The sequence below is a fragment of the Oryctolagus cuniculus genome, chromosome 1 (assembly GCF_964237555.1).
Source record: "Oryctolagus cuniculus chromosome 1, mOryCun1.1, whole genome shotgun sequence".
Classification (NCBI taxonomy): Eukaryota; Metazoa; Chordata; class Mammalia; order Lagomorpha; family Leporidae; genus Oryctolagus; species Oryctolagus cuniculus.
This window is the reverse complement of record NC_091432.1, coordinates 40,680,289-40,752,377: the sequence shown is the minus strand read 5'-3', so window position 1 is coordinate 40,752,377 and position 72,089 is coordinate 40,680,289. Positions and strand designations below refer to the sequence as shown.

The 72,089-nt window shown below is 37.5% G+C and overlaps 1 long non-coding RNA gene across 1 annotated transcript; it reads right to left on the bottom strand.

Moving 5' to 3' along the window:
* Positions 1-22,072: 22,072 nt before the first annotated feature.
* On the bottom strand, positions 22,073-69,224 carry LOC127492387 (uncharacterized). The gene is made up of 3 exons (XR_007921803.2): positions 68,645-69,224; positions 50,703-50,773; positions 22,073-22,530 (listed from the first exon to the last, which is right to left on the bottom strand). It is a non-coding gene; the product is annotated as an uncharacterized lncRNA (long non-coding RNA).
* Between the last annotated feature and the right edge of the window lie 2,865 nt (positions 69,225-72,089).

Here is a 72,089-nt window from a genome sequence, read left to right as displayed (position 1 = left end):
GCAACCGTATTTTAAAGGGTTCGGCACCCTCATGTTAAGAGCTGTCTTTTATACAGCCTATAAACACAGGTATTTTCATCAAAGATGAAGTCAGGTTTCGGCATACCAAAAAATAATGTAGTAACAAATTTCTATCTCGAAGAGGAATTTTTTTTTCCCTGTCTAAATGTCTTAATTAGCCCATTTTCACTATGGCAACATAGCCATTTGCTGTTCAATTGGTGTAAAATTATTCAATTCAGCTTTCTAAGAACTAGAAAAGGACACAACTGGCTGCATGCATATGATTAGAGCATTAAGAACGAAGATGTGAAGACATCAATGAGGAAAATTATGCATAAGAGGGGAGACATCAGAAGAATGTGACACTAGACATGTCTTTTTTTATTTTGTTGTCAAATTGCTTCAAATTTTCCAATCAATTTCTCTTAACTGATTTCAGTAGAAAATTCTAAAATATTCTTAAATTATCTGTGAGCTCCAATAATAATTGATAATGGCTCTAACAGACAGAGTAAAATTGTGTCACTATATATACATACATGGATATAATCTAAACAATGATATACAATTAGAGATCATTATACATATATGAAATCAGTCATAGGTAAATAAAATATCAACTCAGATCCTGTTCTCCTCATGGAGTTAAATTAAACTTTTAAGATTTATCATTGGAAGAACAATTATTCACTTCTTCATTTAAATAAATATAATGTGTTGAGAAAAATTAATATCCTTCACTCCACAACATGTTGAGTTCCAGACAATTATTATTTACTGTAACACATTTTGGGGTAGATTAAAATAAAATTTCACTCATGATTTGAAAGAATAATTTTAAAAAATGCATAAAGTGACTGGCATTGTTGTGAAGCAGATAGTCTCAGCTGCTGCACTTTCAATCCAGCTTCCTGCTAGTGGGAGTAGGAAATAAGCAGAGGATGGAAAAAGTACATGAGTCCCTGCCACCCATGAAGAAACTGTGGATCGAGTTCTAGGCTCTTGGCTTCAGCCTAACCCTGGCTTTTGCACTCATTTGGAAAGTGAACCAGGGGATGGAAGATATTTTCTCTCCATTTTTTCCCTCTCTCTCTCCCCACTCCCTCTCTTTTTTTAACTCTATCTTTTAAATAAATAAAATAATTCTTTAAAATGTAGACAGGGCTTTTAGAAATATGATCTTTTAAAACTATGAAAACATACACAAATTGAATATAGCATTAAAGACTAGGGTATCATGGGGGCTGGCGCTGTGGCTCAGTTGGTTAAACCTCCGCCTACGGCTCCAGCATCCCATAAGGGTGCAGGGTTCTAGTCTCGGTTGCTCCTCTTCCGGTCCATCTCTCTGCTGTGGCCCGAGAGGGAAGTGGAGAATGGCCCAAGTGCTTGGGCGCCTTCACTGCATGGGAGACCAAGAGGAAATATCTGGCTCCTGGCTTTGGATCGGCTTAGCTCCAGCCATAGTGGCCAATAAATAAATAAATAAATAAAGACTAGGGTATCGTAGCTACAGACTTAGCAGTTATGTGTAATGTAAGAATTACTATAACATAACTGAGTACCATTATATATTATGTATTCTGCTAACATAAACTTTCAAACTCTCATTATATATATATTTGATCATGCTTTTATTAAGTGTATTCTGCATAAGGACACTGTATCTGAAGAAAGAACATGGTAATAAAATAATAAATTTAACCTTAAGAAACGTGCAGTTCCATTGTAAAGTAAAAACATGGAAAAAATAGAATGTAAAACTGAAAAAGAGCATGGCGTGAAGCTCAAGGCAAAAATGCAATGAAATACATTGGAATTGACTGATGCAAAAGTAAAGATTTTGAATTAATTATCATGAAAGCTTCTTAACAGAGGCAACTTTTCTGTAAGCTGTGAAGGGAAGGGTTAGGTCAGTAAGGAAAGGGAAATAAAGCTCTTGATGAGAGCCTTGTCTTCATTAAATCAATCTCTTCAGTTGTTACCAATAACAACTCAAGTTGTTTAAGTCACCAGGGCCAGAAAATGAAGTATCTTTCAGAGGTCAAAAAGCTGGTAAAATCAATAGCTCTGGATTTGGACTCTGTTTTATATGATCAAAAAAAGCCAACAAGAAAAGGGAAAAAAAAAAAAAAAGATACGTTCTCACAAAACTGAAATAGCACAGCAATAACACACGCACACACACACACACACAGTGTGTATCCAATAAAAGTGTCTAGTAAGTAAAGGTATTGATCAACCACTTTAAATATTCCTGATAGCCCATGGGACAAAGGAATCAATGACTACCCAATTGATTTTTGAATATGGAAGCCATTATATGAAGTTTGATATCCCTCAGAATGATGTTTATACAGTATTTATCATTCCACCATATATGTGATAACACCAACAACTGTCTCAAAAGTACAAAATGCATTTATCAAACAGAATTGTTGACACTGGAGACAAAAGAAAACAAATGGGTTGATGGTGAAGAGGCAAACTTGATCTCTTTTACATTTCACAGAAGCCCCTCTGCTCATAATGGAGTTATTTTCATGGAATATCGCAAACACTGTTGTCCTTACAATTCTCCCCACAATGTAATGTATTCACGACATAGGCAGGGCTAACTTGTCTTGTTTAAGAAATATAAGGGATGCAATGTCTTTATTTTTATGTTCTTGATCATCCTTCATTGAACTAAAAATTCTGAAATAATGATGGTAGAAGAAAATAAGAGATTCATTGTGTAAAGCAACTTGAATCCTAGGTATGCAATAATATGTTATTGTCTGTGTAAGATACACATGAGAGCCTAGCCAGTAATCAAATAAGGAAGAATTGTCCACATGAGTAAGTTTTTGGCAAGCTTCAATCAATAGCCAACGAATAAACAAGATGTTCACTTATTCCCTGTAATAAATTGGCTCTGGTGCCTTTCTCATGTCCTGTTTATTGACTGTGAGTTCAATCATAATATTTTTAAAGAAAATGATATTTATGTGTTATTCAGATAATAAACTTACCCTTTTAAGTTGGGAAAATATACTTTTATATTTCTGGACTCTAAGGGCAAAATTGTGATTAAATTCCAAGGAGACTTTTCCACGAAGTTCAGATGAGAGTGTGATCTGCTTTTTTTTTTTTTTTTTTTTTTTTTTTTGACAGGCAGAGTGGACAGTGAGAGAGACAGAAAGGTCTTCCTTTTGCCGTTGGTTCACCCTCCAATGGCCACCACAGCTGGCGCACTGCGGCTGGCGCACCGCGCTGATCCAAAGGCAGGAGCCAGGTGCTTCTCCTGGTCTCCCATGAGGTGCAGGGCCCAAGCACTTGCGCCATCCTCCACTGCCTTCCCAGGCCACAGCAGAGAGCTGGCCTGGAAGAGGGGCAACCGGGAAAGAATCCAGTGTCCTGACCGGGACTAGAACCCGGTGTGCCGGCACCGCTAGGTGGAGGATTAGCCTATTGAGCCACGGCGCCGGCCATGATCTGTTTTTAATCACTGCAGTCACTCAGCTATGTTACTGAGATGAAGTGATTTTATTGGCCTGAAGACTTCTAGCAGAATATTAAGGAACAGGGAGCAGGTGTTCAGGGTTTAATTGAGTATGTCAGGGTGAAAATATCCTCAGTATAATTATTGTCTAATTAACCATTTTTCCTAATGATTTCAAAGCAGATTTATCTTGCCTAGTTACTGTGATAGCTGTAAGTTACTTCTTGGATCATAATGCCTTATATTGACTGGGAGAGATTTCAATGGACTTGTGAAAAGTGCAGCTTTTTGAAAATAAAAATCCATTAAATTTTAATTCAATACAAACGTACATTTTGGTTATGGACACCTAGCTCATTTGTTCTTTAAAAAAAGGGTTATTGCACATCTGTGAATCATTTATCCTGAAATCTGCATTTCAACTAAAATGTGGACCTAACAACAGTTTTCTGGAATTAAAAACATAAATATATTAAAATGTTTCATAATTTGTAAGTTGTATCCTGGAATCAAAAACTTTAAAATGATCTTGGAATTGGTGAAATGAAATAATTTCATTTCTCTAATTGTCATGATAATACTATATGTTTCCTTATGATCTGCTCATGATTTGTTCTCACTTGTAAACTTACATCTTTGAGAGACACATTTTCTTCCTCTCAAGGATTTTATAAAATTTTAAGTTCAACAAGTATGGACCTAAGGCAGTTCTGTATGGTAACTTCTGTTTCCTCAATTTAGTACATCTTAAAAAGGAGATATTTTCCACTGTAAGTCATAAAAAACTCTAGCTTTATCTTTATCTGCAGGTGCTTTTGGTCTTATTTTAAATTTTGCTCTCATTTTAAATTTAATTAGACTTATGAAGTGCAATGACATGTTTTCATTTTCATGGAAATAATGAAAAGTTTTATTTAGATATAGAAAAAATGCATGTTTCAAATTCATAATTTATGTAAATATAGGTGTCTATGATTCTGAAGTTTAAGAAAATCTATTATGATTCAATCACTTTCCTTTTAGTTATTGATAGTATTTTAATTTCATATCTTGACATTAGAAGTACTAAGTTTTTTTTAATCTTCCTTGCTTCTTATCTATTTCCTGAGACTTGGTCACCAGTATTTCTTTTAATTATACAGACAATTTTTCCAAAAATAACCCTAGTAATCCCATACACTGAAAGTATAGCATAAGTTGAAGAGTCATATTTTATAATTATTTAACTTTCTTTTAAGATACAGAAATGTACTGTAACCATGGTGACATGATTAGAAGTTTTGTAAGATTTTCAGCTGAGCACATATGACCTACTATATTTATTAGATTTTAGGTTTTTTATCTGCAGTCAAAACTAGATTAAATGGTTTTGTTTCCTATGAAGAATTTCCCCATATTATTGATATATTCAGTACTTTGTGGACTAAAAGGTGAATACAAAATATTAGGGGAGGGAAATTTAATAAATATGTTTAGCTGTATTGTATTTGATTTTCTAGCAATTGTTTGACCATACTTTATATTTGGAAATGATCCCCAAATGTTTGAAAAAAAAGCCCTTGTTACAAAATCAATAGTAGACACTTTATTTTCCTCTTCTTATGCAATCTGCTTCAAATCAGGATGATAGTGATAATGAAAAGTGCATTTATGTGTACTTTTAAAATACAGTAAAATTTCATGTATATTGTGCCACTACTACATATGCCACATAAGTGCAGAGATTTTTATTTTCCCATTCATATTTGGATCCCCAGCTCTAGAACAGAGTGAAGAATAAATAAATACATTACTTTATTAGCAATAACAGACTATGTAAATTTTATTTACAGAAATAGACATGTGTGGCTATTTAGTAACCATTCGTACATATATTTTACTATATATATTTACAAAGAAATACATAAAATGTCCAATTTATAAATGGACATTTATACATAAATAATATATACATAAATAAATCTAATTTATGAAGGAAAATATGTTTTATTTTTAAACTTTTTTTTAAGGGAAAGGTTTTATTGGGGGAAACCCGACAGAACAGAGGGAAGGAGCAAAGAAGGAAAAAGAGAGAAAGGAGAGCATAAGAGAGAGATAAAGAGAAAGACAGAGAGATCAGGAGATGAAGAGAAAAAAAGAGAGCCAAGTGTTCAGGAACAGGTCCTTTTAAAACTTTGCCAGGGCAGGGAAGTAGGAGAAGTTAATCCAATTTGGATAGGGGTGGGACTGACACCAGTGGTTGAGCTATGGGGTCACCTGGCTTCCAGCAATGGCAGCAGGGACTAGAGCCTAGGATGGTGTCAGGGTGTAGATCATGCCATAGATAAGATTGCACCATTTTACTAACATTCCCCTCTTTTGTTTTTTATAAAGCAGGAGTTATGTGGGATTACATTAGTCCCCAAAAGTCCAGGTCGGAAGAGGGATGATGATCTGTCTTTAGAGCTACTTCCTGCTGATATGGGGTGATGAGGTACTCTGATGGCTTGGGGCAATGTCTCAAGCCACTATCTCCTGGGTGGTGAGCTGACTATATCTCTGTTGCAGCATTTGGCTGACCACCTGGTTGGTGAAGGCCTTGGTTCATTCCATTATCAACTCCTGTAAACATTTAAACAGACACTGTGTTATAAAAGACAGGGTGAAAATAGCCACCAATGATCCTAAATGTGTCATTAACCAGGTAATGAGAGGATTTCATAGAGAGGACATGAGGAGGGTCTCTGGACCCTTGTCAAGACTGTTTGATGGATGTAGTTTAAAGCTGATCCCAAACAAGTTGGGAGAAAAGCCACTCAACTTTTGCAGGTAGAGGGGTTTGTCTGTAGAGAAATTCTGAACAATCATACAACATTAAGTGGGGGAGATGACCATCAATACACACAGGTCAGGAAAGCAGCCATTGATCTAAGAGTAGAGGCTATGATTACAAAGGAATGGGACCCAAGTGGGCTAAGTACAAAGGATAGAGTCATTATTAGAGGGCCTATGAAAGAAGCTGTCTAAGCCACGAATAAGTTCTCCGATTAAGAGGCAAATAGAAACTGACAGAAGAGCTTGATAATAATCAAGTGGGCTTTAAGGCCTTGTAAGTTATGAGGCCCAGACCTATATATCTCTTCACATGGGATACATCCTAAGGGAGGTGTGAACCTCCTTGGGGAAGGAACACTGTTGACTTTCATTACTTAGCTGGCCTGGGAGGAGAGCTGGCCGGGTAAGGCAGGTGGCAACTCTAACAGGAAATTTACAGTTCTGCCTGTGATATTGCTGATCTTACTTGGCCACCCCCTCAGCAGTGGTGGTTATTTTGGAAGCTGGGCCGAGTCAAGGGCTCTTCAGCTTAGAGCCAGCAAGATCTGTGTCTCTGACCTGGGTGTCCTTCTACTCCAGGGCAGTTCCATTTCCAGTGATCCAACTCTTGGCTGGCAGAGCTGCCAGGGCTCTTCATAAGCTGACTTCTGCTGAAGCCCAGGCTACCACATTGAAAGCCACTGCAGTGGACTGGCCTGTTGAGTCTCCTTCAGGGCAGATCACTGTACAGAGCTGCCTTTAATAGGCCTGCCACCTATCTTTACATTGCTTCTGATGCCTAGCTTTCTTTTCCTCCTGGTCTTTGTTAAAGCAGACCAGAGGATGCAAGTCAAGGAAGTGCTCAAGTCCCATCTCTAATCTTTATGGCCTAAACTAGAAGTCTATAGTCACAGGCATGTTCTGATAGTGGTTTATTTTGAGGAAGACAATGCCCATGAGGAAAGCTATGCCCTCACTTTAAAACTTTCTCTCCCTTTGGTCTGAAAGGAAGGTTTTGCCTGTTTACTGTGCCAATGGCAAAGTATTTCTAGCTGTGAAATTATAATTTTAGCTTTAATTTTGGCTATGCTATTACAGAAAATGTTAGTCATCCCTTTTATAAGGTGTAAAGATCAAATTGTGCATCCTAGAGAGTTCTTCAGTATAGTCACTCTCCCACCTTGAAGAGAATAGAGAAATGAGGGGAAAGTAGGGCTTAGAATAGAGAAATGAGGGAGCAAGTCCCAGATCACTTACTGACAATAGCAATATCAAATGAAAACTTAGCAAACAATTTCAACCAGTAAATAACAGCTTAGGAAAACATTTACCAGGAGGTCCAATGCTGTCTATAATTTTTTTTTTGACAGGCAGAGTGGACAGTGAGAGAGAGAGACAGAGAGAAAGGTCTTCCTTTTGCCGTTGGTTCACTCCACAATGGCCGCTGTGGCCGGCGCACTGTGGCCTGTGCACCGTGCTGATCCGAAGTCAGGAGCCAGGTGCTTCTCCTGGCTCCCATGCGGGTGCAGGGCCCAAGGACTTGGGCCATCCTCCACTGCATTCTGGACTGGAAGAGGAGCAACCGGACAGAATCCAGCACCCCAACTGGGACTAGGACCTGGTGTGCTGGTGCCGCAGGTGGAGGATTAGCCTATTGAGCCATGTTGCTGGCCAACCTTCTAGAAATTTTAAGAATACACATGTTTGGAAGCATCTCTTAGCTATCTAATATGGTATGGCTTGTTTAAATAGCAAATTCAAGCATAAGCATATAAAAATGTTTTTAGTTTCTTTCTACCAACAAATTTAAATCATCTGATACAGAGATTCAGGTCACATGAATCAAAATATACCTTTGATTGATTTTAGCTGTTCAAATTTATGGACAATCTTTTATCTATAAGCCAATTAAAATTATTAATAAATTTTTCCACGTAATATGTATATTTTCCCATACAATATGTATACACATATAAATTTTGCCATGTAATATGTAAATTCTCCCATAAAATATGTACACACATATAACATACATGATAGAATAAAACAGTTTCAATAATAGCTTTATAAACTCTTTAACTGTTTTTTAAATTACCAATTGATTCAAATTACTCTCTGCTGTTAGTAACCTGAATTAACTGTACTTTCTTCCAGTTGGAAGCTGTTGTTCATTATTGGCTTCATCTTTTTATAGAACCATCCCAAAGTACTGAAAACAATAGAAGTGACTGGAAAAAGTCCATCGGAACCTATAGGAAGACAGCTAAACACAGAACAAGCAAATTTTTTTTGACAGGCAGTGATAGACAGTGAGAGAGAGACAGACAGAAAGAAAGGTCTTCTTTCCATTGATTCACCCCCCAAATGGTCACTACGGCCGGCATGCTGCGCAGATCCGAAGCCAGGAGCCAGGTGCTTCTTCCTGTCTCCCATGTGGGTGCAGGGCCAAAACACTTGGGCCGTCCTCCACTGCCTTCCCAGGTCACAGCAGAGAGCTGTACTGGAAGAGGAGCAGCTGGGACAGAATCTGGCACCCCAACTGGGACTAGAACCTGGAGTGCTGGTGCTGCAGGTGGAGGATTAGCCAAGTGAGCCGTGGCGCCAGCCAAAAGTTGTAGTTTTATGAGTATCGAATCTGATATATAAAACTGTGGATGACAAAAGACTTCAAATAGCCATGTTTAAAATTATAAACTCATTAACCAACAAGAATAGGCACTGACTTAGTCCACACAATATTTTTGAAAGCACCTATAGGATTTAACAGAACATATAACCTTTTAGGCCTCTAGGCCTTTCTCATTAGGATTATCATCACGTCTTGTAACACAAGATCATTAGACTTTTTGACTTTCAGACATTTGTATCAGTAGTATTTTATAATATAAAAACTTAAAATTTAGCAGCACTTCACATCTATAAAGTACTTCTAATATAATCCAAATAGCCTGATTGGTTGGTGTTTCTACAAGATGAGAGACATGTGTCTTTGACAATTTCCAGGGGCCCATCTGGAAATTGTCAAAGTCTCAATTTTTGAAATTTTGATATTTTGAATACCTGTAAAGGATGCAAAGAAGGCTTAAAATATCTGGCTGAAATAAGATTCATAAGATTAATAATATGTCATACATAATGACATATGTAGACCAAATTTGATAAGTTACAAGGTGATTATTCAAATGTTTTAGAATAAGCATATATTTAAATAACCCATAGCTCTTAATAAAATAACTCAGCTGTTTTTAAACAATTAGAATTTAATAGAGACAGCAAGAGAACATAATAGATTACTTTAACTCGTTGCTTTAACAGAGGATCAGATTCTAATTCTATGTCAAAGAGAAATAAATTAATAGCTTTTGTATCCAAAATTTATTTTTTCATAACATTCTGTGACTTCCACACACCCTCTTCAACTCACTTGAAACATTCCATCATTTCCATTCTAGTCTAGAAAAAAATAGCCATCAAGGTAAGTTAATTTTTACAAACCATGCCCTTTCTTTATTCAAAAGAACTCTTTCCTTCTTAACCTTCCTTACCAAGAACATTCTTTCCTTCTTAAACTTTCTTACCAAACACACATTTCTATGCTTATGATGTTTTCCATCTTCCAATGTTCTTGATTTACATTTGAAATAACCTGTTAAAAATCTCCAAATTAAGACAATATTTTTAAACAAGGTAACATATCAAATTTCAGCCTGAGTTACATTAAGCAATGTTAAAATATTTTTCATGGATAGTTTATGAAAATACATTTTTTAAACAAACCCAAATACTTTTTCTATTGAATACAACATGCTGAGAGTACCAAAGTTTACATTTAAATGCATTTATTTCATTTGCCTTTACCCAATTTAAATCAGCAGTTACACCTAAATGACTTAAGATGCTGATATTATATTATATCTCTATCTTAATTCAATTAAAATTAAAACAGCATTCATCTAAAACAACTATTAACTACCCATGGCTGTTTCATTGAGTACTGATTGCCTGAAAACCTGTTAAAATAAATTGTAAAATAAGTTCAGCAAGTTACAAGGCAATATTTTTAAAGGTAGTGATCTTCCTAGATTCAAAGAGAAATTTCTTCATACTCAGTGTCTAGTTACAATTGCTTTTTTTACAATAAAAGCACCTTAGGCCTACGATGTCATATTCAACAGTCAGCCACTTGGGTCTGCCTCTGAAATAAAAGTTCAGGCAGCTGCCAGACAGTTCCCAAAAGTGACAGTGGACAGAGGCCAATTCAACAAGGACAAGAAATCCACTAGACCTGATTTTCCTGTCTGGTTGCTCACAATAAAACAAAAGAGCCATCAAAGTATGGGACACCTAATTTGTTTCTCAATAAGCCAGGAGCTCAAAAGAATGAAATTACCACTCCCTTTGCTCCTTTGCTATTCTTACAGTAAAACCGGAACAGGAGAGGGAGGGGCAAAAGACCATTTGGCAGACAAGGGCTGGAGAATGAAAGCATGGAGACAACCATTCCCGAACTTGCAGGAGGATCATTGATAAGACTGGGAGAGTAGACTTTGGACCAGGTCTGGTTCTAACTTCGACTTTATAGTCGGAATTCCTGGGTGGGAGGGGGAGGTACAGTGAACTGAGATAGTGAAGAGTTGGAACTGCAATTGTAGAAAGCAGAGGTTTTGGCTCAGGACCGTGACCTCTACTGGAAACTTTGGAGGCCAATAGGATCTGGGCCAGAGAGCAGGAAGTACACACAGAAGGTTTTGATCAAAGAAGAAAAGCTTACAGAAGTGACAAAGATCTTCAATGATATCAATATCAAATGTACCATGGAGGGGCCACTTTGATTGACTGTTAAGGTCATACATGGGCCATGCTTGATTACAGAGAAAGATGAGGCATCAGTGTTTGAGGGCTGGAGCCAATTGAGAGGGACCATATTACTTAGGAGGCAACCAAGAGGAGAATCGGATGGAACACTGGCAGAGAAAGCTCTATGGCAAGCTATACAGTCAAATCGGTGGATATTAGACGTCCCTGAAATCCCAAACATCTGACTAAGGAGAGTATATGGGAACAGAGGGTACAGTCATCACCCAAGCACCCCATGGAGCCCAGGGCTTTGCCCGTAGAAGGGAAACAGGAGGTTATCACCCACACCCACTGTTGCCTGGATACAGAGTCCATAGAGACTGAAAGCCTTTGGGAGTCGGGGTTGGCCATCAGTACCAGGACTTTCAGATGAGAGTAGAACCACAACTTGTAGTAGAAGTTGCTGTGAGAACTGTGCGTCTTACCTCAGAATTCGGAAGGCTGGTGCGTGGATGGAGATAATGGAGCATTTGTTGGCGTGGAAGGAGTTCCAGCGGTGTGTTTTGTGACTGGGAGAAATCCAGGACCTCAGACAGTTCAGAGATCCCCAAAGGGACCCTGGATCCGAGTCATGGCACCAATGTAAGGCCACCACCAGAATTTTTAAATCCAAAATATGTTGCTATGACTTGATTATTATATGATATTCAATAATGTTTAAATAAAAGTTGGGCACAAAATAAATATAACTGTACAAATATATAAATAAGTTTATGGTACTAGAAGACTTTAAAAATACAAAAAAAAAAATCTAGACAGAAAATGTAAGACTTACAGACACAGAAAACCATTCATTGGACAATTAAAAACTGTGTAAAAGTGGCCGGCGCCGCGGCTCAATAGGCTAATCCTCCGCCTAGCGGCGCCGGCACACCGGGTTCTAGTCCCGGTTGGGGCACCGGATTCTGTCCCGGTTGCCCCTCTTCCAGGCCAGCTCTCTGCTGTGGCTAGGGAGTGCAGTGGAGGATGGCCCAGGTGCTTGGGCCCTGCACCCCATGGGAGAGCAGGAAAAGCACCTGGCTCCTGGCTCCTGCCATCGGATCAGCGTGGTGCTCCGGCTGCAGCGCGCCGGCCGCGGCGGCCCTTGGAGGGTGAACCAACGGCAAAGGAAGACCTCTCTCTCTCTCACTGTCCACTCTGCCTGTCAAAAAAAAAAAAAAAAAAAAAAAAAACTGTGTAAAAGTTACAAAAAATCAATAAAACCCAATGATTGTACTATTATCACGTAGAATAGGAACCAGAGAGTAACAGTTCACATAGCAAGTTTGGCCTACTGTTCACTTTTGTGGATAAAATTTTAGTATAACACAGATTTATTCCCACTTTTTAACATATTGTCAACAATTCTCATAAACTGTAACAACAGAAGATTGTATGGTGCTCAAAGATTAAAACAGTTACTGTTGGTCTCCTTATAGAAGATCTTTTCCAATCCTTCAACTGGAATATTAATTTCATTCATAATATAGTTCTGAATCAAACATTGCATATGCATGGTGCATTATTCTAGTTAAGAAAACAGAAACATGGTTGACATCTTTTGTTAATAAATTTTTACCCAAAAGGTTATGCTCATATAGTAAACCCTCCAGTGCTTTCTTTTAAATGATAATCTGTTGAATGTATTTGGATTCAGCAAGCAATTTATGATTTTCCTTCCTGACAAGCAAGTAATATGGATATTTGTAATTCAATTGCACATTTAAAATATAAGAGCCTTCCCCTCAGGCCACAATATACTCTGATGTTTTTAGTTTACTCATTCACAACATTTATTGAGTTCTTCCTTTGTGTTATTCATTGTGAACCTGTCCAGAATATGTATGTTTGAAGAACATGATTGTAAAGCTAAATGGGCTCACAGCCTGGTGAGAAGCACAAAAACAAGAAGATTCTGCCTTGTTGTTCAGTTGGAGCTCACATTTCACTATGAGTTTGGTATTTGATAGACCCATTGTAGTTTTCAGAATTTCTAAGACATTAGGAATAAGCATAACTTAAATTACGGCATTATTGCATTTAGCAACAAACAAGTTTTTCTACTTTATGTTCTCCAGAATAAAAATACATAACAAGATAATATGATGGTTTATATGTTGCCATATTATGTATAGAATTTGTTCAGCTTTACCAAAATGAAATAATAAAACAAAAATAATGTTGCCAATGGAAACTAAATTACCAGCACCTTCTGTAGCATTATAATGTTCTTCAGTTACGAGTCAGCATCATATAGAATACTATTTATGGCACTGGAAATGGAAAGAAAAATCGGACATAGGTTAAGCTTTCACATTGGGTAAGGAAACAAGACCTAAAAATAAAGAGCAACAAAACAAAATTATTAATTCAAGTTTTAATATTTCAATATTAATTTTCTGTTTGTATATGGTTTGAGGAGTATTAGTATATCATTTAGCTATTATCAATTAATTACTATTACATTTATTTATTAATTAAAGTTACATTGAACTATTAATATTTATTACACATTAAAAATAATAAATTTAGACAGCACATCACAAAATCACAAGGTTTCAATGTCACATCATAACAAAATTAAATGTTTCTTCAGTGATTATGTAATTTTCTTGTCAATTTTCATATTACCACATATATATGCAAAACCATAATTTTTATTACTTTTGAGAAATAGAATCATAGTCCAATAGTAATTTTCCTAGAGTGTTTAAATAAATGTGAAATTGAGGTATCTCTCCAGGCCAATATTTATAGGTCTGTTTCATTGTCTTTCATAGCTGCATGCCTTCCTTGCAGTATAGATACTATTTCAATCGTATTCCTCTCTGTCTGAATTAGTTCCTACTCCAAAATATGCGCTCATGAAAATAAAGAATCTCCATGTTCAAATTTACATCTCCATGACTCAACTCACTGAATACCTGCGTAAAATTAGGGAATAAATGCCCTGTTTGCTACACATTAAATGGTCAACCATTTGCAGCAAAAGTTCAGAGTAGAGAGCTGTTGCAATAGATAGGCTCATAACAGAAAATTTTTTCAATAAGAAACATAAACAATGAAAAGAATGAGCAGAAGCTTATGGGATGAGAAGAGGAACATATATAAACAGGGCTATTGTTTACTTTTGGAAACCAGTTACCAAATCAACATGAGTTTCAGTCAATAATAAGCCTTTAAGCCACTCCTGATCACAACAGTTGTAGGGGAAACAAACTGATGTTTAAGAAGCCTGGCCAAAATTACAGATGTATGAATAAAATATATGGTAAATATATGGTAAAGATAAAAATAACCGTGGAAATAAATGACACAGTGCAAAATAATGAAGAAAATCTAAGTCATCCAGTATAACACTGACAACAGACTCCAAAACCAAAAGTTGAGACCAGGTGGGAAAGTTCTAATCATTTTTGTTTTCAAACAATATGGGAAGACACAGAAAAATAGTTATTTTTAATAAATTTGAAATATGAGAGTTGGCACTGTGGTGTAGAAGGTTAAGCCTCTGCCTGCAATGCCAGCATCCCATATGGGAAACAGTTGAAGTCCTGGGTGCTCTGATTCCCATCCAGCTCTTTGCTAACATGCCTGGGAAAGCAACAAAAGATGGCACAAGTCCTTGGGCCCCTGTACCCATGGGGGAGACCTGGAAGAAGCTCCTGTCTCCTGACTTCATCTTGGCCCTGGTCATTGAGGCCATTTGAGGAGTGAACCAAGAGATGGAAGATTTCTCTCCCTCTCTCCTTCTCTCTTTGTATTTCTGTCTGTCTGATAAATAAATAAACCTTTCAAAAATAGGTTTAATGTATGGTCAGAATGGAGTGCTGAACCCATGCATCTAAAGAATCACATTTCCTTCTATGACAATAATTTCAGACAATATCTTAACAGACCACACAAGTTCCAGATCAATGTACTTCTGAAAGGATTTCCACAAATGCTGCCTTGGAATCTGAAAAAAGAGCTACAGCAGTTAGCCAAGAAAAAAAAAAAAAAAAGTTCACTGCTGTCAAAGGTGACCAAGTGTGAAGTAGAAAGTCTTCCTTTTGGCATGATGAAAAAGGTGGAAAGTAATTCTAATGTATTTTCCCTAGAAAAATTTCAGATTCTTTTATGATTTTTGACCTTATATGGACTCAATGAAGATAAATGAACAAAGGAAAGGTTAAGATTTCACAGACATGGGGTCTAGGTATTTATCTTTTGGAAAGTTTTTTTTTTTTCTTTTCTTTTTTTATAGGCAGAGTGGACAGTGAGAGAGAGACAGAAAGAAAGGTCTTCATTTTCCGTTGGTTCACCGCCCCCCCCCCCCCCCCCGCCCCGTGGCTGCTGCTACCAGCGCGCTGCAGCCTGCGCACCGCAGCCAGCTCACCGTGTGCTGATCCAGCGCCAAGAGCCAGGTGCTTCTCCTGGTCTCCCATGTGGGTGCAGGGCCCAAACACTTGGGCCATCCTCCACTGCCTTCCCGGGCCACAGCAGAGAGCTGGACTGGAAGAGGGGCAACTGGGACAGAATCCAGCACCGGGACAGGGACTAGAACCTGGGGTGCCGGTGCCGCAGGTGGAAGATTAGCCTATTGAGCTGCGGCGCCAGCTATCCATTGCATTTTTATTTGTTCTTTTGAATTCTTCATTTCACTTTGATTTCTCTTTAAGATCTCAGTTTCAAAGGAGAAATTTTCTTTCATATCCTGTATGAATTTCAGTAGTTTGGCATTTGTTCTGTTTACTTCTCTGTAATCTTATGATCAATTTTTTGAATTCCATTTCTTGCATTTCTTCCATCTCATTATCTTCACAATCTAGTATTGAAGTATTGTGTTCTTTTGGGGATGTCACATTGTCTTCTGCATTCTTGTTTCTTGAGTTGGTGCATTTGTTGTTTGGCATTTGTAGAGATAACCATTGGTTCCTTGTTCTTTTTTTGTTTTGTTTTGTTTTGCTGGGGTGGCTTTTATCATTGTACTATGACTCTGTAGATAAGTGGAATATCTGCTTTCAGTGAATCTCTAGAGGCTTGTAATGAGTGTGGCCAGAGGGCTTTGTTCAGTTCTCCAGGGTTAAGGTTATGCCTAAGGTGACAGACTCAGGTTTGGCATGGTAAGTCTTCTTCTTTTTTTTTTTTTTTTTTTCAAGTAGAAAGGTAATTTATTCTGCTCAGCTAGCTGAGCTCCTCTCCTCAAAAGAGACCAGTGTGTGAGCACTACCCCCAGTGAGTATAATATTTGTCCGCTCTGCCCCAAGGACCACACAAAGGATCTGTACAGTCCTCAGTGTAAGTTCAGTTTCCCCAGCAATGCCTCTCACTAGGTAACCAGGAAGCCCTGAGCATGTGGGGTCTCCCACTGTGACTGCTCAAAGTTCCAGCCACACCGTGAATCCTCCCACACACCCTCAGTTTTTTTCACAGTCCTGGTACGGAAGCCTCACACAGTCACAAGCTCCAAGCCCTCTTTTAGTTTTCCCCACCAGAGTCAGGAATCTCCACTTGATTGGTTGCTGGGCACAGACATGAGATGGCACAGCTGTTTCACATGACCCAAATTATGCCCACTAAATCAGCTTGTTACTGGACATTTTTGTAAAATGATTGGGGAGAGAGAAATGGGTCTGTTTTTTTTTTTTTTTTTTTTTTTTTTTTTTTTTTTCTCCTCTAGTTTGGCTGGTACACTATCCCCCATGGGGCTCCATGCCAGGTTCCCTCTAGGGACTTCCTGCAGCTTTTTCGCTAGTGGCTTGGGCTTCTGGGGTCTTGTCTCACCTTCCTTTCCAACAGTGGCGCTTAGGCTCTCAATTGTTGAAATCCCAAGCTGCGGGCACCCACGCCCTCCACATAGGTTCACTGTGTCTCTCTCATTTTGGTAGAGTTTCCTCTGCTGTTTTCTCCCTAACTCTTCTCTGAGACTATACTCTCTCCACGTTTTTAAAACTATCTTCTCCTGAGCTACAGCAGTAATCTCCCTTCTTACTCTGCCGTCTTGGAACCCTCTCCCCTTTATTTCACAGTAATATTTTATAACAAGATTTACTGCTTATAATGCACATCTGTATTACAATTTATCTACACTTTATATCAATATAAAATGTTATTTATGGATTTAATAATTTCTGGGCAGTATTTACATAATGTTCAACTGCAACTGTCTAAAGAACATAAAGAATGACAGTATTGAAATATTATTTTCTTATCTAAATTACAGCAGTTAATTTTAATATATCTCTGTGACTGATATAAATATACACACATATATGATATGATTTATTTTAAAAATTTAGGAGGTAAACATTTATATGTACTAAATATTATATTTAAATGATAGTATATGAGAGCAGCTATTTAATGTTGACAATGCATTCCTCACATGACTACTAAGAAACTGCCAATTTGGCAATAAAATCAACAACCTCAATTTTAAACTATTTATTTATTTGGAAACAGAATTACACAGAGAGAAGAAAATGAAAGAGATCTTCCATACTTTAGTACACTCCCCATATGGCCTCTATTACCAGGGCTGAGCCAAGCCAAAACCAGGAACCTGGAACTCCTTCTGAGTCTCCCGTGTGGATGGCAGCGGCTCAAGCATGTGGATCCTCTTCTGTTGCTTTCCCAGGCATATTATCAGGAAATAGGATTGGAACTGGAGCAGCTGGGACTTCAGCCTGCACTCACATGTCATTAACCTGCTGAACACAATGCTGGCCCCCTACCTCAGTTTTCTATCAATCTAAGAAGTAAAAGATAACGGGACAAACTTGGAACAAATCATGTGTGCACGGATTTAACTATTTTGCAGCAAAATAACCTAATCTTTTAATTTTGTTTTTGAAATACTCTCATGTATATTGACTCCATGGAAAGAAAACTTCCTCACTGTCTCATACAAAGGTAGTCTGAATAGAGTGTGTGTGTGTGTGTGGGGGGGGTGTTTCCAAGATGGTGAAATAGTGGCAGGACAGTGTGATTTCTGTGGGGCAAAATTAATATTTAAAAAAAGAGAGAGAGAGTACTCTCAGGATAAATCTGTGGGAGTGCTGCAGTGGGAGACCCTGCCAGAGCAGTGGAGGTGATCTGTACCGGTGCTGAGAGAGCAAAAGCACAACAGAGGACTCACTGACCTGTCCGTCCCATCAAGCCAGGTGAGAAGGGACTCCATGGGCCCACTGCACTTCTGATGCAATGGGATGGAGAGGTTGGTGAACTGCTCTAGGAGTTCCACGTAGATGCAGATCCCCCCATAGCAGCAAATGACCAATCGTCCAGAGGCAGTGTGGGGAGCAACCTGTCTCTCTCTCCCTACCCCCACTCCCTGTTATAGAGGAGGCCTGTGGCCAGTAGGGGGAAAGCTGATGCCATTCTTGGACACAGGCAGGTAGCAGCTGCCCCAGCCCCTGTGTGTGCACCCTGCAACAACTGGGGTCGCCCTCTGCCCAGCAATTCAGAGGAAGCCCAGAAAGAAAGCCCCCACTACACCAGTTGCCAGGCAATGAGAGGGGAGGGGGAACCAATACTACAGAGGGTATGTGCCATCTGCAGGACTGTCCTACCCACCCATCACAATTGAGAAGTGAGTGGAGCTGTAGCAGGTAGGTACTTTGCATGCCTGCAATCCACAGATCTAACCATAGAGAAAAATCCACCTTCCACACTGACACCATGTATGGTTGGGAAGACTATACACAGACAGTGCCTCTGGGAACACCTTAGTTTCCTTATAGCCAGGACTAGCTAGCAGGGTGGAGAGGCTCCACTCACAGCAATGACCTGGAGAACCCTGGAGGCTGAGTCTGAGAAAACAATGACTCTATAAGAGGAGGCAGAGTATGGGTAGGTTCTGGGCAACCACAGAGCACTTTTCCACACTCTCTGAGCTCCTCAGTTGCCTATAGCAGCTCATAGCAGAAGGAACCATACTCAAAGGAAAGATACCACAGATCGAATGTGCAGTTCATAAAGCAGCATGGATGAGTGCTGATCACACTGGGGAATGGCACTTGGGTATTCCTTGGCTGTGAAGAAACGAGCTGGTTGCACCAACCAGAGGTGACAACTCCTCTCAATCCAGTTATCCAGAGGAGAGCTGCCATGACAAATGGGGGCTTGCACTGCAAACTCGCCCCACTCAGGAATACTGAACAAAACACTCTAGCCACATCCAGCACACACCTTAGTAGTCACTGAAAGTATAGACATCCCACTAAGCCACAGAGACACAGATCAAAGATAAAAGCCGTCAGACCAAAAAAAAAAAAATAACAAATGCTGAAAAATAAAGGCAAAATTCAAAAAACAAGAACAAGGAAGACACTATGAGCCTTCTGAAGAAACACTTCATTTCAACATCAAAATGTGAAGATTAAGAGATTGAGGAAATGCTAGAAATGGAATTCAAAAATCTAATCACTGGATTACTCAAAAACAATCAGAAGCAAAATCATAAACTAAAGAAAATTATATATGATATGAATGAAAATTTTCCTAAGAAATTGAGGTCCTAAAGAGAAATCAAAATGAAATACTAGAAACGAAGAATTCAATAGATTAAATAAAAATAGTACTACCAAACCACCCAGCCATCCCACTCCCTGGAATTTACCCAAGGGAATTGAAATCAGCAAATAAAAAGAATTATCTGAATATTATCCATGTATATTGCAGCTCAATTCATAATAGCTAAGACATAGAATAAACCTAAATGCCCATCAACAGAAGACTGGATAAAGAGATTATAAGATGTACTCTATGGAATACTACACAGTGGTAAAAAAAAAAATCCGGTCACTTGCAACAAAATGGATGAATCTGGAAAACATCATACTTAGTGAAATAAGCCAGTCCCAAAGATATAAACACCATATGTTCTCCCTGATCTGTGACAACTAACAGAGCACCTGGAAACCTGTTGTAGTGAAAATGACACTATGAGAAGCAATGACTTGAACAGCCCTGGTCGTAACTGTCAAGGAAGAGTTTATTAACTTATTTTATTATTTTCTTTTTCTACTATATTAAATAGAACTCTTTATTATGTCCAACTCTTTACTTAACATAGAATTATTTATAGGTATATAAATCCAACAGAAAATAGATTCCTGTAAAAAATATGAGTGGGAAAAAGGAGGAAGGAGCTGTACAGTTCAGCGCACATTCCAATGGACCTACCACTAAGGGTAAAGCTAAAAACTTGCCAGGGGACTGCAAGCCATTAAGCTGAGGAATACTAATGCCATCTAATGTATTAAAGTGATCATATTAAGTATTTAATTGATCATATATGTAGGATTAAGTGTCAAAGGGATCATATAAATAAGATCAAGTGTCTGCTAATAACAATTGATAGAATTAAAAAGGAGAGAATATTCCAACATAGGAAGCAGTACACACAGCAAACTCATAGGATGACAAACACCCTTAATAGCACTCTGACCTCAGAATTAGCCCTTAAGGCTTTCGCATATGGCTGAAAAGCTCATGACAACATTTCAAGCATGGAAAGCCAAGACACTGTGACCAAAAAATGATCTACATGAAGGATCTTTGTGAGACCACAATGGAAAGAAGAGGCCGTGAAATAATGATGTACTTTTCTCAGAAGAGAGGAAAGAACTTCCACTTTGCTTATGGCTCTGACTCAAAAGGCTTCCATAGCCTTGGCAGCTGATGTCAAGAGCCTCAGGTGACCACTGCTGTCATAAATAAGAGTGTCTATTGTTAAATCAACAACAGAAGTCACTGTGTACTTATTCCTCATGTAGAACCTATGTCCTTAATGAGTTGTAGTACGAGAATTAACTGTAAAACTTTCTTTCTTTTTTTTTTTTTTTTTTTTTTTTTGACAGGCAGAGTGGACAGTGAGAGAGACAGAGAGAAAGGTCTTCCTTCCATTGGTTCACCCTCCAATGGCCGCCGCGGGCGGCACGCTGTGGCCGGCGCACCACGCCTATCCAAAGGCAGGAGCCAGGTGCTTCCTCCTGGTCTTCCATGGGGTGCAGGGCCCAAGCACTTGGGCCATCCTCCACTGCACTCCCTGGCCATAGCAGAGAGCTGGCCTGGAAGAGAGGCAACTGGGACAGAATCCGGCGCCCCACCCGGGACTAGAACCCAGTGTGCCGATGCCGCAGGTGGAGGATTAGCCTAGTGAGCTGTGGTGCCGGCCTGTAAAACTTATTTTCAAACTACTTTATACTTCGTGTTCCTGTGTGGGTGCAATTTGTGGAAATCTTTACATAGTATAGAGTTGGCCTTCTGTATATAAAGTTAATTATAAACAATTGTAATGAAGATTGGGGTGGGAGAGGGAGTAGGATGTGGGGCGGGAGTGGGGGTGGGAGAGTGGGTATGGGGAGAAGAACAACTATATTCCTACAACTGTACCTATGAAATGTGTATTCCTCAAATAAAATCTTTCTTTAAAAAAAAAGAAAAAAGAAATAGGGGCCGGTGCCATGGCTCACTTGGTTAATCTTCCGCCTGCGGCACTGGCATCCCTTATGGGCACTGGTTCTAGTCTTGGTTGCTCCTCTTCTGGTCCAGCTCTCTGCTGTGGCTCGGGAGGGCAGTGGAGGATGGCCCAAGTGCTTGGGCCCCTGCACCCGCTTGGGAGACCAGGAAGAGGCACCTGATTTCTGGCTTCGGATCGGTGCAGTGCCAGCTGTACCAGCCATTTGGGGGGTGAACCAACAGAAGGAAGACCTTTCTCTCTTGTCTCTCTCACTGTCTATAACTCTACCTGTCAAATAAAAAAAATAAAAGGAGGTCATTGAATAAAAATTCAATATTATTAAGTACTCTTAAAATATATATTGCTGTCATACTTTTAGCTAATTAGTAATTCTATACTTAATTTCAGAACATAATGCAGCAAATTAAAATTTTTTTAAAATTATTTGTCTTTTGCTTAAATTATGGGTTTTTAAAAGCAATAAAACCATGGCTATCCTAGAGTTAAAACATACACAAACATAAAACTTGTATTTGACACTTTACTCAAAAGGAATCAGATAGGTATTACAACTAGTTCAAACAAATGTTAAAAACATACAGCCATTCATATATCAGGAATGCTTATAATGAAATTATTTTGCAAGTAGCTGCAACCTTCATTTCTTCTGCAATTGGATAGACAGGTCAATTGACAGAACTTATTTGCTTGTTCATAAGTTTGTTTTTTTTTTTTTCTCACTGCTAGCAATTCTATACCATTTAAAATGTTGTGAAACAGCTCAAATCCAACAAAGGATGTGGAGCTCATGGGATCAAGATCAAACAAATTAAAATATGAGTTGCAAACAATGCTTACCTTTCCATTTAAGCAACTTTATTCCATAAGGTAGAAAGTAAATTTGTGGTTGGATTTAGTTTATTTCATTTCATGTTGTAACTGATTTTCTGGTAAAAGGGAATGTGTGAACCTATTGACGATTTAAAACAAAAAGAAGATAATCACCTCTAAAAGTAATGATATCAAATGTTCTTACAACAAATATGGAGTAAAAAAAAAAAAAAAAAAGCTGAGGATGAGGGACCCACACTGTGGTGAACTAGGTTAAACCTCTGCCTATAGATCCAGCATCGAATATGCACACTAAATACCTGTTCCAGCTGCTTCTCTTCTGATCTAGCTCCCTGCCTATGGCCTGGGAAAGCAGTGGAAGATGGCCCAAGTGTTCGGGCCCTTGCATCCATGTGGGAAACCCACAAGAAGCTCCTGGCTCCTAGTTTCAGATCCAACCATCCCCAGCTGTTGTGGTCATTTGGGGAGTGAATCAGAGAGGAAAGATATTTCTGTCACTCCCTCTCTCTCTCTCTCTGTAGCCCTGATTCTCTAATAAATAAACAAAATCTTTAAAAAAAAAACTGAGGAGAAGTAGGAGGACCAATACAAGGGAGAGGAGTAGGAGAAGGAAGAGGAGGGAGAGGGATTGAGAAAGAAAACTGGATTGCCAAAAAATAGGTATTCACAAAGTAGATTTTCTACTCAACAGTGTTCAAACACTTCATAAAGATGTGAACAAAATCTGATTTATCTACATTGGTAATATTAGGTTACAGCTTAGCAATTCTATTCTTTACTCAGATAATGATAAGAAAGACCTCTGGGAAAAATACTTCCTATACAAAAAGTATCTGATACCTCAGTCATTGCTCATTCTCTTAAAAGTGTACAGAAACTTTGAATCTCCAGACTGGAAGGATGGTGAAAATCCACTCAATCTCAGTAGCTCAGCTTCAGGAAGATCACATTTGGAATGGACAGGCCAAAGAGCAACTGCGGAGCTGACTTCAGACTCATACCTCTTAATTAGACTCTCACCTCTTAACTCTTGCAGCAGCAGGTTAGCACAGAGTATCCGCCTTCACTCTTGTTCAGATGAGTGAACATATAAGGAGCCCACAGCTACATTAGTGGTAGAAGGAGAGCAAATGCAGAGGGTATACCTTTCTGAAGGTCTTCATTTAGCTATGCCCCAGCATCACATATATGCTTACAGACAATACTGGCAACAACAAAAGAATTACTGACAAAACCTTACCAGCTTCTGGGCTCACTAATCTAACAAAATTCTATTAGCTTCTGGGCAAAGGAGTGTAACTAACATCATTTCCTAACACCATATAGTCCATCCTCTCATATGGTGTAGGAATATAATTAATAGGCACCCTTCTTGCATCACAAGACGTTAGTGAAAGGATTTCAATACACTACAAGACAGTAGTGTATTTTCAATACACTACAATACACTACAAGATATCTTCTTGCTAAGTTCTTATTGCTATAGATTCTCTACCTAATACAAGGTGGAAAATTATTTTATAGATTCCTACTGGAAATTCCACTTGTAAATCAAGCACACTTCTTTGATGATGGAAAAGAGTGTCTAGGACAACTTCCAGCTACCTACACTTGGCCTCTTCTTATTCTTTGTTTCCAAGTTCTCCAATAAAAATGGTTTGCTTTCTATTTTTCTGAGAGAAATATTGCTTTCCCCAAGAAATTTTCTGGCCATCTTTTCAGAGTTTACAATAACAATATTTCTATTGATCAATAAAATGACATACCTTCTTAATTCAGACTATATTTTTCAGACATGGGAATGTATAAAACTATCTCAAAGTTCTTTCTGTTTTGTTTCTGCTGAATTTCCCCCACCCCACCCCTTATATACCTTTAAGGAGTAAACTACAATTTCCCTGAGGAAGAATGTACTGTTATATTTAATAAAATGTTATAATTACAAAAATCCCTTGAATAATATTTAGTGGACTCCCACATCCATGTGCTCTATTACATCTTAGGTTGTAAAAAATCAGAGGGCATGTATAGTTTTTTAGAAAGATTTATCTTCTGATTTTATTTTCTTAATAAAGCGTTTACATGAGTCTCATTAGAGAGCAGGGGGTGTATATATCAAGGGCTAAATTAAATTTATTAACATTATTATCATTCAATTCCTATCTGGAATAATAGATTTGAAAAAATAATATTTTCATTTCCTACTGCCTTTAGCATGCTTAGCTCAGAATGAATTTCTTAAATTCTTTAAATTTCTTTACTCAAATGAGTAGAAATCCGACTGTTGTATAGGGGTGTTATGAGAATCTATTTATTTTATTTTATTTATTTTTTTTTTTTTTGACAGGCAGAGTGGACAGTGAGAGAGAGAGACAGAGAAAGGTCTTCCTTTTGCCATTGGTTCACCCTTCAATGGCCGCTGCACTGCGGCCAGCGCATCGCACTGATCCAAAGCCAGGAGCCAGGTGCTTCTCCTGGTCTCCCATGTGGGTGCAGGGCCCAAGGACTTGGGCCATCCTCCACTGCACTCCCGGGCCATAGCAGAGAGCTGACCTGGAAGAGGGGCAACCGGGACAGAATCCGGCGCCCCACCCGGGACTAGAACCCAGTGTGCCGGCGCTGCAGGAGAAGGATTAGCCTATTGAGCCGTGGCACCGGCCATGAGAATCTAAATAGATAGTGTTTCTGATTAACTTATTGAAAAGCTTGGTACTCAGTAGCTATTAATCAAATGATGATCCCTTCTAATTTTTTTCTGTTCATTTTAAAAGAATCATGTTTTAGATTGATATTTACTGTTCAAAACAAACAGAGAAAAGTAAATATATATATATATATATATATTCTTTTTTATGGTACTTCACAGGCAAACCTGAGAGAGATTTGACAACACAATTTAAATGTAGATGCAACGGACACAGATGGCATTCACAAGGTGATCCTATGTGAGTCTTATAGGATTTACCCCAAGGCAAATACTGAAGTCCACACTACTGTAACACAGTGATACATTATTACTGGGTCTCAGAGATAAACAAGTCACCTTTTATGGCTGTGGTTGAGTTTTCATTTTTTCCCTAGATGTTTAGAATTCCCAAATCACTACCAGCATTTTCATTTCCATTTCAAATCCAATAAATAAGGAGGCATTTGTTATATATTTGCCTCTGCTTAGAGAAAATATAATTATAATTCATGAATTTTAAATGTGAAGATGGAAAAAATAAATACATGCTATATTTATAGCTGCAAAGCTGGTTTCAAGTAGAGACTAATTCACTCAACAGACATTTACTGAAGATCTGGTTGTGTAGTACTAAAAAGGCTCACTATAACATTTGTATGCAGGAAGTATATTATGGGGATAAATGAAATTTTCTTGTAAGGGCTCATACTCTAAAATATCCCTAACAGTTTTCTGTTTTCACCCTCCAATCCTTCACACACAGCTCAACACAATTGATAAAGTATCCATAATACAATTATAATTGGATTTTCCTACAGTTAAGAAAGAGAGGCAAATGAACTTCAACCAAACAGCATACATTTACATGTCCATACATGAGAATTATTTTCATTACTGTTGGTTTTCCACAATTTAACTTCTACTGTTATAAACTTGTAAAATGACTCAAAGAAAATCACAAACTCATTGGAAACGGACACTCCAAAATTGTGTGCCTGGGTCAGTGCATAGTATTTCACTGAAGATTTTTTCTTTTTAAATTTTATTTAAGGTAGACAAACTTCAAGTATTTCCTTATATTGATTCAGAAATATAGTGATACTTCCCATCTTACCCTCCCTCCTGCCCATGCATTCACCCTTTTTCCTCCTCCTTCTCCTATTTCCATTTGAAGAATTTTTTAAAGTTTTTCATAATTTTTCATTATAGCATATTCAGGCTCCTATTTTATCCATTTATTAACGTTTCTCTATTTTAGAAGAACTTACTAAACTCTCTAGATTATGACGGCATTTATTATTTCTGACATTTTAGTATGATGGTTATAAATTTTGACCTCACGTGTTGAAAGATTTGGATATCAGCCTAATCTGCCACTGACTGTGTGACATATGGCCATTTTTTTTAGCATTGAGGTTTCTACTTCCTTTAAAAAAGAGAATTATTTATTTATTTACTTACATCTATACTGATATATTTGTGTATATATATATATACACATATATATATATATATATAGAGAGAGAGAGAGAGAGAGAGAATCCTGTCCTTTGAGTCACTCCACAAATGACCACAGTAGCCAAGTCTGATCTAGCCCTAAGGCAGGAGCCAGTAACTCCATCCAGGTTTCTCGTGTGGATGGCAGGGAACCAAAATATCTTCCCAGACACATTAGTAGGGAGCTGGATCAGAAGCAGTGCAGCTGGGACTCAAATCGGCACTCCTATAGGTAACGTTGGCATTGTAGGCAGCACCTTAACCTGCTGGTTGAAGCATTAGCTTCACTATTTCTTCACTGATAAAATCATGATGAATTTTGCTCTCATGATTGCATACAATAATGCATGTAAGAGCATACTTCAATGCTTGGCCTAATGTAAGTTATTTATGAATATTTGCTCCTGTTAATTGTGTTACTATTCCTTTCATTACTATTATCAATTAAATTCATTTTCTTGATACAGAAAATGTGTTTATTCTTCTGGGCACCCATAATACTAGTAGACTCAGTTATCCTACTATGCTTTGTATTGCATTACCCTTGTATCTGCATCCTGTACTGAGACTACCATAGAAGCCCTGAAACTGGGACAGGGTATCCAATGCTGATGTGTTCTACTAATAAATGCTTATTAGACGTTCCTCTTTCATCTCTCAAGTAGCTCATATATCTTCACTAGTGAATGAAGAAAGATTTCTGTATTCAAGGAAGTTTCAGAATTGTGATGGGTACAGACAAAAGATAATATCAACCATTCGCTGAATAGTTTCTAAGTACCACCTACTACACCAAGGATTAGCATACACATTGGCCCATGTAATGCTCACAATAGTCATTTACAGCATGTTCTAATGTCAATCGTGCATATCAGAGGAGTGATCAAATATATTAAGTATAAAATAAAAAGCTCTCTGTACCCTGTGAGTTGCAAGGGTTACTGAACTACCCAGATACAAAAATTACAAATAAAGATGCTTAATGCATGATAGAACATTAGGAATTTTGATCTGTCAAATAGTAAAGTAGATGTATAGTGAGCTGTTAGTTGCTTAAATGAAGATGTAGAATTAAATTCAGTGTCCAGGTAAGACACTAAAGAACCTCATGTGCCTGGAATAAAGGCTTTAAACTTCAATTCAGCATTTCAGAATTCTATAATAAGATGTCATGAAATGTCTCCAATCATATTTGTGTGATTTTTATGAATGTATATAAAAATCAAGGTCACTTCTTTCTACTAAATACTTCTCTCTGTTCTAATCTACATCTTTGCAACATCATCCAAATCATTGCAGCAGCATCTTAACAGGACTCCCAGCCATTCTCCTCTACTTTCGTATGTCTTCCAAACTGTGAACAAAAGAATCTGCCCATTCCGTTTTCCTTAAAAGGTCTCAGTATTTTAACAATCTCTATTGGATTAAATCTAGCCTTGTTAACATCATATTCAATCAAGCTTTATATGGATTGCCATCTAAATCTCTTCTTAATATCATCAACTTTGTCCCAATGTTCTACACTAAAAGCATTGAATTCTAGGCAGTTTCACATTTCTTATATTTATTCATTTCTCTCTCTCTCTCTGTCTCTCTCGCTCTCTCTCACACACACACTTTTTCTTATGTTGATATCCTGGGATTTCTTCACCTGGATAATTTTTGCTCTTTCATGAAACTTCAATTAAAGTGTTGCATTATCCAGGAAACCTTGCTGAAAACTAAGTGTGGGAAAAGCATCATTTCTGTTTTCATACATAACATTGATAATATGCATTTATGTCTCTCATACCTTCTCCATTTATCACATCTTCCCCAGCCATCTATTGAGTGTGAAACAACACATAAACAATATTCAAAATGCAACCATGGATCAATATTCTTCAGAATTCCATCTCTGATTTCACATACCCATGTCTTCTAACAACAATAAGAATTGCTACCAACTTGTACATTTCTCTAGCTAAGAATTTAATTAATTCTTTATTTATTTATTTCAAGATTTATTTATTTATTTGAAAGTTAGAGTTACACAGAGAGAGAAGGAGAGGCAGAGAGAGAGAGAGAGGTCTTCCATCTGCTGGTTCACTCCTCAACTGGTTACAAAGGCGCTAACTGTGCTGATCAGAAGCCCAGAGCCAGGAGTTTCTTCTGGGTTTCCCACGCTGGTGCAGGAGCCCAAGGACTTGGGCCATCTTCTACTGCTTTCCCAGGCCATAGCAGATATCTGGACTGAAAGTGGAGCAGCTGGGACTCGAACCAGTGCTCATATGGGATGCCAGCACTGCAGGCAGTAGCTTCATCCACCACGCCAAAGCGCTGACCCCAAAATTTATTTTACTGTGTTCAAACAGTGTACTATGTTTCTTTACCATGGCTTTAATCTGCTTTAATTGTTTTGTGTTATCACTGTGGCTTAAAATTCAAGCCTGTTTTCTGGCACATAGTGAATGCTGATTGATTAGTACAATAAACTAAAATTAAACAACTCATTACAGATGCTGTGCAAATTTTTGCTGTGAATACATGCCATTGGCCCCATGGAGTATATGATTTTAAAACAGAAATCAGCCCACAATTTACCAAATAAACATTAAAACAAGAATATTGCTAGAATGAACAGTTAACTAATGTGTTGTCAAAAGTATATAATAAAGGAAAATAAAATAGTCAAAAGATCAAGGAACTGATCACTGAGGAGGTGTTGATGAGATGAGATATAAAGGAACATGGGAGTACAGATTTATATAATCTGAATAGCCCTATACCAATTAAAGGCATGTAATCAAAACTCAGTAACTTTCCAAATTACAAGACAGCAGCTATGGATGGGTTCACTATTGAATCCTACCAAACATTTGTGACAGAAATAATTTCAATTATCTTAATATTTCCCAAGGTTTGGAAGAAGAGTAAATCCATTATAATTCATTCTATGAGGTCAACATTACACAAACACTGAGACTAACCAGAGACTTTATAAGAAAACACAGACCAATAGCTGTCTTGAACATAGAGACCAATAGCTGTCTTGAACACAGACACAATATACTCCATAAATTTTTCTTTAGAGTTATATGCTGTGATCAAGTTGTATTTGTATTAGATCCATAAGTTTATTTGCAAATCTTCAACTTTTTTTAAAAATCAATTTCTGTAGTCTGTTGATAAAAATACTTAAAAAACCCAACAGCTGGCCGGCGCCGCGGCTCACTAGGCTAATCCTCCGCCTAGCGGCGCCGGCACACCGGGTTCTAGTCCCGGCCGGGGCTCCGGATTCTGTCCCGGTTGCCCCTCTTCCAGGCCAGCCCTCTGCTGTGGCCAGGGAGTGCAGTGGAGGATGGCCCAGGTGCTTGGGCCCTGCACCCCATGGGAGACCAGGAAAAGCACCTGGCTCCTGGCTCCTGCCATCGGATCAGCGCGGTGCGCCGGCCGCAGCGCGCTGGCCGCGGCGGCCATTGGAGGGTGAACCAACGGCAAAGGAAGACCTTTCTCTCTGTCTCTCTCTCTCACTGTCCACTCTGCCTGTCAAAAAAAAAAAAAAAAAAAAACAAAAAACAAACAAACAAACAAAAAAAAAACCAACAGCTAAGATAATACTTAGTATTGAAAAACTGGAAGATTTCTGATAAGAACAATACCAATGTTCTCTCTCCCAAATTTTTCATCATTGTACAGGAATTCCCAGCTGATGAAATAAGATAAGAAATAAATAGAAAGACATTTAGGAACTAAAAGATCCACATGTAGAGAAGGAGGAAATAAAACTGATTTATGCAGATGACATGAGAAAGAACTGATATAAAGAGCTCTGATAATAAAATGTGATCAGTACAAGATTCACACAGAATTAAATTGTTTTCCAATACCAGCCATGAATATGTGGAATTTGAAATTAAAACAAATTTCAGGGCTGGAGTTTTTGGTATAGTAGGTTAGCTTCTACCTACAACACCAGCATTTCATATGGGTACCAGTTCATGTCCCAGCAGCTCCTCTTCCCATCCAGCTCTCTGCTTAAGGCCTGGGAAAGCAGTAGAAGTTAGTCCATGTCCTTGGGCCCCTCAAGCCCTATAAAAGACCCAGAAGAAGTACCTGGTTCCTGCTTAGAATCAGCCCAGCTCCTGCTGTTATGAAAATTTGGGGAGCGAACCAGCAGGTGGAAGAGCTCTCTCTCTGTCTCTTCCTCTCTCTCTCTGTAACTCTGCTTCTGATATAAATAAATGTTAAAAAAATACTTGGAAACAAATTTGCACTTCCATTAGTACCTCAAATGAAAACTTTCATATAAATTTCAAAAAATAGTTGTGAAATATGTATATATGCTGAAAAATCTAAAATTCTAATGACAGGTTTCAAGAAAAAAAGAGAGATTCCATGATCTGAATAGGAGGACATAATATCATCAAATTAGGAGTATTTCATAACCTATTCTATAGAATCAGTGTAATTTCAATCAAAATCTCAGACAGTTACATTGTATCTATAGACCTGATTCTAAAGTCTATATGGAGAAACAAGACACATTAAAGCCTTCTCAATATTGAAGAAGAAAAAAAACATTTGGAAGATCAACACAATCCAACTTCAAAATATACTTCCAAGCTATAGGAATCCAGACAGTGTGGCACTGGTAAAAGAGTAAATGTATCAACAGAATAAGACAGAGACTTCAGAAAGAGATCTATTTTTGTCAGTAAAGAATTGCAATTAAAGCAATGAAATGCCACTATACATCTGTCATAAAACCTTAATCTGGAACAATGAAAACACCAAATGTTGGCAACCATTTAGATTAACAGGAATCCTCTTTCATTCTGATGGGAATGAAAAATGACACAGTTAATTTGGTAGACAATTTTTTGGCCGATTACAAAACTAAACTTATTGATACCATAGCACACAGCCTCTGTACACCTTGTTATTTACTCAAAGGAATTGGAAACTTAAGAATGCACAAACACACACACAAATGCAAATCACAGTATGTTGATGTGTTGCAGCTTTGTTTGTCAACACTTGGAAGCAAGCTGAATATCCCTCAGTAGGATAATGGATACATAACCTGATAATAGAAAATTATTCAGAGATAAAAATAAATGAGCTATGAAACCATGAAAATATAGGAAGCTTAGATTCATATTGGTTAGTGAAAAAAGCAAATTTGTAAAGGCATACTGGATGATCCTAACTATATGACATTCTGGAAAACGCAGAACTATAAAACAGTAAACAACTAATAGTTGCAGGGGTTCATAAAGAAAAGAGCAATGAATAGGAGGACAAAGAATTTTAAGACAGTGAAATTGTTTTGTATATTATGATGACAGATACACTTACATGATACATTTGTACAAACCCATAGAATTCACAACATCAGCAGTGAGCTAAGGTAAGATGTGGACTTTGCAAAACAAAGACATGTCAAAGCAGGCTCATTCATTGTGATAAATATACCATAGTGGTTTAGGATCTTGACAGAGAAGTCATGGACTTATGAAGGGAAATGGTTATATTGGAGCTCTGTAAATTCTGATCAATTCAGTAAACATAAAACTGCTATAAGCAACAGAGGTTTTTTTTTTTTTTTTTAATTTAAAGCACAATTGCGTTTTACTTACAAAAGTGGGAACAATATATAGAAAACCCAAGCTTAAACTAATGGAGCCCGGGTGCTGAAAGATTGTTTCATTTCAAGCACCCAGGAGGAAGAAAGCAAGGTGAGAAATCAAGCTGAACAGTAGGAAGGGGTAAAGAAACTGTAGGACTGTGGTTTTCTTTTTCTTTTTCTGTTTTATTTGATAGGTAGAGTTATAGACAGAGAGAGACAGAGAAAAAGGTCTTCCTTCCATTGGTTCACTCCCCAAATGGCCGCCATGGCCGGCGCTGAGTGCCAGGTTCTTCTTCCTGGTCTCCCATGCGGGTGCAGGAACCAAGCACCTGGGTCATCCTCCACTGCCCTCCCGGGCCACAGCAGAGAGCTGGACTGGAAGAGGAGCAACCAGGACTAGAACCCAGTACCCAGGACTGTGGTTTTCTAATGAGGACTTTCTTATTTACACTAGGGTAAATTAAATTTCAGAATTAGCATCAATGTTATATTTCAAACAATATAATATGAATATAGGCATTTATTTTTTCTCAGAGCAGAAGTAAAAGCTGGTGAAAGAGGACCAGTTAAAAGGTGAAAAGGGCAGGCACAGTGGGTGAAACCGCAACCTGCAGTGCCAGCATCCAGTATGGGTGTTGCTTCAAGTCCTGGCTGCTCCCCTTCCTATCCAGCCCTCTGCTGTGGCCTAGGAAAGCAGTGGAGGATGACCCACATCCGTGGTTCCCTGTACCTGCATGGGAGACTGAGAGGAAGCTCTTGCATGGCTTCAGATCAACTGAGCTATGACCATTGCAGCCATTTAGGGAGTGAGTCAGCAGTTGGAAGACCCTTCTCTCTCTCTCTCTCTCTCTCTCTCTCTCTCTCTCTCTCCATTGCAGCCATTTAGGGAGTGAGTCAGCAGTTGGAAGACCCTTCTCTCTCTCTCTCTCTCTCTCTCTCTCTCTCTGTGCCTCAACCTCTCTAGGCTCTGCCTTTCAGGTCAATGAATAGATCTTAAAAAAATGAAAGGAGTAAAGGATTCTGAATCTCTGCTGATAAGATATGTGCATGGACTGAGTTAGCATTTGAAGTTGATTTGGAGAAAATAAATTAAAAAAGTAAAGGAAAAAGTAAGCAGAGATATTTAAGAGGTAACAAATGTCTGTAAAGGTTTGTGGATGGGCTGGATAAGGCAGAAGATGTCAAGGATAACATGTGCATATGGTTTATTTGGTAAATACTGATGCAATTGAACTTTTTTTAAAAAAATATTTGAGGTCTCTTGTGTCTCTATGTGAATTTTAGCATCTTTTTTTCTAGATTTGAGAAGAATGTCTTTGTCATTTTGATTATAATTGCACTGAATCTATAAGTTGCATTGGGTATTAAGCATATTTTGATGATATTAATTCTTCCAATCCATGAACATGGAAGATTTTCCCATTTGTTCGCATCTTCTAGTACTTTTTTTAGTGTTTTGTAATGTAAAACTGTTCTAAAATATAAATAATACCAAATAAGGATATGAATGAAAAAATGAAAGTGGTAACTTTACTGATAAATCTAGAACCCCCTTTTTTTAAATGTTATAATCATTTATTACACATAAAATATGTGCTATTAACAGAGATGCTGTGATTTCCTCAGAGGAAAGATACTATTAAATCTTACTTGTTCCATTTTTATGTGTCGAACAAGTTGAAAAAAAGAAAACACTGGTGCTAGGAAAGTGGAAATCTATTATCATTTTTATTGATGAATTTGAAAATTACATTGTGAGCTACAGCCAAATTTGGATATTCTAATACTTCTTCAGTCCTGAAATCCACAATTGCATGAGAAAATTAAATGTATGAGCTACTACCTGTTTAAGTATAAATACCTGACTATAGAACATCCTCAAAGCAGGTTAGAGGTAAGAGCTCCAGAACTGACAAAGACACTCTGGGCCCTGATGAATAGAGAAGTTAAGAGTGAAACAGCAGTAACTCCCTCCTGAAGAAAGATCTGAAAGAGGGAATAAAGGGAGGTCATGAGAAAGAAGCAAAACAACAACAACATAAAAAAGGCAAAAAAAAAATTACAAAAACAGTGTCCTTATTACCTTAACCCTACTATATATTTCAAAACTGACTGGTGCATTTTAGATGCGTGGCAGCACAGCACTCACAAATATACCTTTACCTTGTGTGAGAAATGAAAACTAAGTTGAGGAATGTTCCTTCAATAGCAATCTCTTTTGTAAAATGAAGGAAAACTTTTCTCATGAAACCAAGAGGAGAAAGGTCTATAATGAAATCATCCTTTGGTGAATATGTCAGTTCCAAACACATTACTCTTTTCTTCACTGATATTAATGAATTTTCTAAAATAATTTATTTATTCTATGTTTCTATCAGATTGATATTGAATTTCTCTCTCACTTTAGATTATAAGGACATTGCAATATATTTATAATATGGAAACTATTTTCCAAGCTCTCCTGCGGAAATACATTATTAGATACAAATTATTAGATATGCTTGCTCTGAGCCAGTTTTACTCAGTGCTACCTGTGCATCAAAAACTATATGTGAGTACTTAAAATAGTAATACCATAACTAAACTGCAACAATGTTAACATTTTGATTGGAGATATTTGGTGTAAAGGTGAATATCTACATTTTTCACAAAGTTTGCAGTAGTATCACTATGTACTCAGAACTAGGATTCATTCTTTGAGAAGTAATTATTTAGATAACTAAAATGTAAACAGATTAACTTGATCAGAATATTTCATAAAAAATCTTTTTTAACGATTTATTTACTTATTTGGAAGTTAGAATTACACACAGAGAGAAGGAGAGGCAGAGAGAGAGAGAGAGAATCTTCCATCTGCTAGTTCACACCCCACTTGGCCACAACAGCCAGAGCCATACCAATCCGAAGCCAGGAGCCAGGAGGTTCTTACGGGTCTCCCACACAGGTGCACGGGCACAAGAACTTGGGTCATCTTCTTGCTGCTTTCACAGGCCATAGCAGAGAGCTGGATTGAAAGTGGAACAGCCGGGACATGAATATAAAAATTCTTAATTTTCGGCACCAGCACCATGGCACAGAGGTTTAAAGCCATGATGTGCAGTGCTGGCATCCTGTATGGGCACCAATTCAAGTCCTAGATTCTCCACTTCCAGTCTTGCTCCCTGCTAAATATGTCTGGGAGAACATCAGAGAATGGCCCAACTCCTTGCACCCCTGCACCCATGTGGGAGACCCAGAAGAAGCTCCTAGCTCCTGGCTTTGGCCTGGCCCAGCTCTGGCTATCTCAGCCATCTGGGGAGTGAACAAGCAGATGGAAAATCTGTGTGTGTGTGTGCATGTGTGTGTGTATGTGTGTAACTCTGCCTTTCAGAAAAGCAAATAAATCTTTTTTAAAAAAAATCTTAATTTTCTAAATAAAAGATATAAAAATATCTCTCCTCTCTGGTGTATATAAATGATTCTCTCTTGTACCTAATGTGACTAATCTGATAACTAAACTACTACAATTAGCTCTGATAAAAGTTATTTGAGTAAATGGAAAAATGTACCATCTCATGAGTGAAACAATGGTAGAATGGATAGACAGATAAATGCACAAATCAAGGCTCGTAAGTTCATAGACTGATGTGTGCATGGAGAACATCTGATATGTGAGTAACTGAGTGAAGGAGATAAAATATAAACAGATAAGTCAGTGAGTAGTAGGAATTATGAATAGGTTATTTAGTGAATAAATGGATAAATGATTGAGCAAACAGAGCAGAGAAGGATTCAGGACTTTTTGACACCTCTGTTTAGTGCCCAATTTACCAAACTGCCCAGACAAAATTTATAGTTGAAACATTTGACAATAATGTTTCATTTTGGCAGTTTATTAATTAATGTATCTCCTGGTATTAACTTCACTGAATATATTTCTGATTAAAATTCAGTATAAGCTAGATTCTGGTAGAGTTTAAAGTAGAAATAGTTTTCTGATGATCCACAGGAAGAATAGAATCAACATTTCAACATCCTAAATACAGTTTCAGGGGATATAATCTGATCAGAGAAAGATGAGGCAGACCTGCCTATGTAAAGCAGTCTATTAATAATCACTGGGGAAATAAGAGAGGAGTGACAAAAGACTGCACTTGCTTAAACTCTAAATTCCAATAATTAGGCAAAGGTGAAAGGAATAGTTTATTGCACATCAGCTATTAGTCCCCCTAGAGCTCACTGAATATGATCAACCTGTGACTTCACTATAAGACAGGCACAGTACCATTGTGATTTGCATTGGTACATTAAGTTCTACATAATGAATAGCTCTGTGGCAGGAGCCACGGCTCACTAGGCTAATCCTCCGGCTTGTGGCGCTGGCACACCGGGTTCTAGTCCCGGTCGGGGCGCCGGATTCTGTCCCAGGTGCCCCTCTTCCAGGCCAGCTCTCTGCTGTGGCCAGGGAGTGCAGTGGAGGATGGCCCAAGTGCTTGGGCCCTGCACCCCATGGGAGACCAGGAAAAGCACCTGGCTCCTGCCTTCGGATCAACGCGGTGCGCGGGCTGGAGTGCGCCGGCCGCAGTGGCCATTGGAGAGTGAACCAACAGCAAAGGAAGACCTTTCTCTCTGTCTCTCTCTCTCACTGTCCACTCTGCCTGTCAAAAAAAAAAAAAAAAAAAAAAAAAAAAAAAAAAAAAAAAAAAAGAATAGTTCTGTGGCTTTTTCATCAGAGAAGCCTATGAAAGAACAGAGAATCTTTTTATCCAGTCCATATAAATAATAATAATGGAAACATTCCTTACCTCATCTTTAAAAAGAAATGGGGCCATTCCGTGGCATAGTCGGCTAAGCCTTTACCTGCAGCACAGGTATCCCACATGGGCACCAGTTCAAGTTCAGGCTGCCCATCTTCCCATCCAGCTCTCTGTTAATAATCTGGGAAAGCAGAGGAAGATACCTCAGGTACTTACTTGGGTACCTGGGCCCATGTGAGAGACCTGGAGGAGGCTTCTGGCTCCTGGCTTTGGATGTTGGCCCAGCTCTAGTCATTGAGACTATCTGGGGAGTGAACCAGCAAGTGGGTGACTTTTCTTTCCGTCTCTCCCTCTCTCTCTCTATGTATGTCTGTCTCTGTAACTCTGCCTCTCAAATAAATAAATAAAATCTATTTAAAAAGTTGAGAAATTTATTTAATTTAAGAAAATAAACATTTCAACTATTCTTAGACGTTAATTGTTGATGTCATTTTAATATATTTCATTTTTGCAAACAAGTTTACAGTTACAGAAAAATTACAAATATATCACAAAGATTCTTCCATATAGTTTACACCTAATTTTACTTAATGTTAGCATGATATATCAGTATGGTACATTGTCGCTCCCCCTCTTCGTGGAGGAACGACACAGGACCCTGCGCTGTTCTTTCGTCTGCTCGGCCCTCCCCGGGTTTGCTGCTGGTTCTTCCCGGGCTGGCTACTAAGGGCAGTTCCCCCTGGCCACATTCCCCACTTCCGCAGGGGAGCGGCACACCGCCGGCCGGCTCGTCTCGGGGGCTGCGCAGGTGTTCCTTCAGCTAGATGTTCCCCTTAGATGTTCCCCATAGATGTTCCTGGTGCATGCCGTCTCTCTCCTCCTTTATAGTCCTCCTCCGCCAATCCCAACTCGGCTGCCCACACGCCGAGTACGCTGCTCTCCTCCAATCAGGAGCAAGTCCTACAGTTTATTGGTTGAACTGGAGGCAGCTGTGCGGAAGCTGTTTACTTCTCTCCCAGCGCCATATTGTGGGAGAGCAGATGCATAGAATAAGTCTTAATTCCAGTAACTCAGTCCAGTCCGGGCTGCTCCCCACAGTACATTAAAAAATTTAAAAAAATAACTACATGAACAAGTAGTTAAACAAATTACCTAATATCCTTTTTTTTCTAATCCAGGATATCATGTTGCATTTAGTCATCATGTTTCCTTAGTTTCTCTTGGATATGATATTTCACAAACTTTCCTTAATTTTGGTGATGTTGCTAATTTGAAGAGTACACATCATGCATTTATTATTTTATTGGGGTTTGGATTTGGAGGAGAATTGTCATAGAGGTAAAGAGCAATTTTCATCACATTGTATCAAGGAGACACGCTGTGAATCTGACTCTTTGTGTTGGCCTTTATATATGTGGTTAAAGTAATAATGATTATCTGATTCCCTTACAGCAAAGTAATTTTATTTATTCCTTTTTCAGTATTGTACTCCTGGAAGAAGCTATTATGCACAGCCTCCTGTCATGAAGGAACTTAGGTTCCATGTTTTTCATCTAAAGGATTTATTTTAAATTCACTTATACAGGAGATTTGTCTTTTCTCCATTTATTTATTTCCTGAATTAATTATAATTATTTGAAAATGAGCTCTTGTCTTTTCCCCTCTAGTACCAGAATACAGGATGCTACTTTCACAACTACTGCTAAAGACTAAATGAGTTAAAATGCCACAAAGTTTTCAGTTACTATGATCAGTCTGCATGTAATAAAACTTACATCTATCAGATTGAATGTACAAAGTGACTGGCACTGTGAAAGCAAGTAATAAGTTTACAAAGTTAGTGTTGTGATATTTGGGAGATTGAGCAATGTCATGAAAAGACTTATGAAGGTTCTTTGGTAGGGTGCTTTCTAACAAAGAATTTAGCTCTGACATAATTTTATTGTTCGTATGAGAATATATCTAATAAGTTAGATATAACTTGGCGGTTTTTTTTTTTTTTTTTTTTTGACAGGCAGAGTTAGTGAGAGAGAGAAAGACAGAGAGAAAGGTCTTCCTTCCATTGGTTCACCCTCCAAATGGCTGCTATGGCCAGCACACTGCAAGGATCCGAAGGCAGGAGCCAGGTGCTTCCTCCTGGTCTCCCATATGGGTGCAGGGCTGAAGCACTTGGGCCACCCTCCACTGTACTCACCGGCCACAGCAGAGAGTTGGACTGGAAGAGGAGCAACCAGGACAGAATCCGGCGCCCCACCTGGGACTAGAACCCTGGGGTGCCTGCACCGCAGGCAAAGGATTAGCCAAGTGAGCTACCGTGCCAGCCAATATAACTTGTTTTTTTAAAAAAGTATACTAGATCGGGGCTGGTGCTATGGCATAGCAGGAAAAGCCGCTGCCTGCAGTGCCAGCATCCCATATGGCACTGGTTGGAGTCCTGGTTGTTCCACTTCTGATCCAGCTCTCTGCTATGGTCTCGGAAAGCAGTGGAATATGGCCCAAGTCCTTGGGACCCTGCAACCATGTGGGAGACCCGAAAGAAGCTCCTAGTTCCAGGCTTCGGATCGGCACAGCTCTGGCCACTGTGGCCAACTGGGGAGTGAACCAGCAGATAGAAGACTATCTCTCTGCCTCTCCTCTCTCTGTGTAACTCTGACTTTCAAATAAAAAAATAAGGCTTTAAAAAAAAATAGCATACTAGGGGCCGGTGCTGTGGTGCAGCGGGTTAAAGCTGCGGCCCGCAGTGCCAACATCCCATATGGGCCCCGGCTAGAGTCCTGGCTCCTCCACTTCCAATACAGCTCTCTGCTATGGCCTGGGAAAGCAGTGGAAGATGGACCAAGTCATTGGGCCCCTCAGCTCTGGCCATTTCAGTCATTTGGGGAGTGAACCAGCAGATGGAAGACTTTCTCTCTCTCTCTCTGGCTCTACCTCGTTCTATAACTCTGTCTTTCAAATAAATAAAATAAATCTTTAAAAAAATAGCATGCTAGAATCCTCAAGTGAATTCCCTTTAGGGATTATAATATCAGATGTTTTAAGCATGCAGAAATGAAAGGAAAGAAAAACAATTCAAAGAAGATATGCAGACAACAAAAATAATGGCACTGTTTTATTAACATCAGGAATTCTATATCTTATCATACCATTCACTGTTCTCTCCCTTCTTATATAAATTACTGAATTAAATGTATTTAGAATATACCTCTTCAAGACTAAGACTATTGAACTTGTTCAAATGGTCAACAGTCATTGATCAACTTTTCATATTTGTAGGAAATGCTGAAGGCATGCTAGGGCACTAGACCCTATCCAGCACTTAAAGATATCTGCACACAAATTACATTTTGCTTGTTGTCTGTAGGTTTAAAGTGAGGAGATTTTGTAGTCTCTCTTCTTTGCCAAAATTCTGTTACAGAGTTTTCCAAAATGTTCAATAAATGCACCTGGAGTCATCAGAGACCATTGATTCTCAAGCTATGTCATGTATTGTGATCACTATTGAATGGTATATTTCTTATGACAAACTCCCATATCCAAAAATGCTGATTTTGTTGCCCTGGAGGGAATTCTGGGAAATAAATTTTAAAAGTCCCTAGTTATTTCTAGCTTATAGCTAAAGTCATCAGCAGCTGATATCCTTAACCTGAAAATCAAATGATACTCTAAAAATGAGCCTCTTTGTGTCATGGTTTTCCTGCCTCCAGATAAAATGATCTTTCACTCATTAGCCAATATCATTCACCATTATTTAGTGTTTTTGACCAGCTGTTTACTATTAATAAACATCTCACTGCTCTTAGAATTTACCACTTCCCTAGGAATCTTCTCTCCACACCATTGTTATCAATATTTACATTTAAATACTTGTCCTTAATGTGTTGCACTATGTGAATTAATGGTAAAATTACTACTTAAACAGTACTTTATGCTTTGTGTATCTGTGTGGGTGCAAGCTGTTGAAATCTTGACTTAGTATATACTAAGTAGATAAAAATAATGGAAAATGAATCTTAATGAAGAATGGGCTGGGAGAGGGAGTGGTAAATGGGATGGTTGCGGGTGGGAGGGTGGTTATGGGGGAAAAAGCCGCTATAATCCAAACTTGTACTTTTGAAATTTATATGTATTAAATAAAAAATTTAAAATTTAAAAATACTTGTCTTCCAAAGACATGACCAGGATAATTTTGGGGGAAATTGCAAATGCACACTTACAAAGAACTGCTGCGAGGCATTACAAAAATCTAAGAAATTATTTATTTTTTGGTAGACTTTGAGAGAGCTGGATCAGAAGAGGAAGGCCAGAACTAGAACCAGCACCCATATGGGATGCAGATGCTGTAGACAGAGGCCTAACCTACTGTGACACAGTGCTAGGCCCCTCCAGTGTGTCTTTTATCTTCTACAAGATACAAGTGAAATTGAAATGTTTTTAAAGAAAAATATGCGTTTTAGACACAAATATTAAAATACTCTTGTTGCTATATCCACAGTTGAAAAACTTCTAACTGGTTGTAATTTACATTCAAGCCTCTGCCTCTTATTCTTATCTTTTTGGTCCCTTGCCATTTTTTGAAATTAGTTTTATATTATCATGTAGAACTTGTTAATAAGACTCTGGCCATTAATATTTATCTAAGATACAATTTTATTCATATCTTGTTAGAAATATTAAGTTCAATGTTGTTCTTATGAAGTGAAATGAGAAATAGAACACTGCACAAATAATTCAAGGTAAAATTTTCTCCCAGAGAATATTAACCATACTTGTAGTTTATGTTATCATTCCATATAATTTCCTCAATTCACAGTTCACCATTGCCTGTGCTGATAGCATGCCAGTCTACATTGTATTTCTCATTATTGTTTTATTCAACAAGAAGGCCATATTGAAAGATACTAGGGTGTCTGTGGTTGTTAATTCTCTCTCTCACTCTGACTCCAATGCCAAGCAACAAGGTCAGGGTCATTAGGGATAGTTGTACTGATCAAGTATGCTCAGTGTAGAATCCTAAAGTCTAATTAACAATACACACATCAATTCAAACCATAATGATAATGGAAATCAGTGTCCTAACACTTGACAATAGTTGGGCAGAAAATATCGATTGTGGATATTTATCCTTGTTATAACTTATTTAGGAAAACTATCACCCTCATAAGATAGATTAAAAAAACACAAGAAAATCTGAAACTTATGTAGATTATTATTAGTGTCAATGACAACAGCAATTAAAATTATAATCAGTGTGATATTTTGTCACTGGATTACATATTGTGCATGAAAGTATCAGTCCGCATGTTGCGTGGAATAATATGCTCTTAAAATGTGCAACTATGGAGAAGAAAATACATATCTACATTTTTAGAATGTTAACTACACTTATTCATATCTTGTGGATAGCTTTCATCCATGGTTTCAAGCACCTATATATGTATGAAAATTTTATGGAATGTTTTTCTTTTAAATATGAGAATAAATTGATCAATGTTTCATTATATCTCAGAGATCAGACGAAAAGATATGATTCTGCAAAAGTGATTCTAAAAAAGACCCCAGTACTTTTCTTTTAAGTGATAAAGATTGAGAGACCTCTGAATAGCTTACTGTATAATATTTTAAAAAATAATCCACAGAAAGCATATCTTTAAGTATTTGTCAAAAGAAATTCTCTCCTGTATGAAGCAGAGTTACTCATATTTTAGTCTCAGTCACTAATCCACTTTTCTTTGTCATCCCTAGGAATGGCCATCTTTTCTACCTCCATATTCACTCTTTTTTATTATTATAAATTCATTTATTTGAGAGTCAGAGTTACAGAGAGAAGGAGAAACAGAAAGATCTTCCGTCCACTGGTTCACTCCCCAAAAGGCTGGGCTTATCCAAAACCAGGAACTAGGAATCTCCTCTGGATCTTCCATATGGGTGCAGGGGCCTAAGCACTCAATCCATCTTCCACTGCTTTCCCACACCGTTAGCAAAGAGCTGGATTGGAAGAGGAGCAGCCGAGATATGAACTGATGCCATTATGGGATGCCAGTGCCACAGGCGGAGGCTTAACCCAGAACACCCTTTTAAGATTTGTTTATTTAATTATCAATTATTAATTTATTTGAAATCAGAGTTACACAGAGAGAGGAAGAGAAGGATAGAGAGAGAGGAAGGGAGAGAGATCTTTCATATATTGGTTCACTCCCCTAATGGTTGCAACAATCAGGACTGGGGTAGGCCAAAATTAAGAGCTGGAGCTTCTTCTAGGTCTCCCAAGTGGGTGCATGGGCCCAAGAACTTGGGCCATCTACTGTTGCTTTCACAAGTGCATTAGCAGGTAGCTGGATTGGAAGTGGAGCAGCAAGGTCTTGAATAGGTGCCCATATGGGATGCCAGCATCACAGGTGGAGCCTTAACCTGCTATGTCACAATGCCATCCTCCCATATTCACTTTCATTATAAACTATTGAAGGGTCTTTCAATCAACTCTGCATTTTAAAATGATTTTCTACTTGTAGTAGAACAATATTAAAAATAACAAAACTTTCATTTTCAGATCATTTTGAAAACGCAGTGTTGGAACAAGGACATAAGTGTCAGCCAATTTAGACTCTTTCCTGAAAGTAGACAGCTCAATTCACATAACAGATATATTTGGTATCTTGAAAATGGCAGAAGAATAAAGAAAAAGAACTGATCAAGAGCTACAACTATGGTTGTTTTGGAAGAAGGAGGAGGGAAGAGTTAGGTAGGTGAAGCATAAGAAATATTTTCTGTGCACTAAACCTGTTCTGCATAATATTATAATGATAGGCAGACACCATTATACATTCACCAAACATCAAAATGCTTAGCACAAACAGTGAACCTTAATGAATGTGCCTTTTAAAACTCATTTCAAAGATTGTATTATCTCAGTATGAGATGAAGAATGTATTACTACTACCTAATTATATTTTCAAAAGTTTAAAGCAACCTCTGGGCCAGCACTGTGGCTTGGTGGGTAAAGCCACCACATGCAGTGCCAGCATCCCATATGGGCACCGGTTCAATCCTGGCTGCGTCACTTCAGATACAGCTCTCTGCTGTGGCCTGGAAAAGCAGTAGAGGATGGCCCCAGTGCTGCACCAATGTGGGAGACCTGAAAGAAGCTCCTAGCTCCTAGGTTCCCGAAGGCCCATCTCCGCTGTTGCAGCCATTTAGGGAGTGACCTCTCTCTCTCTTCCTCTGCCTTTCTATAATTCCACCTTTCAAATAAATAAATCTTATTTATTTATTTATTTATTTGACAGGCAGAGTGTACAGTGAGAGAGAGAGACAGAGAGAAAGGTCTTCCTTTGCCGTTGGTTCACCCTCCAATAGCCGCCGCGGCTGGCGCGCTGCAGCTGGCGAACCGTGCTGATCCAATGGCAGGAGCCAGGTGCTTTTCCTGGTCTCCCATGGGGTGCAGGGCCCAAGTACTTGGGCCATCCTCCACTGCACTCCCGGGCCACAGCAGAGAGCTGGCCTGGAAGAGGGGCAACCGGGACAGAATCCGGCACCCCAACTGGGACTAGAACCTGGTGTGCCGGCGCTGCAGGCAGAAGATTAGCCTAGTGAGCCATGGCACTGGCGAATAAATAAATCTTAAAACAAAACAAAACAAAACAAACAAACAAACAAAAACTCAGTGAAGGGAGTTTAGGAAATAGGTGTTCAGATAAATAAGTTTATATGTGAATGGTATTTATAAGACCAGATATACAAAGTATACTTACTGTACATAAGTACTTTATAGCACTCTATTTAACAAAAAGCAGTTCCCCTGGGTATACAGATTAATACCTTAAAACCATTCTACATGTATATGGAGCAGAATGATTATATAAAGGGAAAATAGAAGTTCCAATTGTTTACCATTGGAATGAGAAGTTGCAATAATAAAAGGGATAATCCTAGAATGATCTATGTGATGATAAATTAGAGGCATCACCATATAGTCATGTTTCCTTAACATAGATACATATGGATAAAAGCTAAATATTTATACCTTTATATTTCTTTTTTATTTTTTGAGAGTATTTAGCTATAACTATACTCCAGTAGCTATGAACAAACCTAGAGTACCCAAATCCTTGTTTCTAGTACTATTTTCTGAAAAAAGGAACCAGCGATCCATTTAAAAATTGCTGATTTTAGGACTGGGAAAGGAAATACACAAGATAAGCTTGATCATCTTCAAGTGTGAAAATAAAGAAGTACTCAAAATACAAAACAAAACAAAATCCATGCAGATATGTTACAGAGACACAGTGAACACTGAAAGACTCCTGGATGACCAAGCCTGGAATAATTTGACAGGAATATGACTAAAATAATAATGGATCAATGTATAAAATTAAACTCTAAGATACAGTGGAGAGGAGACAAATTCCTCTTCTAAACACATTGCAAATAGCTTATATTGAAAGTCCAAACTGAAGAAAGTGGAGTTAAACCACATATTAATTTTTCCTTAATTATTCATTAATTTGAGAGGTAGAGAAGCAGGCGGGCAGACAGAGCTCTTTCACCTGCTGGTTCACTCTCCTAATTCTGGGCTACATGAGGTGGAAGTCAGTAGCTAGGAACCCAGTGTCGGTTTCCTGTGTGAGTGACAGAGAAGCAACCTTTTGAGCTATCACCTGGTGTTTCCCAGAGTGCACATTACTGGGAAACTGAAGTTCATGGTGGAACTGGGATTTAAACCCAAGTATTCTAATGTGGAACACAGATACTTCAATGGATAGCTTAACTGGTAGGGTAGGCCAAGCTTCTGCCACCCAATCTATAAATTTAAGATATGTCTAGTTACATTCTTTCAAAGAGTAAAGGATGGTAGGGGGGAGAAATGAAATCTTTACAGTGGAGAAAACTTTCAGAAACTTTCCAGCCAGGTGTTCAAAATGAACATCCTCATTTTCTAGTTTCCTGGATAGATGGTCTCTCTGCTACAGTATGACAATGGTACTTTATTTTTTTGTTCTTCCTCTCCAAATCCCGTAACATCAGTCTTATCTTGAGGGAAAAACTGATATTCTGAATGAGAGACATTTTATAAATCTGATGATTACATATCAACACTATCAACGCCCTCTACGACATGAAAATATTTTAAAAGCTTAAGGATAAATAGATTCTAAATGTCAGATCTTGAGTGAGAAGTCAGAAGTAAAAGAAGACATTAATTAAAAACTGAGGATATATTAAGACTATTGGTTATTGGTTTATTAATTATGTGATTTTTCAGAAACCTGGGTATATGTGTATATATATATATAATATTTAAAATGATAATGCATAGAAATGATTCAGATACTAAATTTGGATGCATTAAGGTATGGCAGAGACTGGAAAGCAACTCTAAGAAATAAAAAAAATTCATATAAATGTAGATGGATTTACTTTTAAATTTATTTTAATGTTGTTCTAAAACTGTTAGATAATACACAAAATGCGAAGACTTGAGATTGTTTTTTTTTTTTCAGTTCTCTTATTCAAAAAATATTCAATTTTTACCAGATTGTAGTTACTTTTATTTAATTTCATTCTTTAATTGATCTTTTTTTGGCAACTGTGGTTTTTCATCTAATTGCCTGGGGATATTGTTGTTCAGTGCTCATGAGTTCTTGTTGGTTGTGTTTTCTGTAAGCACCTGTAGTTTAGGGGCCATTAAAAAAAAGGTATTGGACATTTATTTGATTTTTAGCCACTGTAAATGTTTGCTTTCGATTCTTACTAACATTTTATTTTATAATCAGTACTATATTTCTATATAGGCATTTTATTAAAAACCAAAATCATGATCATTTTTCTTAATCTTCCCTTTCCTCTGTGTTTTTTAATTTTGTTCATATCTCCAAAATATACAGTCTTTACCCTTTTCCCATAAACACTTATTGTAGATTTCACCTCATTCCCATTGACACTTTGGTAGAAGTTACTCTAATCTGGTTTATTTTCTTACTGTGTTTTGTTCAGTAAATTTAGAAGTGAGTTTGGGAAGTGGATGTTTAGTCTAATGGTTAAGCTTCCCAAATCAGAGTGCCTGGGTTTGAATACTGGTTCCAGGTCCAGATTTCAGCTTTCAGCCAAATCAGGCTGCCAGGGGCATTGGCGGTGGCTCAAATATGGGTTTGTACTACCCACGTGGGAGACTTCTGTTCCTGACTCCTGGTTTTGGTCCTATCTCAGAATATTTTTGGCATTTGGGTGGTGAACCAACTGAGGGACTTGTTATCTTTCTCTCACTTTCTTTTTCTTTCCCACCCTTCCCAAAAATAATAATTAAAGTTTATTGTTTTAACAGCCTTTATTTTTGGAATGGTTTTAGGTTCCCAGCAAAATGGAACAGAAGCCGGTTGTCACACATTCACAACCTCCCCACCATCAACATTACTCACTAGAATGATGTTTTTGCAACTATTGATGACCAATGTTGATACATCATCATTATCCAACATTCAGGGTTTACATTAATATTCATTTTTAGAGTTGTATATTCTATGGGTTTTGATAAAAATATAATGACATGACAGATATTCACCACTGTATTATAATACACAATGCTTTCATTTCCCTAAAAGTCCTCTGTGCTCCTTCTCTTTTTTTCTTTCTACAAACTGGATTGGTTTTGCCTCAGTTCTGCAAACATCTTTGCAACATCTTGCTGACGAGGTCTTTAATCATGTCACATACTTGCTTTGGAAAAACTAAGGATTTCCAATTAAGTACACATGGAGCAGGTCTGTCCTTGAACTTTCCGTTTGCCCCAATAGCATTATATCCCATAAGTACCCTATTTTACCTCATAGACAACAAACCTGACTAAAGTCCTATGATTGATCACTTTACTTACAAATAGACTCGAAGAGTTTCATTTACCTGAAATGCCTTTCCCCATCCTTTGCATAGAAAATGATCATGTTTAGATAATTTACTTAGCATCTGTTCTGGTTATCACAAATGAATTTGATATCTACTCATTCATTTCCAATACAACACTGTCAACGACATCTTTCACAATCTGAGTCTTAATTACATTGCAGTTATTTATGTAAATAATTAAACACACTTTACTCACATTTACATAAACTAACACTACTATCATAGTACACTGATTTGCTTTTTGACTTAAATCCAAATTTTAAAAATTGAAGAAATTCAGTGATTACAGAGAAGAATTTATTTCTAATTTACTTCCTATAAATTTGAAAAAAAGATATATACAAAGGAAGAAAAATGAAGGTTGTAATAGTAGAAAACAATAGAAATAGGAAGATGGAGAGCCTTAATGCCTTTATTGAGTCTATTATTAAGTTAAATTTGGAAAAGTAGTAGAAGATCAAAATGTTTCAGTTAGACTTTTTATAACCCAAAGACACACTGTGAAATTATGAATCTTTTAAAATAATGTACTTTACTTTCTCTTTGACCTGTGAGATTTTGCTTAAATTATTTTTACAATTATCCTTCTTTTCAAAATATTACCAGAACCATTACTTTTTATAATGTAGTTCATATACTAAGATATTTTGCTTGTTAAAGTAAAATATTCACCAATCAAAGTTAAATTGTCAAGTCAAGGAAAATATTACCCAATTCTACTAAATTGGAGCATTGAGGTCTGATCACAACTTGGCTGAAATAAAGGCTAGAAAACAGAAGTAGTGGAAAAATACTGGAGAGTTTAGGGGATCTGTCAGTGGAATGTGTAGAGCAGAATGAGCTATTCCTGACTTTGCAAATGTTTTTCTTTATAACTAAGCCATCTGGGTTTGATAACTGATTCCTACCAAAGTTAGGCTCCCACCCTCCCACAGAGACTGGGAGATACGGGTGCTGCACACGTCAAAGGGATGGCTCTCACGCTCTTAGGAGACAGCCTGGAATCCTAAAATTGGCAAAAGTCTTTTTAAAAAGTTGTGCATATGCCTCAAAAGGCCAGGGAAAGAATTTATAGCTGCAAGTTCTCTAAAGTAAGCAGTTCAAGAAAAAGGAGGTCAGAGGCCCAGAGTTAGGCAGAAAACTGTCTAAAGTCCATTCAAGTTGAGAAGAGCTGTAATTTCATCTTGTTCTTTTTTCAAAACTGAGGACGTACCCTCTGAATCTTTGAATATACTGTCTTCTCTCTCCACATTGAGGATTGTTTACTAGTTTTTTTTTTTTTTTCTAAGATTTCTTTATTTATTTGAAAAGCACAGTTACAGACAGACACCGGGGAGAGACAGAGAGAGGTCTTCCCTCTTCTGGTTCACTCGCCAAATATCTGTAAAGGCCAAAACTGGGCTGGGCAGATCCAAAGCCAGGAGTCAGGCACTTCTTCCAGGCCTCCTTTGTGGGTACAGGGACCCAAGGACTTGGGCAATCTTCTACTGATTTCCCAGCCCATAATAGAGATCTAGATCAGAAAAGGAGCAGTCAGGACCAGAACCAGCACCCATATGCCATGCTGGCACCAGAGGTTTAACCTACTACACAACAGCACCAGCCAGAGTAGGTTTTTTTTTTGTGTGTATTTTTTTACATAATATACATAACCTGTTATTAAAATTACTAAATAGTCACATAAAATGATCCATAAATGTGGTATAAGATTTGTATTGTCTTTGTTTGGTTTCCACAAATAATCTAGAATTAATGAACTATTACTGTCCCAAATGTATATCTTCAAATTCTATTAAGTGCTACACTATGGATAAATATTGAAGACATACTGTTAAGAGAAGTAAGCCAATCACTGAATGGCAAATATAATGTGGCTTAACTTACAGAAGGTATCTACTGTAGTTTGACTCACAGGAGAGTAGAATGAAGTTTTCCAGGAGCTGGAGTGAGGGGCAATGGAGAGTTACTGTTCAAAGATTATGGAGTTCAGACAAGAAAATTCTCACAGACCTGGTATACAGTGTGCTTACAATTAGCAATATCATACACTAAAGGATTTTAGGAGGATATATCTCATGTTTCTACCACAAAAGAAAAATAAAAAAGAATCAACCCACTAAGTATTTAAAATACGGTTAACTGTGTAGCGAACCAGGTGATGAGTCACAGAGACAAATTTCAAACCCCAGCAGACAAAAGCGAAGCCTGAATGCTGAGCCATCGGAATTTCCTGTCTGTCCTTCCTTAGATTTGGAGATTGTGGACACTCCGAGTGAGTGGGTGGGAGGAGGAGACTGAGATTCTTTTAACAATCAAGTCATCAAATGTCCTGAGGTTCCCTTTATTTTGGGTTCTCTAACATCAGCTAGTTGCTCGCTGGGCTTTGTGTGCCACTAACTATTCTGAGACTCCATCTTCTCAACTGACTGGAAATTTTGATATTTCCTCTTCACTCCATTCTATTAAGAACAAAATTATAGCACCCAAAGGAAACTGTTCTTAATAATTAGTATTTAACCATAGAAACTCAAGTCACTGGTCATGTTAACTCCCAACCTCCAAAATAGTGCAGCCTCTAGACTCGTGCAAACACTTAAGGGAAAGAGGAAGACCAACCAATCTTCAGGTGTATGAATGAAATCTACCAGATCCAAAAAGTAGATAAACAAATGTCATCTACTTTCATCTTTCCTTAGAATGGCATTACCCAAGAGAAATGTAAAGAGATTCACATATATAGTTTCAAATATTCCAACAGCTTCCAGTTGCTCAGGAAAAAAAAAAAAATAAAAGCAGGAATCAGTATTTGCTCTAGCATTAAAACACACATATCCCATACCAGAGTGGCTGGGTTTGATACTCACCTCTGTTTTCTGACTCCTGCTTCCTAATTTAGATCCTGGGAGGCAGCAATGAGGATTCAGTAAATAGGTTCCTGAAAGCCACATGGGAGACCAGGGTTGAATTTCTGGCTTGGGGCTCTGGCCACAGCATATCTGCAGTAACTATGGTATCTGGGGCATGAACCAACAAATGAGAGGGCAATCTATATCTCTCTGTCTCTTTTTATCTCGCTGCCATTCAAATAAGTAGTAAATTTAGAAAAATGAAAAAATACTAAAATCAGCTTAAATTTATGTTAACGTTATTTTTCATTTTACTCAATATCTGTTCTTGCACCCCCTAAATGGTTATACATGCGTACTAATGTCTATTGAGTCATTCCATAATACAAATTTCAAGACATCACTGTATTTGCTACATAAGTAATATTTATTTTTATTTGATAATTAAAATTAATTTTTAGCTTCCTGATTGCTTGGATTAGTCATAGATAACAGTCTGTGTAATTTTTCACTATTCTCTCTACTAAAGAATAATCCATAGAGATTATGGGATTTGGGATTTTCTTTTAGATCAAATTTATTTATTTATGATTAATTTACATTAACACCAATGTGACTTGCTATTTCACCATTTAAGAAAGGATAGAACTGAATTGTTGGTAATGCCAAAATCCTAGAATTAGAATTTTATCACTTATCCTTGGTAAGTCAAGAAGAAATATTCTTCTAAGTTCCATGAGTTTTCTCTAAAAGTGCATTTTCATACTCATATATTCACTGAGAATTTTGCCCATCACTTTCTTTTTTACAAATTTTACTAATATAAAAAGAACAGGTTTAATGTATTTCATAGACCCAGTTCTAAGAAGATAACTATACTTCTCTCCTTCTCCCTCTCTCAAACTCCCATCCTCCCTTTCTTCCTTTATTTTTTCTTGATTTTTCAGTAACATACTTTCAATTGACTTTACAATTGCAGGCTCAATTTACCACTAGCCATAAGATTCAACAAGAAAATAGTTGAGATATCACTGTTCCACAGGAGTATAGACAAGAGCTAAAAACAATAATCATATCAAATTGTAAGATATCAGCTTTAATATCATTTTAATACCTTTTTGCTATTTAATATTAACTATCACATATCAGAGAACACATAAAATATTTGTCTTTTGGGGACTGGCTTATTTCATTGAACATAATGGTCTCTAATTGCCTCCATTTTGTTGCAAAAGACAGAATTTTAACTTTTTAATGGCTGAGTGGTATTCCACTGTGTTTGTGTAACCTTTCTTTATCCAGTCATCAACTGGTGGACATATGAGTTGATTACATATCTTAGTTATTGTGAATTGAGCTGCAATGCACATGGGGGTAAAAATAATTCTTGCGTATGCTGATGTAAATTCCTTTGGGTAAATTCCCAGGAGTTGGATGGCTGGGTCAAATGGTAGATCTATTTTCAGATCTCTGAGGAATCTCCATACTGTCTTCCATGAGGGATGTACTAGTTTACATTCCCAACAAAGTTTCCCAACAGTACATCATTTACTTTAAGAAAAATGACATGCTATTAATTTACACATAGAAATATAACTGGATATGAATCAAAATAATCCATGTAATTCATGTAGTCTTTCTTTCTAACTAATCATTTTATTGTTGTAAGTTTTATTATATGGCCCTGGAATTTTTTTTTTTTCAAGTTTGAAAAATCTCAATGGATTTTATCAAGTTGTAGAAGTCTGGTACATATATTTTTACCACAGGGCTAAGCATGCAAAGAAAATAGGAATGTTTCTATCCATTTGTACAGCATAACTATCAACTTGAAAATTTTGAAACTCAGTTCTGCAAGATTAGTGAAGGAAATTGCAGTAAGTCACACTTTGTTTTGTAGTATAGCATAAGTGTAAATGTGAGCCTATATCTATGTGTGTGTGTGCGTGCGTGTGTGTGTGTGTGTCTATGGTATAGTACACAGTATTCCAAGCTTAGTTTAAAAATTACTTGAGCATTTACTATTTTCCAGGAAATTTGTGTGCTATAATAACAGAAAAAGAATAGGGAATTTGGAGATAAAATATTTATGCAACCAATTCAGTTATCTCATGTGGAATATCATTTATTGAAAACATGTTCAAATTTACACTAGAATTATATAATTTAACTTCAAAATTAAGGATTAAGTATTACACAACGGTAAATATCTCTGATGTATATGTACTTTAGATATGCACATTTTTGCCCTTATAAAATATTTTTTTTCATTTTCAATTCCTTTATATACAGAAGATCAGTTTAGCATATATTAAGTAAAGATTTCAACAGTTTGCACTCACATAGAAACACAAAGTGAAAAATACTGTTTGAGTACCAGTTATAGCATTAAATCACAATGTACAGCACATTAAGGACAGTGATCCAACATGAGGAGTAAGTGCACAGTGACTCTTGTTGTTGACTTAACAAATTGACACTCTTGTTTATGGCATCAGTTATCACCCTAGGCTCTTGTCATGAGCTGTCAAGGCTATGGAAGCCTTTGAGTTCACCAACTCTGATCATATTTAGACAAGGTCGTAGTCAAAGTTGAAGTTCTCTCCTCCCTTCAGAGAAAGGTACCTCTGTCGCTTCCCCTCTTTGTGGAGGAACACTAGACCCTGCGCTGTTCTTTTGTCTGCTCGGCCCTTTCCGGGTTTGCTGCTGGTTCTTCCCGGGTTGGCTGCCGATCCTTCCACCTCCGTGGAAGGGCGGCTCCCCCTGCCACTTTCCCCACTTCCGCGGGGGAGCGGCACACCGCCGGCCGGCTCTCTCGGGGGCTGCTCAGATGTTATCCGGATGTTCCCCTTAGATGTTCCTGGTGCATGTTGTCTCTCTCCTCCTTTATAGTCCTCTTCCACCAATCCCAACTCTGCTACCCACATGCCAAGTACGCTGCTCTCCTCCAATCAGGAGCAGGATCAGCTCCTGCAGGTTATTGGTCAAACTGGAGGCAGCTGTGTAAAAGTTGTTTACTCCTCTCCCAGCGCCATATTGTGGGAAAGCAGATGCATAGAATAAGTCCAGTAACTTAGTCTAGTCCGAGTTGCTCCCCACATACCTCCTTCTTTGATGACCTATTTTTTCCACTGGGATCTCACTCGCGGAGATCTTTCATTTAGGTGTTTTGTTTTTTTTTGTTTGTTTGTTTGTTTGTTTTTTTTGCCAGAGTGTCCTGGCTTTCCATGCCTGAAATACTCTCATGGGCTTTTCAGCCGGATCCGTATGCCTTAAGGGCTGATTATGATTTTAACTGAACTGTGATCCCTGTTAGGAATTTGGAAAACATTATGCTGAGTGAAATAAGCCAGTCCCAAAGGGACAAATATCATATGTTCTCCCTGATCTCTCACAACTAACTGAGCATCAAAAAGGAAACCCGTTAAAGTGAAATGGACACTATGAGAAACGTGACTTGATCAGCCCTTGCCCTGACTGTTGATGAACAACTTAATACGTTATCCCTCTTAGTATTTTTTTTTGTTTGTTTGTTCTACTTAATACTTTTTGGTTGAATACTGTAATCAATACACAGTTATTTTTAAGTGTTGAAACTTAACTGAAAAGTGATCGCTGTTAAATATGAGAGTGGAAATAAGAGAGGGAAGAGATGCGCAATTTGGGACATGCTCAAGCTGACTTGCCCCAAACGGTAAAGTTAGAAACATACCAGGGGATTCCAATTCAATCCCATCAAGGTGGCTTGTACCAATGCCATCTCACTAGTCCCAGTGATCAATTTCTGTTCACAGTTGATCAGAATGATAGGACTAAGAACCAAAGGGATCACATAAACAAGACTAGTGTCTACAAATACTAACCGAGAGAATAAAAAAGGGAGAGAATGATCCAACATGGGAAGTGGGATACACAGCAGACTCATAGAATGGCAGATGTCCTAAACAGCACTCTGGCCCTTATAACATATTTTATATCAACCACATGTTTATTGAAACTAATTCCATATTTAAATCACTATTTTTTAAATTTCATTTTCTCAAATCTTTATTGTGTGCTGTTAGAAATAACAATTATACTCAGATTGAATCAACACACTAAAAGAAAAACCAGAGTGGTACTGTGTTTGACTTTCAAAATAAAAGATGAATTTGGGGCCAGCGCCATGGCTCACTTAGTTAATCCTCTGCCTGTGGCGCCGGCATCCCATATAGGTGCCAGGTTCTATTCCTGGTTGCTCCTCTTCCAGTCCAACTCTCTGCTGTGGCCCAGGAGGGCAGTGGAGGATGGTCCAAGTGCTTGGGCCCCTACACCTGCATGGGAGACCAGGAGGAAGCACCTGGCTCCTGGCTTCGGATTGGCATAGCTCCAGTCATAGCAGTCATTTGGGGAGTGAACCAACTGAAACAAGACCTTTCTCTCTGTCTCTCTCCCTCACTGTATAACTCTATCTGTCAAATAAATAAATGAAAAAAAAAAAGATGAACTTAAAAAAATGCTTTGTGGCATTCAATATGAAAACAATGAGATAAACATTTGTGTAATGATCAAATATGTCACTGAAAATCCTTCTATTCAGATGTAATGAACTTTACCTAAACATTTGTCTTTCAAGTATCAAAAAGTAAATTTTTTAGAATATAACATAGGAAGATTCTCTTTTACAAGATGTGACAGGTTTCTTTAGAGCTTTCTATCAATGAACTCTCAGAGATGAGTGGGTGACTTATGGGCTGAGATACCTGTTCCTGCAAGAATGCTGCTGAAATGTGAAGAAAGCAGGATGTGAATTTGTAGTACTCTTTCCTGAAAGTAAATAACCTGGGCTGTAGGGACAAGATATTGCATCATATTAAATGTAGAGAGATTTGTATCTGGAAATAATAGAAGAGGATTTTCTATGTGAAGCAAAATGTTTTTTGCACCGAAAGACAATGCAATATCTTAATTGTAGTGATTTATCGGATTTAAGCTTAGAGGTTTATTATGCTTGGACTTGAGAAAGTGCAAATAATGATAAGCATATTTAATAACTTCAGAAGCAAAGCTTCTATGCTGTTGGCAAATTAAAAATTGCAATAAATTATTGATGCTTACAAATGTGATGTTGCAGCTGATAATTTGAGGAAGCGAATAAAGCCTCTTTTTCTTACACTGCAGATAAAGTGTTTTTTTTTTTTCATTTTAAATGAGTAGATCAGAGATTTTTCCATGGAATCTCAGGTATTTATATTAGCATATCATTAATATAAAATAGAGCAAAAGAGGGTTAACAAGAATCACAGTTAAAACGTTCTACAGGTTAAGATAAGAATGACTTATGTCAACTGGGCTAAAAGGAAGACAATTCAAACAAGATAGAACACTGATAATTTGAAAGGTGGGCCCATCTTTGTTAGTGTGAGGAAACGTACAGATCAGAGGTGTCAAAAGGCTGGAATATAGAATTCAAGAAAGTATATAGTAGGATATCACTTAGGATAAAGAAAGTTTGGCTAGTTTGTGAAGGGGCTTAGTATGCAAGCTAATGAGTTCTAATTAATGAAGGAGTCAGCAGAGGTTTGCTTGTGTATAATTAAGTGACATAGCTAGTACTTTGCTTTTGAGGACAACTTCATGTACACTCAATTCATTCTGTCGTATACAATTCTCACTTGGAAGAGCCTCCTGCTTTGTGTAGTCACTGACACATTATAATAATTGTATCTTTATTTTGTAGGAAAATTTCAGTGGGATAATAGATAATATGTGTCAAATTACAACATTCATGGTTGTTTTCCTTCAAGACTCTTTACCTATCCTTTTCACTCTCACTTGGAAAGTAAACAAGAAAATAAATCAATATATTTACTGTGATTCTCTAAAAGGAAAATACCTTTAACTAAGGAGAAAAAAAAAAGACAAGACAACCTTGAGAACTCTTTATGCAGGTGACTATATACTGAATACTTTCTCATACAAAACGAGTCTCTTGAGTTCTTGGGGAATGGCAATCATTCAAAACAATTAGTCACATCTGAGATTGAACTATACAGGGAGAAGAACATATTGGCCTTAGACTACAGAGACATCAAGTTTAACCCTGCTTTTGTTGTTCGCTGACTGTAATGTCTTTTGTGAGCAGCTTCAATACTGTGAATATCTCACCCACAGAATGTGAAACCATGATTCTCAAAGTTTATGGTGCTTAAAATTCTCATTGTGATATATTTGTATACATATACATACATATCTGTGCGTGTGTGTGTGTGTGTGTGTGTGTATATCCACGTCCTAAAAGGAAGTATATATTCCCTTTAGGAAGTGAGCAGGCTTGGAGTAGGGTCCAGGAATCCAAAGCATCTTGTACTCTTCTGTATGTATTTAAATCCATACTTTAAGAAACATGGACATTAACTGTATATGTCACAGAAATATTAATTCTCTGTCACAAAAGTCATAGATTGGAACTTTAATTTTGAAGATTTGTGACCCGTAGACAGGGTTCCTAATTTCATGTCAGTATCATGTTCATTCTTACATACCTCACGGGATTTGCCAGGATGCCTCTACCCTCTTTAAAGAATATGAGAATTAGTCTTGGTCCTCTGATTCTTTTGAATAGACTTAGAAAATTTGAAAGGGATCATCAAGTGCTTAGGGAAATGTTAAATTTTCAGTTCGAAGTATGTTTAAATTGCTTTGGAATGACTTGCTATTTTCGGTGGTTTAGCTTAAATGGTACCATTGAAGTCAAATGAAGGAAGAAAAGAATGTACCTTCCCCCATCCCATTTCTTCCAGCTTGTAAATGTGCCTCATATTGTCTAAAAGCATATCTACAATTAAACAAATTACCTATTTTATTTTAACTTAGGGATTGAGTCTTAATGCTCTATTTAAATGGATTTTGCAATGTTTCTAACTCCTAGAGGTAAAAACCATTTAATTTTTCTTAATGCACTAAGGAAATGAAAAGCAACAATAGCTTTGACTTAGCCCAGGGAGCTCTGTTCCGTTTTCTGTTGTTACAGTTGCTTGGCCATCCCTGACCAGGGACGAGTTTTATTCAGCAGAATAGTATTGTCTGGGTACAAGGGGAAGAAAGAATGTTCAGAAAGTAATAAGCCCTAAAGCAGGAAAAATTCTGCCAGCCTTTTTAAGTTAAAACTGAATCTTGGCAGAGGTCCGTGAAATCTTTGCTTGTTGTTATTCTGTTTATTGTGTGACATTTCCAGGTTCTGATGAGTTTCCAGTAGACACTTGGTTTTAAAAAAAATGCATTTAAAAAGTCCACAAGGCATTTGGACCTTGCTTCAATAGGCAGAGATCACATACTATCACCACTTTGGTCAACACTGCATCAGGCTATCTGAACACGTTGACTTCACAAAGGAGCACACTCATGACTGGCATTTTTAGAGAAACAGCCTCACCTCCAGATATTGCAAGGCTGTTGTATGGTTTCCAACGTCTTTGGATCCATTTTTTTTTTTTTCTCATCGTGTATAACACCTGAATTTAGAATGTGTCATAATGTTACTCCAATTTTGATTTCAACTTGAATTGAGGGTTAATTTATTGATTTGAGGATATAGAATCCGAAATACAAAGTATACTAAATTATATAGAAGAGAACCGACCAAATTAATTGCATACAAATACCAACTTCTATTTGATCTATAGTTCTGTGTTCACTTATGCCTTAGGTGATACCAACAAACTCATAATGGCTTCCTCCTCCAAGTCTGCAGAATACTATGTTTGCAGCAGTTTTAGAGTCATTAGTACAGCCTATTATGTAAAAGGGAGACAGAGAGAGAGAGAGCGAGGGAGAGGCAGAGAGAAACAAGGAAAGAGAGAGATTCAGACCTTCTATACACTTGTTCACTTTCTAAATGTCTGGCAGAATTGGAACTCAAACTGGAATTTCCATATGGGATGACAATATTGCAAAAAGCAGCTTAACACACTGCATTTTTGGCTTCACCCATATATATATATTTATGTTTTATATGTTATATTTATGTTATATATATATGCTATATATATGTTATATATTATATAAAATGACTTGTGTGCAATAAACCACTAACAATTTGTGATTAGTAGGCATGAAAATTTGTATTAATTTCTTTTTTTTAATATTTTATTTATTTATTTGAAAGGTAGAGTGGTAGTGTTACAGACAGTGAGAGGTAGAGACAGAGAGAAAGGTCTTTCTTCCGTTGGTTCACTCCCCAAATGGCCGCAAAGGCCGGAGCTGCGCTGATCAGAAGCCAGGAGCCAAGAGCCAGGTGCCTCCTTATGGTCTCCCATGTGGGTGCAGGGGCCCAAGGACTTGGGCCATCCTCTACTGCTTTCCCAGGCCACAGCAGAGAGCTGGACTAGAAGAGGGGCAGCCAGGACTAGAACCAGTGCCCATGTGGGATGCCGGCACTGCAGGCGGAGGATTAACCTACTGCATCACAGAGCCAGCCCCGTATTAATTTCATCAACTAATAAAATGCCTGTTTTCAATCCATGCTAAGTAATATTTAAAGAATAGAATAACAGTATTTTCATGCTAGATGACACTGCAGATTATAACACACTTAAACTCTTCTTTACATACGCAGAATTTAAGATACAAAGGAGACCATTTATTTACCTGGGATTATTTGAGCAGTTCATGACTAATTTATACTAGGATGCACGTGTCTTTTATTACCTCTGAATCTAACATTTACACTGCAAACTTCACAACTGGACTCAGTAATTGGTTAGATAAACATTTGGTATTCTGTGATTTTTCATTTATCTTCTATTGTTTACTAATATGTGACATTTTTTGAAAACTAATACTGTATTAAATACCTGTTTTTTTTCATAAACATTAGAATTACGTTTGATGCATGTGGTAGCAACTATGAAAACTTGCTTTAAACAAAACTGAGATATACTAAGAAAGATGTATTGATTCCAATTATTCCAATTATCTTTCTTTGAAATACTCTGAATATTGTGCTTGTTTCTTGACTAACCTTCCTAATTTATTAATTAAATGAGATAGGAAGACTGGAGTTTTTGGGTTTTTTGTTTTGTTTTATTTATGTTTTTGCCTGTCATAAACAAATATATTTCTTTTGTATTAGAACTTCTGGTGGTTTGTATTTGTCTGAATTATCTTGACTTACTTAATGTGTTTGAGAAATGTCATAAGAGATTAAAATAACACCCTTTAGAGTGTGAAGCCAAATAATAGATACAAAAAAAAAAAAAAGAACAGGATAAAGCAAACAAGTAGAGAGTGTGCAATTAAACTCAACCAAAGACCTGACAATGAAATATTGATAAACCACTTCATCTTTTTTACTAAGAAAACAAATACATATACAAAATTATTAGCCTATCTTTTTTGCAGTAAGCTGTAGTTAAAAAATAAATTTTTAAAAGAACGAATTAATGATTTTTTGGCCTGACTTTTCCAAAAAGACGGAGGTAGGAGGAGTGCAAAGAATAAAGCACCACAGAAGAAATATTTCTCCAGAAGGCAAATTTTTTTATGAGAAACCTGTTTCTTGCCACCAGTCATCAAAAGAAAAATGATATAAAGGGAAATGAAAAATCACACTTTCAGAGGAAACAATAATAGCAAATTCTTTCATAATATTAAAGTAGAAGAAAGCAGTCAGTATATTGATGTTAGAGACTGTAAACAATACAATCATCAAATGTCATTTCTACTCTCATACATTTATTATTATAAAGAGATAAATGCTAATTTTAAGCATCTACTATGTTCAAAAATTATTTATTTAAAAAATATATTTTATGTAAGCCTCCCAATAACCCTTTCAGTGGATGTTATTTGTCTTGCCTTGCAGTTGAGGAATTGTAATTTCAATGAGATGCTGTAAATATCCCATGTCTAGTGTTAAAGAATTTTTTTTTAACAGGTAGAGTTAGACAGTGAGCGAGAGAATGACAGAGAGAAAGGTCTTCCTTCGGTTGGTTCACCTCCCATGTGGCCACTACAGCTGGCACTTTGCAGCCAGCGCGCTGTGCCAATCCGAAGCCAGGAGCCAGGTACTTCCTCCTGGTCTCCCATGCTGGTGCAGGGCCCAAGCACCTGGGCCATCCTCCACTGCCTTCCCAGGCCACAGCAGAGAGCTGGACTGGAAGAGGAGCAGCCGGGACAGAATCTGGTGCCCGGACCGGGACTAGAACCCGGTGTGCCGGCGCTGAGGCGGAGGATTAGCCTAGTGAGCCGTGGCACAGGCCGTTAAAGTAATTCTAAGCTGAGATGGTCTAACATAACTCTTTCCATTACATTGTTTTACCTCTGAATGCATGCAAAAATTAATTCTCACTGTTGAATAATTTCCTTTTATTTATTGAGTTGTACTGATGTCATTGTCTCATTTTACTATCTGTGATATGTACATTGAGACTAACTGTATCTTTCCTCAATTTATAAATGAAGAGGTTCAGATTGTTTCCGAAACACTGATCCACAGATACATGTTCCTTGTGGTGAATTGTTCCACCTTTCCAAGACAGAAGAAAATGCCATGAAAAGTGAGAAAGATAATGGTTGCATTTCCTCTGTGTTTTGAGAGTTAAGATGCCATTCTTTTTTGGTTTTGCAATCTTGATAAAAAGAGAGATCACAGTTGGAGTTGTGTCATTATTTTTATGTTAAATTTCAAAGTTTACAATTGCAACACTCACTAAACTTTTTTAATTTTTACCATGTTCATTTGAAAATAATTCCTGGGGCTGGTGCTGTGGTGCAGTGGGTTAACACCCTGGCCAGAAGCACTGGCATCCCATATGGGCACAGGTTCAAGGCCTGGCTGCTCCACTTCCCATCCAGCTCTCTGCTATGGTCTGGGAAAGCAGTAGAAGATGGCCCAAGTCCTTAGGCCCCTGAACCTACGTGGGAGACCAGGAGAGAGCTCCTAGCTCCTGGCACAGTTCCGGCTGTTGTGGCCAATTGGGGAGTGAACCATCGGATGAAAGACCTTTCTCTCTCACTCCGCCTCTCCTCTCTCTGTGTAACTCTATCAAGTAAAATAAATAAATCTTTAAAAAAAAATTCCCAAGAGAATTGGGCTTGTTTTAAATGTTAAATATTAGAAATCAATTTTAAGGTTACAAGGCTGTTTTGATACTCTACAGAAGAAAGGAGACAAGTTAAGCAATAAAAACTGTATTTCAAGTTTCACAGTAGAAATGACTCTATTAGCCACCATATGTTTTTTCAAAGATGAATTTGTTTTCATTTGAGAAACTAAGCATTTGCTTTCTTTTCCAATCTTTCTTTCACCTGGTGTGTATGTGTGTTTTAAAGATTCATTTATTTGAAAGGCAGAATCGAGGGGGCAGGGGGGGCAGAGGAATCTTTCATCCACTGGTTTACTCCCCAAATGGCTGAAACAGCTGGGGCTGGGCCAGGCTGAAGCCAGGAGCCAGCATCTTCTTCCAGATCTCCCATGTAGGTATAGGCTCCCAAGAATCTGAACCATGTTCTGCTGCTTTCCCAGGCACACTCGTAGGGAGTAAGATTGGAAGTGAAGTAGCCAGGACTCAAACAAACCAGCACGCACATGGAATGCTGGCACTGCAGATGGCAACTCAACCCACGACACCACAGCACCATTCCCAAGAACAGACTCAACCCTGGCCCCTCCAATCTTTTTTCATTCCAACCTCAAAACCTGAAAAGTGAGTAGTCTAAATCTTCTCCTTCTAGTGTTCACTTTTTAAAAGCTAGTTTGTGAATAGAGTTCCTCTTGATGTACATGAAACATTCTCTGAAAAAAAAAAATAAATGAGACAGATTCATTGTGGAACTGAATGACTCATGGAAGGTTTGGATCTCACAGAATTCATCAAAATATTCAAATGAGACTTGTTTTAAATTTCCTGAACTATTGTACCTGACCCATAAATCGTCATGCTATTTCATTCTTATTCCTAAATCTATATACCACAAAAGGCCATGATGATTCCTGTAAAACCTGTCAGGTCAGGCACCTCTGCTAAAATCCTCCTGTATTTCCCAATTTAACTGATAAAATATCTTCATCAGTGTCTATCAGCCCTTGGTGTGCTTCGTAATATTCATCCCATGATTTACTTCACTCCCGTCACATTGACCTTATTGCTGTGTCTGAAACTCTCTGAGAACACTTGGCTTTTTTTACATTTTATTTTTCTGGGGACTGCTATTGCTAGGTTTCTATGCTTCCTCCATCAAATGTCTCCCTCATTTTTATGATTTTCTCATATGTCATCTTGTCTAGAAAATGTTCATTGATCTAAAACAGCATATCTGCCCACCTCAATTCTCTCACTTTTATGCTCCATTATATATATGCTTATATATATTTATATATAGGCTTCTTGAAAGCAGGGAATTTACTTCCATTGTTCATGGCTGTATCTTCAAGACTTGGCATAAACTCAGTAAACTAAATAAAATGTATGAATGAAAAATCACATTCTTTCTGGTCCATGGCATCTTTGTATGGCACTGTAGTGAAAGTCACTTGCAAATTGGCTCAAAATGTTTTTAGCCCAAGCCCTGACTGGCTCTACACTTTTCAGGTTCACTAACTAGGAGCAGCTATGAAAAGTCAATCACCCTGAAATTAATTATCCTTGCCTGTGAACTAAAGAGATACATACCTGATTTTCTTACCTCACAAGCTTGCTGTGAGGATCAAATGAGAAACAAAGGTAAAACTGCATTGTAAACTTCTAAACACAGTTCTAAAAGAATTATATTTTAAAAGGTGGTTGGTGTAAAAACAGATATAACTACTATTTATATACAGTATAGTCTAGTTTTAGATATATTTAACATCTTGTTAATTTAAAAACTTGTTGATACATTTAACAATGTTTTATGGGTAATGCTTTTTGTATATGAATTTTCTTCACAAAATTGGTTATAATTTTCTTAGGTATAATCAATAGTCTATTTTGATCTGTTTGAAAAATTATGATCATATACATCCTCTACAGTAATGATTTTTTTGATAGGCAGAGAGAGACAGTGAGAGAGAGAGAGACAGAAAGAAAGGTCTTCTTTCCGTTGGTTCACCCCACAAATGGCCACACTGATCTGAAGCCAGGAGCCGGGTGCTTCCTCCTGGTCCTCCACGCGGGTACAGGGCCCAAGCACCTGGGCCATCCTCCACTGCCTTCCCAGGCCACGGCAGAGAGCTGGACTGGAAGAGGAGCAGCCGGGACAGAATCCGGCGACCCGACTGGGACTAGAACCCACGGTGCCAGCGCCGCAGGTGGAGGATTAGCCTAGTGAGCCGCAGCACTGGCTTGCAATAATGAACTTTAAGGTCTGAAGGTTAGAAGCCAATGGGAAAGGAGAATATGTTTTTTGTTAAGTGAAACAATTCTCAGGATAATGGTAGGTTTTTTAAATAGAATTTTATCTGTTTACAAATTTACAAGGGTTCACACTATTTTTCCATGAGAAATCACCAGACTAAACCACATGGAAGTATTAATAAAAAATGGCAAGAATAAAAAGTCTGATTACATAGAAAATCAAATAAAGAAAATTAACTTAATCAGAAAGATCAAAGTATTTTTAAATATAGATAGGTCAGTAAACAGACAAGATAGACATTGATATACTTTTTAAATTTTTTTTAAAGATTTTATTTATTTATTTGAGCGATAGAGTTACAAACAGTGAGAGAGACAGACAGACAGAAAGGTCTTCCTTCCATTGATTCACTCCCCAAATGGCCACAAAGGCTGGAGCTGCGCCGATCAGAGCCAGGAACCAGGTGCTTCTTCTTGGTCTCCCCTGCAGGTTCAGGGGCCTAAGGACTTGGGCCATCCTCCACTGCCTTCCCAGGCCACAGCAGAGAACTGAATTGGAAGAGGGGCAGCAGGGACTAGAACCGGTGCCTATATGGGATGCCAGCACCACAGGCTGACCCACTGTGCCATGGTGCTGGCCCCAAGACTGATGTACTTTTGGAGTAAGCATATTATTCATTTTATACAAAAAAGTAAGTGACTTACTCAGGGTCTTATGAAAGTAGAATCAGTATTTATTTAACTCCCTTTTCATTGAAGTATTGAGCATGACATCTGCATTTCAATAATAAGGGGATATTACTGCAAATACAAATTTTTGGTCCACACCCTAAATTTGCTTTAAGATGTTTTCTGAAGCTAAATCATAGAAAACTGCTGTTTGATTATGTACTCATAATACACCCTTGCCTACAAAATGTTAGGATTCACTGCCATGGGGCCAGCACCATGGCTCACTTGGTTAATCCTCAGCCTGCGGTGCTGGCATCCCACTTGGGCATCTGGTTCTAGTCTCAGTTGCTCCTCTTCCAGTCCAGCTCTCTGCTGTGGCCGGAGAGGGCAGTGGAGGATGGCCTAAGTGCTTGGGCCCCTGCACCTGCATGGGAGACCAGGAGAAACACCTGGCTCCTGGCTTCGGATCGGCGCAGCGCCTGCTGTAGCAGCCATTTGGGGAGTGAACCAACAGAAGGAAGACCTTTCTCTCTGTCTCTCTCTCCCTCACTGTCTATAACTCTACCTGTGAAATAAAAAAATTAAAGAGAAAGATTCACTGCCATATGTATGTATATTACTGAGTCTGTAACCAATATTTCCTTAGTCCTTTTCTTTTACGTAAACTCTAGTTTGTTATCAAAATTTGTCCTGACCCAAGTAGAAAAGCAGTGAGTTATGAGTGTCTTAAAAAAGATGCAATCATTGCCCAGCATTGGCAGGTGTTTCAGCACATTGAAGCCAATGTGATACTTCTCTCATCAGTGGTGTGCCTCTTGTGTAGTAGAAGATATTCCAGACTGGCACCCAGTCCTCATATTGGCAACTTAATGGGTGTTATATGCTCTTCCTGTCTGAATGTATATTAATATTGACAAGAGTAACTGATGATTGAAAATAATAATTATAGTAACAATCATCCAGTTGGCCATGAGGCCAGAATTCTTTGATACACACTCCATAGCAACAGCCATTTTTTGGAATCTAATGGTCTTGTTGTTTTTTTTTTCCACTGTGCTTATAAATAATAATGAATTGTAATTTTTTCTCCTTAAAAATAAAAGGTATTTTACGTATGACAAATACCTGAGAGTGTCTGACAAAAGCAGAAAGAAGGAATGAGTGCTTTTTCACAAGAAAGGGGAAGTGAAGGTTTTTATTAAATAATTTTCCTTCTTATTTATTATTTTTGTGATAGCAACATCGAATATAAAGTCTGTCTTCTTAGCAAATGTATAACTATACAGCACAACATTTTTGATTATAGGCCATATGTTAGTCAAAGGGTATAACATTTCATATACACAAGATAAAAAAGTCTTAAAGATGTAGATATTTTTCACAGTGTATAATGGATACTATATACACATTGCACAGCAAATCTTTGTTGTCCCACTCCTCATCAAGAAACCAGTGTTCTACTTTCTGCTTCTATGAAGTTGGCTATTTTTAATACTTCATATAAACAGGACCAAGTTGCCAAGTTAAGAGTCCCAAAGATGCCATGCAATTTTTATTTTTAACCTTTAATTCTCTTTTCTCTGTAGTTCTTTCCCCTTCATTGAGTTTATTCTGAGAAAATCCCATCTAGATTTGGAACAAAATATCCATTCCTACTTATTCAATATTTTCATTACCATAGAGGAAAGTGGGTACTTTCTCCACAGTTTCAACAAATATCGATGGGGTTTGTCCTGGCATGCATCAGATTCATTATGTGATAAATAATTATGACTATGGAGATGTAATTCTTTTGGTCAGATCTGGATCAACGTCAGCATCAAGCAGATGATAAAGAGGTTCAATCTCGACAAAGCCAAATAACCAGCATACAGAGAGCAGATCCTCAAAGTAATGCAGTATGTGCAAGAAACTGATGTCAGTCATGAACAGTTCATTATACAGAGAATGAAGCAAGGGACAGAAAGGAGAAGTAATCTACTTCAGGTCACAACGTGAGGTTACTAATAGAATCTGGCTGAATTCATCATATTCCAAACATATAATTTTTATTATTCCAACATTGTGTTGGTAAATATGTTTAAAAACTAAATGTTAAAACAAAACACTATCAGTTGTTTAGCAAATGTGATAGTATATGATCAAGGCTTTTAAAACTAAAAGTAACTTAATGTGAAAGAAATGACTGGGGTCTATGTGCAATCTAAATACTACATGGTCAGGATAAAATGGATCTCATCAATTTAATGAAATTATCATTTCCTGTCTTAAAAAGAAGTTGAAAATATTTATAAGAATTGTGTGCATATTATTTCTGTATATTTACCCGTAATTTATAATTATTTTATAATCATAATCATTGATCCTACTTGTAATCTACTCCAAATGTCCTTTATCTCTCCAATTTATATGCACATCTCATTTTGTCTAAAAAGATTAAATATGTCCACACTATTGAGTTAAAATGTAAATTATGTTTTTGTAAAGAGATATTTTAAATTTTAATGATTGAAATCTAATATAGATGAGTTCCAAGAAACCTATAGAGATGACTTTGTAAAACCTTCTAGAATGACTTTAATATCCTATGTATATTGTGCAGAAATCTGAAATAAAATAAAAATTTTAGCAAGTAGTACATAAGTATTTCAATACACTCATGGAAATAAGGAATTTAAGATAATCACATTTTCATGAATTTTTGAGGACTCTTCATAAATTAGATAGCAATAATATAAAAATGCTAGTATCTCAAGAGTTTTGATAATAATAAGGATTTTTTTTCATTTAAAAATTACTGAAGTGGTTGAAAATATATTTATATAATATAAAACACAACAAAGATATACAAAGATCATAAATAGACAATTTACACCAAATACAACAATTAAATGCAAATATATGAAGCACTGCTCATTCACATGAAGAATGAAAATATTAAAAATACTTTAAAACTGAGGTACTGTTTCACATACATTGCTTTAGAAAACTTGAAAATAACAATGGATAACTGAGATTAAAGTAAAACAGGTATTCACACAGGGCATAAGGCATTGTAAAATACTTTAATCATTTAGACATCAGCACAACAGCATATCTAAATACACGTATTTTTATTGTTTTCTCTTATTTGTACTTACTATTAAGCTTCCAAGCTAAATAACTGAAAAGGAGTACAATATTCAGAATAACATGTATGCCAGACATTTTTTTCATTCTTTGTTCCTCAGTCTATTATTAGAACGTGTATCAAGATTTTTTTTAATTTAAACTAATTCCAAATATTTTGTCTGAGTCTACTTATGCAGTCCACTATGGAAAATCCCCTCTATTCTAACTCACATTCTGCTTGGGCACCTTACCCAAGCTTATCCTGTAGTCTCATTGATAATATTTAGAATCAATATGTGACTCTAAGAGATGACAGTCAAACTTCATGACTTAATATTGAAATGCTGAGAATCGGTCTTTCTCTTCTCTACAGTTATGAGCTATATATAAATGCATTCTAAGCTAGAACTCCTCACACTCATCTTTTCCTCAAAAAGGAAACGATTGCATACAATAAGCAAAGTCTACAGGAAAGTAGAATCAAGAATGGAAAGGATAATGAAAATGCTTGACAATAATTGAGCTCCTAGATGCAGTAATACCTGGAATTGGAAGTTATGGGTATTTTCTGTTATCTTTCTTAGAACCATTCATTGCCATACCACCCTTTGCCCTTCTGCTTCATCAGGCTGATTTGTATAAACCCTATCAATGGAATCTGTCTGCACATGGCTTTTAATTGGATTCAGCCAGTAAAACAGCAGTGTAAGGAATGTGAGAAGCATATCATCAAATTAATTTTTCTCATTAGCTCTTTTGCTTCTTTCTATTTACTTATTAATTCATTAATTAATCTGTATATTTGAGAGGCAGAGTTACAGAAAGAGGGAAAGGGAGAGGGAAACAGAATCTTCCACTTACTTTTTCTTTCTCTAAATGCCCCAACAACTGTGGCTAGGCCAAGCCAAAACCAGGAGCCAAGGACTCTATCTTAGTCTCTCACAGGCTGGCAGAAACCCTGGTACTGCGGCCATCATCCTCTGCTTCCTAGGAGCATTTGTAGGAAACTGGATCAGAAACACAAAGTAGTTGAAGCAGATAAGACCCTTAGATATGTCCCAAGCAAAGACTTAACATGCTGTGCCTTAACACCCGCCACAATTCTTTCCCTTGTATATCACTTAAAGGTTGTTTATGAAAGTTCATAGTTGTGGTCAAGTGTGAGTCATAATTTAGTAATTTGAATGGGATATGGTGTTTGGTTCTTGCTATGTTCCTTGTTAGTGTCACTAAATCCTACTACAGTTTTAAATTTCCTTAATTAAACTATCCTCAAGCTATCAAATTTGAAGATACTCTCATTTTGCTCCAAGTTTTGTGACATATAAAGCAAGTGAATCTCTACATTTCTGAGTTACTAGACTGTGAGTTCACTAATTGCCATAAGCTAGCTTTAATTGGAATCTGTTATTTGCAATTAGTTATTTTTCATGTTTAGCTAATTAAAACAATTTTAAATAACAAAATTTTGGAAAAAATATTATGTAATAACAGAATAATTAAGTAATCAGATAGCTAATATTTATAGATTACTCCTGTGTGAGAAGCACTGACATAGATTAGTGTATTAGTATTACTCATTCCACCCATTAGATTAGGATTTGGGGTTTTATTATGGACAAATTGAAAATTTAGTAGCCAGTTTTAAGCAAAGAAAATGCAGGATCTAGAGTATAGAAATGTCACAATCTGCATTGTAAAGAATGAGTTATTGATGGGGTCAGAAGGAAAATTAGAGCATTATCAATACTGGCAGTTCAATAAACTGGGCATGAGAGTTAATATTCCATTATACTAGAACTTTAATCATAAAAATCATGATAAATAAGTAAATCTAAGAAACTATTTTAAACTTGGAAGTAGATTGTTTAAGAAAAGGTTGTGAGCCGGCGCCGTGGCTCAATAGGCTAATCCTCCACCTTGCGGCGCCGGCAAACCGGGTTCTAGTCCCGGTTGGGGCGCCGGATTCTGTCCCGGTTGCCCCTCTTCCAGGCCAGCTCTCTGCTATGGCCAGGGAGTGCAGTGGAGGATGGCCCAGGTGCTTGGGCCCTGCACCCCATGGGAGACCAGGAAAAGCACCTGGCTCCTGGCTCCTGCCAGGATCAGCGCGGTGCGCCGGCTGCAGCGGCGGCCATTGGAGGGTGAACCAGCGGCAAAGGAAGACCTTTCTCTCTCTGTCTCTCTTTCTCACTGTCCACTCTGCCTGTCAAAAAAAAAAAAAAAAAAAAAAAAAAAAAAAAAAAAAAAAAAGAAAAGGTTGTGCTAAATGGCCTATGCTGAAAAGTTGAAATGGCTGACTGTATAATGATAGTGCAAGAAAATGGGCTTACAGACTCTAAAAGTGGGTGAGATTAGAGGAATGTATCATTTGAGACTGAAAGGCAAACCATAAGATTATAATCTGTATATAAATCTATGGGATACACTTCACAACATGGCTATTAGGGATTCACTGGTTAAAGGATGCATAATCAGTGATGGCATGTCAACAGGCCAGAGCCAATAATTGGAAAAGCTGTAATGATATTTTGCTTGATATGGGCGACGTGCTCAAAGCAAAGAAGAGAATCTTATACATCAATAATGATGATGAGGATGATGATGAGGATGATAATGATAGATTATACATAGATACATAGATGATAGATACTTATGAGAGAGATAATAAGAGAGATTTGGGATGGATATTTGGCATAGTGGTTAAGGCCACTCTTAAAATAATTTTGTGATAATCAAAAAGGCTCCTGTAGAACACTACAAGAAAGGCTTGGGTAGGCCAATAAAATTCATCAATATATGAATAATCTTGTATTTCAGAATAAGGAAGAAAATGGAATTACTGGGGTTTATTTGCCAAAAGGATGTTATCTCTTGATTGTTGCTTCTAGGGAATTCCATTATCTGAACTCCAGTTTATAGACAAATAATTAAAATGAGTATCATTTCAAAGTTCTATTATTCTTAATAACAGGTAACCTGAGCAAGAAAATTGTGTATTTCTGTCCATATTTTGGTGTTTTATTTCCAGATAATTGAGAGCTAGAACACTTTACACTGAATACAAAAGAAAGAACCAATTGGATAAACTAAATATATATACAATAGAAGTATATAATAGTAGTAGCTGCTGAGGCTTAAAATGATTCTCATTCTTCTTTTCTTATAGTCCATTCTAAAACATTTCAAAGGAAATATAAGGTACTTCAGAAGCCTCTTGGAAACAGAGAAGTAACACATAAATGTATGTTAGTGCAGTTTTTTTAAATCTATGGATTTTTTCATAATACATATTTACTATGATCAGTTTGATGGTAAATTATTTGGAAAACAGGTTTATTTTAAATATCCTATTAAAACAATATTATAGTGCTATGAATAACAACTTTCATAAAAATATTAAAATGACATTTTTGGACACTGATGTTTGCATATCATATGCATTTTTTTTTCATTTTGGCTGCTATTAGAAATGTACCTTCAGGAAGAGGTATTTTAGGATGAAAGCATAGCGTTGTATAACAGGGCCTTAACATATTATGCTCTCTGTACCAAAAGCAAAAAAATTTCAAGTAATTTTCTCTCTTGTGTTTTAGAAACAAATTTTGATATGATACCACTCTTCATGAAAACTATCATATGTGCAACATTGGATAAATGACACATTATATTAAAAATATATCATGGGGCTGGCACTGTGGCATGACAGGTAAAGTCTCTGCCTGCAGTGCCGGCATCCCATATGGGTGCTGGTTTGAATCCCAGCAATTCTACTTCTGATCCAGCTCTCTACTAGGGTCTGGGAAAGCAGTGGAAAATGGCTCAAGTTTTTGGGCCCCTGCACCCATGTAGGAGACCTGGAAGAAACTCTAGGCTGCTGGCTTTGGATTGGCCCAGCTCCAATCATTGCGGCCATTTGGGAAGTAAACCAGCAGATGGAAGCATTCTCTCTCTCTCTCTCTCTCTCTCTCTCTCTCTCTATCTCTGCCTCTGTATCTCTCCATGCCTTTCAAAGAAATAATTAAAAAAAACATTGTTCTCACCAGAGACCATTATTTAACATAGCTGCTTAAAACAGATGAGCACCAGCACCATTATTTGTTTTCTTTACAACCCTTACAAACAAAGTGAAATAATTCTTATTGCAATAACTCTTTCCAGTTTATGGAGTTATGAAACTAAATTTTATACATATGAAGCTTGTGTGTGCCTGTCGGTGTGTTCATGATGATTTTTGCAGCACAGAAGTGATTTTATCTTCACTGACTTTTGTAGATGTGACAGTTTAAAAATCTTGATTTTGAAAACA